The 72,089-nt window shown below is 36.3% G+C and overlaps 4 protein-coding genes, 1 long non-coding RNA gene and 8 other non-coding genes across 14 annotated transcripts in view; 6 read left to right on the top strand and 7 right to left on the bottom strand.

Moving 5' to 3' along the window:
- The first annotated feature begins 7,281 nt into the window (after nt 1–7,281).
- Nucleotides 7,282–9,793, top strand: LOC114541196. The gene is made up of 4 exons (XR_003689203.1): nt 7,282–7,352; nt 8,626–8,729; nt 9,207–9,560; nt 9,713–9,793. It is a non-coding gene; the product is annotated as an uncharacterized LOC114541196 (long non-coding RNA).
- Nucleotides 9,794–11,859: 2,066 nt separating this feature from the next.
- Trnaf-gaa lies at nt 11,860–11,932 on the top strand. The gene has a single exon. It is a non-coding gene; the product is annotated as a tRNA-Phe (tRNA).
- Nucleotides 11,933–12,391: 459 nt separating this feature from the next.
- On the bottom strand, nt 12,392–12,463 carry Trnae-uuc. Its single transcript has one exon. It is a non-coding gene; the product is annotated as a tRNA-Glu (tRNA).
- A 601-nt stretch (nt 12,464–13,064) lies between these two features.
- On the bottom strand, nt 13,065–13,136 carry Trnae-uuc. The gene has a single exon. It is a non-coding gene; the product is annotated as a tRNA-Glu (tRNA).
- A 556-nt stretch (nt 13,137–13,692) lies between these two features.
- Nucleotides 13,693–13,765, top strand: Trnaf-gaa. Its single transcript has one exon. It is a non-coding gene; the product is annotated as a tRNA-Phe (tRNA).
- An 11,264-nt stretch (nt 13,766–25,029) lies between these two features.
- On the top strand, nt 25,030–25,116 carry Trnay-gua. Its single transcript is given in 2 exon segments — nt 25,030–25,066; nt 25,081–25,116. It is a non-coding gene; the product is annotated as a tRNA-Tyr (tRNA).
- A 172-nt stretch (nt 25,117–25,288) lies between these two features.
- On the top strand, nt 25,289–29,980 carry LOC114541190. Its single transcript, XM_028561175.1, has 5 exons — nt 25,289–25,466; nt 26,301–26,341; nt 27,080–27,238; nt 27,850–28,039; nt 29,208–29,980. Exons 1-5 carry the CDS (start codon nt 25,424–25,426, stop codon nt 29,978–29,980), a joined length of 1,206 nt encoding a protein of 401 aa, XP_028416976.1. The 5' UTR covers nt 25,289–25,423.
- A 6,057-nt stretch (nt 29,981–36,037) lies between these two features.
- On the bottom strand, nt 36,038–37,562 carry LOC114541193. Its single transcript, XM_028561178.1, has 3 exons — nt 37,476–37,562; nt 37,095–37,159; nt 36,038–36,651 (listed from the first exon to the last, which is right to left on the bottom strand). Exons 1-3 carry the CDS (start codon nt 37,558–37,560, stop codon nt 36,340–36,342), a joined length of 462 nt encoding a protein of 153 aa, XP_028416979.1. The 5' UTR covers nt 37,561–37,562; the 3' UTR covers nt 36,038–36,339.
- A 2,955-nt stretch (nt 37,563–40,517) lies between these two features.
- Nucleotides 40,518–41,928, bottom strand: LOC114541194. Of its 2 annotated transcripts, XR_003689202.1 has the most exons (4): nt 41,693–41,928; nt 41,183–41,287; nt 40,708–40,779; nt 40,518–40,551 (listed from the first exon to the last, which is right to left on the bottom strand). XR_003689202.1 is itself a non-coding variant. In XM_028561179.1 (3 exons), exons 1-3 carry the CDS (start codon nt 41,865–41,867, stop codon nt 40,751–40,753), a joined length of 309 nt encoding a protein of 102 aa, XP_028416980.1. In that variant the 5' UTR covers nt 41,868–41,928; the 3' UTR covers nt 40,526–40,750. The 2 variants fall into 2 exon arrangements, 1 of the variants encoding a protein (XP_028416980.1); XM_028561179.1 differs by having other exon boundaries at nt 40,526–40,779.
- A 1,963-nt stretch (nt 41,929–43,891) lies between these two features.
- Trnag-gcc lies at nt 43,892–43,962 on the bottom strand. The gene has a single exon. It is a non-coding gene; the product is annotated as a tRNA-Gly (tRNA).
- A 512-nt stretch (nt 43,963–44,474) lies between these two features.
- On the top strand, nt 44,475–44,560 carry Trnay-gua. The gene is given in 2 exon segments: nt 44,475–44,510; nt 44,525–44,560. It is a non-coding gene; the product is annotated as a tRNA-Tyr (tRNA).
- A 197-nt stretch (nt 44,561–44,757) lies between these two features.
- On the bottom strand, nt 44,758–44,828 carry Trnag-gcc. Its single transcript has one exon. It is a non-coding gene; the product is annotated as a tRNA-Gly (tRNA).
- A 17,034-nt stretch (nt 44,829–61,862) lies between these two features.
- The window catches only part of LOC114541191 (fibrillin-2-like), a 25,607-nt gene continuing 15,380 nt past the window's right edge, over nt 61,863–72,089 (bottom strand). Inside the window, exon 4 of the mRNA XM_028561176.1 lies at nt 61,863–62,306. Coding sequence (XP_028416977.1) covers nt 61,954–62,306 — 353 coding nt within the window. The 3' untranslated portion in view covers nt 61,863–61,953. The remainder of the gene's footprint in view (nt 62,307–72,089) is intronic.

A 72,089-nucleotide genomic window follows, 5' to 3' on the forward strand; every position in this document is an offset into this window, starting at 1 on the left:
CAGTCTTTTTGCAGCGTTGAAAAAAACCCTTCCAGCTTCGTATTATGATCCACAATTGCTTCCTCTTCGGTTTCGCCAACACCATAAATTACCATATCGTCATGGACCGTCATGCAGTAGGCCATCCAATCGGGGTAATTACTCCAAGATCTGCCAAACGGTCAAGCTCAGTTTTAGTTTAGATTTCACTGCGAATGGTACTCGACGGGATGGTGGGACGGTGGGTGTCACAGACGGATCAACTTCCAAATGCTGTTCACGATAGAGAGTCCCAAGTTCCCCGGTAAACACATCATCGTATTCTTTCACAAGGTCTCTGGCTCCCTTCGGGGTATCCCTTATTCCCATACCCGCAACTTGCTCGAACTTTTCTATGTGAATTTCTACTAACCCCATTTGTTGAATAACTCTGGCACCCAGTAATGGTAATCCTCTTTAACGATCATGAATTCGACTGAATACTTTCGATTATCTTTTGGATGCTGTATTGTTAATCAACAAGTCCCTTCTGGCTTAAGCTCACTTTTATTCAACATTTGCAGTACTCGATCAGTCGGTTTGATTATCTGTTTATTCTAGACGTTTTTCAGCAGAAGAACATTTACCGTTGCCCCACAATCGATGTGGAATTTCACAGGTTTACTGTTTACGTGCATCTTTGCATAAATTTCTTTCGGCTGGTCACGGCCCACGGCGCTGATCGTTTCCGGTTTAACAGTCACACTATCCAAATATTCTAAATCACTAGAGTCTGCCCCACTAAATTCTTCTGCTTTCACGCTCTAAGCTTCATTTTGCATTGTTTTTCAAAGTGATTTGACTTCTTACAAATAATTGCATAATATCTCAGCATAAGCTCTGCAAAACTCATGCCCACGTTTGTGACTGTCGCCACCAGTGGCGTAGCCAGCCTGACGATTTTGTCCCGCTATGTAAATTTCGAGTTATTATAATTATTCATGTCTTTAGAAATCTATTGGTTTCACAGTCAGTGAACACGAAAATATTAGCATAGCGGGACAAATCGACAGGCTGGCTACGCTACTGGTCGCCACAGTAATTACAATTCATTCGATTTTCGCTGAAATCCGTCATTATTTCCTTTTGACTTGTTCTTGCTTTTCGCCCCAACGACTTTATGTATACCTTCCTGCTTTGTACCTTCACCCAAAAGCTTTATCTGCGTTGTTGACGCTTCATCGCTTCGACAAATATCGATACACTTCGCCAGCGTTAAATCTGCTTGTCTTAGTAACCGCTTGCGAGTGTTTGCATCGTTTATTCCCAAAAAAAACACGATCTCTAAGCAGGCAATCACATAAACATGTACAAAAATTACATGTCTGAGCAAGCGTTCGTAATTCTGCCACGTATTCATCAATAGTTTCATCCTTCTTCTGCTTTCTGCTGTTAAATATGAATCTTTCGTATGTTTCGTTTGTCTCGCCAACAGCATACCTATCGAACTTTTCCATTATTTTCGATATCTTGCGTTTATCTTCAGGTGGTGGATCAAAACTGTTGTAAATCTTTATAGCATCGGGCCCAATCGAGTAGAGAAACAAGGCAATCCGGTACTATATCTTTCGTTGGAATTGAACCCGGTTTGAGATACTGTACATTGGACGACGAAAATTTCCGAAAAAATTTCTTGGGTAAAAATTATCACGGGAATTAGAGCCGATGAACTATCGTTTTTTCACCTTGTTTAAGAAGTTTAATAAATTGTATATGGTTTTTTATAATTTTTTGTGGGTCAGTGGAACAATGGACACAAATAGCCATACAGAAAAATTTAAACCAAAAATACGAATAATAATAAAATTGTTTTGTTTACGTACAATTTATCTATAAATGGCCTACTTGACAGTTTTATCTATAAATAGCCTACTTACAGTATATATGTTACACCCATTGACTTTTCACCTGTTCTATTTTCCTCTCAATCTATTCAATATTCATTTTATTCTTATATCTTTCTTTTGCTTATATTGTTTCGTCTACTGTGTTGTATATATACATTGTTGTATATTAAATAGTCATTGTGTTTTATTTGCACGTATACATAATGTTTCTCCTTTGTGCAAATCGTTTCGTCCATTAACTGTGCATGGGTTGTATAATTATAATCCTTTAATGTAATTCTTGTACATAATGACCGCATAACCTATCTTTATGTATTATAATGAGGGCCATTTGGAAGAATACCGCTCTTTTTAATTAAAGTTTATTACTCCGGCGTCAGCGACAGAGTTGAAAATTCGCCCCGGTTTTTCGTGGGTAGCCGCTGCGCATGCGCGGCTAACCACTATGTTATAGCTGAAAAGTGTCCGCGTCCGTCTAAATGTCCACATCTTCGGAAATCGTCGGATAAGTGAACAGATGTTTGTTGACATCTTCGGTGATTGTCGGATGACCGAAACGAACTAACATGTGTTAGTTTTAAAACGTAAGCATGGTGACAGGCACCATCAATCAACGTAATTAGAAGTTATCTTTATTGTAACTGTCAATCAGGGCATGTCAATCTAGTTGAGACTACGTTTATGGGTCAATTCAACGTCAGTCTACTTTATCGAAAGTTAAATTTCTTCGTCGTGAACGTTCTTCACATCGTCTAAAGTCGTGCTACCCAATCTACGTACTCGCGGTGGTTTGGAGTTTCAACATTACGGTGCGCGTGTAAACTAAAGTGAGTACACGTTAACATTTCCTTTTGTACACGAACAGCAGTTGTAGTTAATCCATCTATTGGTATATAGCTAGACGATGCGCGCTACGTATTAGAGCGTGGCCTACAATAGTAATTCTTATTTCTTTATGATTATGTTGTTCTTATGTCTTTATGATTATATTTTCTAATGATCGCGTGTTGCATGACATAGTCACGCGAACAGGGTTGTGGTAGTTAAAGTATGTCATTATGTATTGTGTTATATAGTTCGAACCTGCTTACTTTTGGTTTCGATTCAACTTATTCGGGAACACTCTGGGTTATATTAAAGTATTTTATATTACAAACTGTCTGTGTTCATCTGCGTCTAATTCTGTTGAGTTCGAAATATCTGCGCACCAATCAATCCCGAATGTTATCTCGCTGAGTGTTGCCTATCTGTTTGTAAGGGCTCCCGGTCCGTTCTACCAGTGGGACTACAACATGGAAGCACACAGTTGCACGAATTCTGGAATCGGGGAACATATTTATTGATTTCGAAGTACTGTTGGCATGGGGGAACATATTTATTGATTCGTAAGTACTTTAGGCATGCTATTTATTATCCATATTTATTATATGGCACCCAGTCTCGTGACTAAAATGGCGTGCGCTGATTGGTTCTTTGCCGGTCTGGAATCCCCCAGTATTAGACCGTTGCCGTAGCAACGGTCCAACTCTCATATTTTGAACAAAAACAAGCTTGCACTTTTATTTTTGACACGAAAAATATCGACGGAGAACGGACGAAGAAGGGCAATATTTGGTACATGTGAATATTATATTTATTCATCTTTGATTTTTGTTTATATTTATACTGTATCATTCTTATTTAACGAGTAAAAAACAAAGTTTTGGAAGGCACTTCAAGGCTTGCTTGGCGACTGGCTGGCGAAAGAGCCGACAAGAATGCTGCAGCGCATTGTATAAATAAATAAACTAACTACTTTATGCCATTATAATAAATCCCTTATTAACCGAATACGTTCAGTCCGTACTGGAAAAATATCAGACCTCGGTCTCTATGTACGGACCTCGCTATCGCTCGGTCCGTACTGTCAAGACCTCGGTCTGATATTTTTCTAGTACGGACCTCAAATTCGGTTAATAAGTGGTATATAATTGTATATGATTTCCAAAGGTAACACAGCATAAGTATTAAAACTTGCTTATATCGCACATTTCATTTGTTGATTAATTTCAAATAGTGAAAACGTTTGGGCTAAACCATAATATAAATTAGGCCTGTGGAAATCCAAAATGGCTTTTGTATTGTAAAACAGAGGGAATATTGATACACCCTGTATATTTAATACTTTGTATATATCTAATGACTTGTGCATACGTGGAAATGTCAATTTGCACACATTTGTATTTTTTGAATATGAAATATTCATATTCCAGCAAAGGAATTATGCTTAAATTCATAAACAGCATGTCGAAGCAGCGGAACAGGGAGGTTTAGTTTCTCTATACTATTTGCATGAAACTGGCAAAAGTTGTGCTTCAGTTTTGAATGAAACTGGCTAAAGTTATGCTTCATATTTAGACATATAATTAATATAAAAATTTTACTAAAGTTAGTTTAAACTCACAGACAATGTGTATATTGTAAACTCACAAACATATGTGTATGTAAACTACTGATAATATATTCAAATCAAGACCTAACATATATATATGAAATATATACCATTTTGTCAAATAACAAGCGTCAATTGTTACTAGGAAGCTTTAACATAATTTAACAGAACTTTATACTTTTTTTTTGTTTTAGTTTATCTTATGTAACTGTGCAGTTCATATAAACATAACTTTTAGAATAGTTCAATGATTTTCTTCCTGATAGTGTCATAAACAATGTCCAGTTCATCAATGTCTGCTATCAATTGATTGATAAGCTTTTCAGGTGTCATTTGATCTAGCGAGTCATCTGTGGAACATCTAGCTATGAGCTGATGCACAATGCTGTTGAAGGCTGTCAAATTGAATTCGTACAGGATCCGATATGCTAGCTAATAGATAATCAAGGGACATCAAAAAGAAATACTTTGAAAACGTTGAAAAACCTTTCTCTCCTTCCAAACCAAGCTTTTTGTTATCAGACGATTTGTACCACCACTCTGGAACCTTACTCTCTTTTTTGTTCTGTCCACCTATTCTGTTTTTTAAAAACCATGCATTTCCTATCTTTTGTAAATATGTTTTTATGTATGTTATTATTCTGTCGTTAAAAATGTATTTAAATTAATACAGTAAAAAATTTAAATATACTGTGCAAAAAAATCGATTTTGTCAATTCGACTGGTTAACATATAGCATTCGAAAGTTAAATTATAAGCATTAGTTTATATTGACTCACCACTATAGCAGCATGTAGTTTGACATTGAATCAAACTTGAATTTTTTTGCCAAACAATACCTTCATCGCACCCAATGATTTGCAAATGTTTTAGAGGCTACCCACATGTACGCATTATGTACCTATTTTTTTCTTTTTTTTATTTTTTTCCTTTTTTTTTCGTTGTCGCAAGTCTGAATGGCGCGAAACATTCTAGTATTTGAAATGTGTATGTAACCGTATTTATCTACGTCCCAGTCTTATCTGCCAAGAGTTGTGGTGCACAGCTTTGGCTAATTTTCCGATGCGCGATTCGATTTCGCTCGCATGATACGGCAATTCCTCCAAGAGCAACAAACAAACCGTTCTGCTGATTGACTAAGTTTAGATTGAATTGGGGTAAGAATGTATTTAATACCTGTTGATTTTGGTCCTATTTTAATAATATCGCTGCTATTTCGCCGTTTAACAAGATAATGTGGTCGTGTATGGGCGCGTTGACACGTCGTAGTTTGCACAGGATTGAAGATTTAATATAACTTTATAAACGCGAATTCCAAAGGCAAAGTGTAAGACAAAGCGAATATATCATGCGGTTTATTTACATTTTTGAATACTTGAACTTCTATACTTTTTAAAGTACGATGTCCTTTTGAATTTCGCGATCGAACATTTAGGTTCGCAAGGCATCTAAATGCGAATATGAACTGTATTGTTTATGTTCAGAAGCTCTATATTGAAGACTGGCACGTGCGCCGGAGTTAACGCCAGAACAGGCGTCTTGTTATTATTATTATTAATATTATTATTATATTCTTTATTATATTATTATTATTATCATTTATTATTTTCCCCAGCGAACGGCTTTGGATGCGTCAGCGAATATTGCTTTTAATATTAAATTATTAACCGAGCAATAACCTTCAATAGTGCCAATGAGTGCTGAATACTTGCTCGATTATAAGAAAATTCGTCAGTTGGACACAGCCATATTTATCCCCTCATCCGCATTTTCCTATCTGCATTTTATCCCTTCATCCTCATTTTCCTATCCGCATTTTATCCTCTCATCCGCATTTTCCCCTCCGCATTTTATCCCCTCATCCGCATTTTCCTATTCGCATTTTACCCCCTCATTCGTATTTTCCCATCCGCATCCGCCAACCGCAATCCGTATCCGCATTTTATTCCTACCCTTACTGGTGTGTGTCATACTTAACATCGGCGACAAGGTATGACATTGATCGATCGCATAAGTATTTATGATGTATATTAAGGAAGCGTGATTGGCACTAAAGCTGTTGGACTGCACGTATCATATGTTTGTGTGTGTGCATAAACATGCGTATAAGTAAAAAAAAATTGACACCTTTGAAATTCAAATTAGCTGCGAACTTATGGCTGGAATATGACAATTCCCATGTACAATCAACAAAAACAGTTATTTTGCATTTACAGAGCTTAGAATGCATTTTAACTCCCAATGGGAACAAACTTTATGCTCTAGGTTAATTAATATGATGCTTCGTATACCTATGAAATATTTTAAACAACTTCTGCCATTACGCCGCTATGCGTTTAATTTGAATTTCAAAGGTGTCAGGTTTTTTTTACTCACCCTGTATATACACCTGTGGGTCCCAACAGAGTGCTTATAATTATTAGGAGTGTTTATAAGAAAAGCGTTTCGCACTTCCGTTGTACTTTGGGTAAGCGTATAATTTATCACAATAAACACTGCTGTTCCGCGGTTACTTAGCTGTACCATTTTCTTTCGAAGCAATAACAAGGCTAATTTAAATTCACAATTTCAAATTTTTCGTATTTAGCATTTTATATGTTGCATTAATTATAATAAATCCCCACGGGCTAAAATTCGTGAACACGGCTTTTAAATTTTAACAATGAGTGATTTCAATAGTTTTCGGGGTTTTTTTGAGACACCCTGTAGAGGCAACGAGGTAATTTTCATAACACCATATAACCAATATCAAGTTATAATTATTTTCCTTTGTTGTTACAAACAGACCCATATAATGCTAAATGGTAAGAGAAGTTTGATATTGCACAGAACAACTGAGGGGCGTTTCATGCATGTAATTTGGAGAGGGGCCAGAGTGTTTCTCAAAACAAACGCTTAGCTTAATCAATAGAAATTTGAATACAATTCCTACGGGCCTGTTTATGATAATTAAAGTGGACATATAAAACTTAGTGATTTGTTCACGGATTTCATTAGCTTGCGACTACATTGGAACCAGTAACCGCAAAGGCCAAACAAAGTTGAAGATATTTCAGGTATGATGGAACGTTATTTTCTTATTCAAAAATCTTTTACTAATGCACGAACGTTAATTTACACGCCGTCATAGGAGCATAATTTTACGTAGGTAATCTTAGGATTTGAGAGCGCTACTTGCATATGCAAGCCTACATTCATATACCTAACTATAGGAAATAAATACGAAAGGTAATATAATAATGCAAAAGGTAGTATTATAAAACAAGCCCCTTGTATATGGCGACATTCTACTGCATGAATAAGAGAATAATCAAGCGAATATCCGTCTTAAATTTGTGAAACATAAAGGGGAATATTTGTCATATATAATTTATATCCTATAACATCATCTCTTTATTGATAAATGAAGTCATATAATGGATAAAGCTGTCTGTCCCTATTATTGCTAAAACAACAGGTTTCAAATGAGTATAATTATTTAATACAGGGTGAGTCAAAAAAAGTCCCCCCTATTGAAATGAAGCCTTTGTTGATTTGAATGCATGATCAACGCAGTAGTGTGTAAATAGCATAGTTATTAGGTTGAGGCATTCAAATAAAGCGTCTTGCTTTCAATTGGGTTTATCATAATATTAAGGCAATCAGATTCTAACAAAGGCTTGATTTCAATAGAGGGGACTTTTTTCTGACTCACCCTGTATAGGTAGCCTAATAAAGTATGCATGAAACTCGCCTATAATCGCAGCCAAGGGCAGCGTAGCTAGCCGTAATGCACGTCGTGCAAAATGAAACGTGATAACAATTCAACATGGATATAGTTTTAACCCGATAAACATCGGTTTATCGGTTTAAAAATGTTTTTGAAAGCGTAATTTGAATTTTAATACACTAAAGATAGAGTATGTAATTACAAAACTTTTAGAGTCGACTGAAATCACTCAATATACAATATTCGAAAGATAGCATTTGACGTTTAATCTTTGTTTGTGATGATTTTGTGACGTTCTCAGTTACGGTTTGCAGCAAAAACACGTTTACTTGAGATGCGAGAGTTTATAAACTGTCTGCGTTATGCCGCAGAAGTACAGGTAATGCAAAAATTGTGCATACGAGCCGAAGTGATTGTTTAATGTATGCAGAATTACGTTTGTCTTTGCTGAAAATTATCGCTAGTAGAAATGGTAGTATACGAGGTCCTTGTCAACTTTAAAAATGTACTTTCAGCTCTATATATTACAAATCATTTGGAAAATTTTTACACACTTAACGTTGAATGGGGATTAGGTAACGTGAGTTTGTTATTGATTTGTGTGTTAAAATTTCTTTCAGAGTCACAGCTGAAAAGGAAAGTTGAATATCGCCAATGGCTTCTTTGAACTTTGCTCTCTTCCTGGTTTTCGTTCTCCTGAATGCGGCCGAATTTAGTCATTCCCGTAAGGATTAAATTACATCAAACTCTATTACGTTATCTCAACATCTATTTCAGTATTGTAAGTTTTGGACTTTAAATTTTTTCACAGTAAGGCAGGTGATTGCCACAAAATTGTGGTCTCCCAAAAAAGTGAATTAAGGACTTAATCCACGGGGTTTTTAAATCTATTCAAATTCAGGGCCATTGCTAGAACGATAACTGGGAGGGTGTTTATTCACATACTCAGTTCGGCCCGCTATTGCATTCAAAAGAAATGAGTGGGGCTCAACTGATCTCAAATCCTACCGCTCTCTACAAAAACTATTGTAAAAATAAAATATGGCTGATGAAAGGTTCAAGTCCGAGTAACAATATATGTTTATATATGTACTGTTTCGTAGCTAACTACATTTTGTACAAGCCGCAAAAATTAAAAAAAACCCTGTGCGAAGTGCTTTGCATTTGACAGAATTTTTCTCATTATGAAATTCCCTTTTAGGAAGAGTAAAGTTCACGGTAACAGACAAGCAATATGGTTATCTGCACAGCTTCGGAAATTCCTTGAGGTTCTCGTGGGTAAAACTTCCTCCAAGTTATTTTAGAATTCTTAAAAGAAAATTCATAAAAGATTTAAGAAGTGGGAACTGCTTTGATGTTAAAACCTCAACCAACAAACAAGTTGTTCTCAAACCATGTTCTGAAAACTCACTACAGTGGCAAATTTCCGGCGATGGTCACATTAAATCAGTGGAATATGATCAGTGTTTAAGTGTGTGGAATCCAAATTTGGCTGGTCTTAATGATTGTGCTGGTTGGAATGAAATGGTCATAGATTATAATCGGCCGTGAAAAAGTACGTTATAAGTCCTATGTACTATTTAAAACGTTATAGCAAGAATGATTGTTCAATTCTCCTAAAATTCTTCAAATCAAAGTAAAGTTAGTATAACGATTATTGTCCCAAAATGATCTCACTTCTAATTTTTCTTTTTTCAATTTTTTCAGAAGCGTAAACAAACACTAAAGAAAACGAGATGAAGATGAATTTTTTTGTTGTTTTATAGTTTTGCATGCAGTTTTGTTGGTAATTTTAATCAAAAATAAATTGTTAAAGTGTTTTTTTGTATCTCTTTTCTTTATATGAATTTGAGTAATTGACACAAAAGACTGCATGGTATTGAGTAGTTAAGTTAAGCTTATTTTAAATTCTCACTCACAATGTGCATTTTCTTCTGAGTTGCCTGGTACATGAAGTGTCTTTGGAACGCTTTATTCAACCATTATAACAAAATTAATTGAAGTTTATTGTTTCACAGCAACAGGTATATAATTAATCACATTTATCACTGCTCTGGTTTAACTATAAATGAGTGTAATAACCACACTAAGATTACATTCACGACCCACTATGGATCGTTATGGAGAAAGGCCTTGCGGTTTAGAAGCATGGCATATCAATGTAGGTTCTTGTGATCTATATAGATAGGGATGACAGAAGTTATTTACCTAAAGATTATTCACATCTTGTTGTCAAGTGACGCCATCGACGCCAAAGGTTCCAGTCTAATCATCAGATCACCCTTCAAGAAGACACTTTGCTCTTGCATGTTTGGTGTTGTGAGTGAGATTTAAATTTTAAAACCGAGAAGTGTGACGTGAGATCAGTCACGACCAAAGACATTACGTCATATACTGTAATTAAATTTAACGTATGTTGAGTCGCTGCATGATGTACTATATTAAACTTTTTAAGAATTTAGAGATTAGAGTATCTTAATTTATTATAAGTTGTTAGTTGTTTTAAGTCATAATTGTTGTGTTCGAACGGCGCTGCAAAAAAGAAGATATTATCATGGTTATTTGTTGGATTTCTATTGTGAGTATGAAAGCAATATAGTCGGAAGAGACATACTAACTCGAGAAGTGTGAAGAACAAAGTCTGCAAAGCAAAGCTGTGTCATTGTCATTTGAATGAAAAATTTAAACTGTCCTGATTCTATGTTCTTTCAGTTTTTCTTTTAATCATGAAATGTTTAAAAAATTCTACAAGGACTAGTCGCTTCTTGTTAAGATGAACGTAGTAGCAGGAACAGAGGTTCGTGTGACCTACAAACGCGATGCCGATTACAGAACATGTTTTTGGAACACTTTAAGTTGCCTATATCACTCGTGGAATCTTTATGCATTTGAAAAGAATGTAAAATATTAGTTAATATATTAAAATTTTTTTTTGATTAAGTGCAACATTTTTGAAGATACTAGCCTTTAAACTACCTGCAGTTCCTGAGTCCCAGGCTCCTGTAAACAATTGGCAGTTTCAGATTAAATAGCCGTGTTTAAACCTAGGAGGTTGGGACTCAGGAAACGCAGATAGTTTAGAGGCTTGTATATTCGAAATTATTCAAAAAACTTTATAATGTATCAACTAACTTTTTACGTTCTTTTCAAATGCATAAAGATCCCAGGAGTGATATAGGCACTTTAAGGCTTGGTTACTAAGCACGTAGCCATGCTTATTTTAGCCACCAAATCATGATAATTAATTGACCCAATAAATACTGAACTATATAATATGTTACTTACTGAACCATGCATTTAACGTCTGGATCAGTATGCACTAAGCAATTTCATTAACCAGATATATCACAACTGGGAGTGACTGGATTGAGAGTAGAAAGACAACAACTGGATTGAGTGTGAAAACGTTACTTTACTTCCTCTTTTTACTTATTTGACACTTTTGCGAAACATGATTAGTAATAAGCGCGCGAAATTTGAATTTGTCAAAGAAGTATTTCAATTTCGTCATATTATTTTATCTCTGCTGTTTTTAATAAAGCCTTTTCGTCTTTTCTAAATATTTACATTTTTCTGATAAAAATTATTAACTTCCTAAATACTTGCATTGCCAAAAGTATATCAAGCCTTGGTATCCGTTAACGGTTATGCGAACCTTCTGCAATTCCAACGACACAGGATTAAATGTCGAAAATGCGGTAAGAAACCAATTTAATGTTATTTGGTATTAAATTTCCGAATTCTTAATGGTGCTAAATGTATAGCCTTGCAAAATTTGTGAATTTAAGTAGAATAAGAACTAGGTAGATGATCGAAAACGCCTGAAGAATATGAATCCTCGTTTTGAGCTGTATGCCGAAATAGCTCAGGTGGGAGAGCGTCAGACTGAAGATCTGAAGGTCCCTGGTTCAATCCCCGGTTTCGGCAGGAAATAATTTGAAATATTTTGCCGGTTAGCTTGGTATGTCTGCAAAATATTGAAAATAATGCTTTCATTTTAGGGTCTTCGCAAATAGTTTGTTTGGGTAATCAAATGTAAAAAACCCAAAATAGATATGTGTCATGGTAACAATGGATTTCAATTCACTCCGGCGGCTGTGGGGGATTAGCTCAAATGGAAGAGCGCGCACTTTGCATGCGCGAGGTAGCGGGATCGATGCCCGCCTCCTCCATATTTTTTTCCTATTCAATCAATTAAAAAAACATTAAATTCTCGAAAACGCAACTCAACTTTATTCGTTCAAAATATCAAATTTTTTTTAACAAACTCGATGAAACGCAATTCTTCCTATCCTTGTCAGTCTTCGTGTCCTGGAATAATACTCATTCAGGTGTTAAATGTATTGCCGTAATCTCTTTTTGCGGGCCATAATTATAAAAACGGGTTTCCCACGCCGGGAATCGAACCCGGGCCATGGCGGTGAAAACGCCAGATCCTAGCCACTAGACGACATGGGAACAAGCTTACTCCGGTTCCGGTGTATGAAACACATTTTGAATCGACGTATTTTGTTTTACCGGAGTTCATTATGCGATGCATGTTTAAGAAAATGTTGGCATTACAGCTATAAATTAAGTGGCATGCTACACGAATCAAACTTAGAAATTCAATTTTTAATTTCGTAAAGAGTGATCTATCTTCTAAAAATTGTTGGAAAAGATTTAAGGAAAGGCAGCAATTGGGGGATTAGCTCAAATGGTAGAGCGCGCGCTTAGCATGCGCGAGGTAGCGGGGTCGACGCCCGCATCCTCCAAAATTTTACGCTTTGGATCTCAAATCATTCTTCAGAAAACCGTTGCTTTGCGTTAAAAGTTTTTCGTAATATTTTTAAAAATAGTATTTATACTTCAGTTTTCAATAAATCAATTAAAAACACATTAAATTCTCGAAAACGCAACTAAACTTTATTCGTTCAAAATATCAAATTCTTTTTAACAAACTCCATGAAACGTGAATCATCCTATCCTTGTCAGTCTTCTTGTCCTGGAATAATAATAATTCAGGTGTTAAATGTATTGCCGTAATCTCTTTTAGCGGGCCATAATTATAAAAACGGGTTTCCCACGCCGGGAATCGAACCCGGGCCATGGCGGTGAAAACGCCAGATCTTAGCCACTAGACCACATGGGAACTTCCTATGCCTTACGTAACAATATCGTTTTATTTCGAAATTACTCGTTTCTTCTGATGATTTTGGTACGACACAGCAAGCGCGAAAAAGAAACCACAGGATGGGTGTTATTGATTAGGACAGTGCATCCGAGAGAAATTGCATGCGCTAGCGGGGAATCGAACCCCGGTCTCCGACGTGGCAGGCGAGAATTTTACAACTGAATCACCAGCGCAACGCCACATATTGTAGTCAATTTCGGCCACAATCTTACTCCAGATCCGCTATATGAAACACATTTTGAATCGACGCAATTTGTTTTACAGAAGTTCATTATGCGATGCATGTTCAAGAAAATGTTGGCATTACAGCTATAAATTAAGTGCAATGCTACACGAATCAAACTTAGAAAATCAATTTTTAATTTGGTAGAGAGTGATCTATATTTTAACAATTGTTGGAAAAGATGTAAGGAAAGGCAGCTATTGGGGGATTAGCTCAAATGGTAAAGCGCGCGCTTAGCTTGCGCGAGGTAGCGGGATCGACGCCTGCATCCTCCAAAGTTTTGAGCTGTATGCCAAAATAGCTCAGGTGGGAGAGCATCAGACTGAAGATCTGAAGGTCCCTGGTTCAATTCCGGGTTTCGGCAGGAAATAATTTGAAATATTTTGCCGGTTAGCTTGGTATGTCTGCAAAATTTTTAAAAAAATGCTTTCATTTTGCGGTTTTCGCAAATAGTTTGTTTCGGTACACAGCAAAAAATCATTTTCTTATTTCTAGAAAAAAAAAACTCATATTAAGAAAATTTTCTTAAAATGAGTTCAAATTTTCTTGGGAGAATAATAAGAAAATTTTCTTACTTTTTTTCTTAAGAATTTTTTTCTTAAGAAAATTTTCTCAAAATAAGAAAAGTTGCGCACAAATAATTTCTCAGTTTAAGAAAATTATCTTGAAATGAGTCCAAAATTTCTTATAGAATGTTCATAATGAGAAAAATTTTCTTAAGAAATTTTTCTTAATATAAGAAATATTTCTAAGAAAATATTTTCTTATAATAAGAAAAGTTATTTCTCAAGAAACCCTAGAAACTCTGACATGATATTTTGTTATAAGTAAGAATGTAATGTAAATTTATAAAAATATTCATGAGTCATAATATAGAATACACAGCAGACATTAATTAATACATGAGAATTATAGGCCCTACATGATTGTATAGAAATACTGAGAAATGATTATATATAATATTGCACCACGGCTTTGAAGGTTTTGTATTTGTCCAGTGTTTATTTGACATGTTTTTAAATATCAATTATTGCAGTACAGATCAATTATTGCAAAAGGATTTTTGTGGTGCTTAAAATCAGATGAGACATCATCAGATAAAGTTGAGAGTAAATAATTTAAAAATTGGTGTGAAGTAAATCCTAAGTTCACACTTAACTTAAAATAAAACTTTGCAATCATGTTAGGAATTGAGTACATCAAACAAAAAATACTGGTAAATGATAATTTAGCTACTCTGGGGAATTTTAAGCTATTCTTTAGCTATCGCTTGCAATACCGGCATCTTTAAGAAAACTACTTTAGGACCATTATCAAATACACCCATCCTTCAACCCATTCTACACTGCTTTTCTACCTCCCTATGATAGTTTAAATTCCAATCAATTCACCATGAAACTGCATGTAATTAATTCAAACAATATATAGATAGAGGCCTTATATCAAATGAAATAAAATGGTGTTAAATGCAAAAATTGTCCCTAACAAAATATGTATGGATAAATGTATCTGAAGGCAAAATAGAGAGCTTTGTGATAATTTTAATGATATAGGCAGACTTTGATGCACATTTTATACCCTTTGGAACAGTCGCAACCCTACTGTGGAGTTTTAAGCACTGTTACATTTAATAACCCCTCTGGATTTAGTATCAATCTGAAAATACAACTCAACTTTAATCCTACATTTCAAACACTGCCATATGCTGCTCCTTAGTTATATATATCACAACATTGGACTATTCTATGTTGCTCCTCTGAGGTATTCTAGGCATTAATTGCTGAGGAATTCTACGGTATTGTTTAGCTATCCCTGCTATAGCCAACTATTTGACTATATAAACAGATAATAACATGCAAAATCATAGCGCAAATCATTAAACGATGAAGAAAGACCTAAATACAATTCTTGATCTATAATAGGGTGGAATAAAGGCTAACGAAGGCTAACAAATAATGGCTTATACGTTGTATATAATAACACACTCGATCAGCATGTTGGCATATGACATCATGAAACATCAACTTACCTTAGGAAATACCACAAATTTGCGCCGATATAGTGTATATTTTCTTACATCCTAAACGTCCATATCTTTATCGGTAATATATAAAGTTAATAACAAGATACAAATGCCATATCCGCCATAAAAAGCAATATTTCTTTAATATGCGTTTATAGCGTTATAGGTTGTTTCGTTAAGTATTCAAATTTCCCTCGTGGTCTACGCTCGAAAGGCATAATGGGATAAATGGAATAATCAGGCTCTGCGTCAGGCTGGACAATATAATTATCAGTATTAATTATTAAACCTTTGAATGCTTTGAATTATCTCCCGCTGGATTTCTGTATTTGAAAACAGCATTTTGCAAACATTATATTATGACTTTGTTCTATTTTAACAGTTCTTGACCGAATACGTCACGCCATGCTTGTAAAGTGCAAGTACGAAAAGCTTCATTGTTGAAAAATCATCAGAACGAAAAACAATAAAATATGAACCATATAAATTTTTGAAATCAACAAACTTCAACAATAAGGAACATTTGAAACACTAGTAATTTTAAAGTTTACTCTCAGCTGAAATTGTTCAAATTTAATGCGAAGAGCATTTTCTTAGTTTAAGAATATATATTTCTTATAACAAGAAATTGATATCTCAATATTTTCTTAAGAAAACAATTTCTCATTTTAAGAAAAACATTTTCTTATAATAAGAAAGTGATATCTCTCATTTTTTTTTGAGAAATAATTTTCTTATTTCAAGAAAATGTTTTCTCAAATTAAGAAGAAAAAAATCTTAAGAAAATATTTTCTCAAAATAAGAAAATTATTTCTTGAAACAAGTAAATATTTTCTTAAAACAAGAAAATTCAATTTCTTAAGAAATTCATTTTTTGCTGTGTAATCAAATGTAAAAAACTCAAAATAGATAATTATTTGTCATTGAAACAATGCGTTACGGTGGTTGTGGCTCTGGGGGATTAGCTCAAATGGAAGAGCGCGCGCTTTGCATGTGCGAGGTAGCGGGATCGATGCCCGCATCCTCCATATTTTTCCCTATTCAATCAATTAAACATGCATTAAATTCTCGAACATGCGACACAGTCAACTTTATTCGTTCAAAATATCAATTTTCTTTTTACAAACTCGATGAACGACGATTCTTCCAATCCTTGTCATTCTTCGTGACCACATGGGAACCTGCTATGCCTTACGTACCTGCTATGCCTTGCGAACCTGCTATGCCTTACGAACGTGCTATGCTTTACGCCAAAAAGAAAAAAAAGGCCTGGCCTTGTATGGACGTGTATTCTCTAGCTCCGTTATTTAACCCAATAACATATAATATCTTTAAGCGACTGTACAGTTTCAATTTGATCAGTTATAAATGGAATTTCTAAGCTATAACTTATGCTTTGCATGGCAAGGTGATTATGATTCTTTAAAGAAATTTGTTAGCGACGATCTAAAGCTTGATGGTGTCTGGGAGCAACCTGGCGGCGACAAAAAGATATTCTCTGCCCCGGATATCTCTATCTCCTGGCGTAAGAACAAGAATTTGCTACATATAGCAGGGGATGAGTTGGTTAAATACACGAAGCTACTCTGTTTATAAAAATCTACGAGAATACAAGTCCTCTATTAAAGACAAGGATGTTTATTCTCATATTGATAATCTTCGATCTGGCCAAGAGCTCAACAGATTTTCAATCCAATCGCTGTCACACTCTGTCGAAAACCTTGCTGAAATTATTTCACACTTTCGAAAGGAGATAGACAGTATTCAACAATATGTGACCTTCCACGGGAAAACGTACGTTAACGATATTTCGTTGAAACGGCTAAACGAACGGATAACGAACGGGTAGTGAACGATCTGTCATAACGTTTCAACGAACCCAAAAAACGTTTTGACGAATTCAGCTAAAAATGTGAACGTTTAAAGTCGAAAATACGAACGGATAAATAAACGTTCAATCTGAAGCCGTTTGAACGATTTATGTTTATGAACGGTTTTAACGAATTAGTCTGAACGCCTGTTGCGCGTATGATTGACGCAAGATATTATTGACTAATAGGAAATATTTTCAAACACGTAACATGTGTTGGCGCAAGTATGCGTGTAGGCTACATATAAATAGCTATACCTTCATTTGAATGTTTAACTAAATTTATTAGCTAAACTACCTAAATCACATTATTTTATACCTTATATACATATATAGGTACATTTGCATTTTGTATCAAAATTCGGGTTTATTCGTTAGAAAGCCTTCAGTTATTAGTGCAAATTATCATCGTTATGTCAAATTAATCAATGCATCATCTGCAACTATACCCATCAAAATATTCAGCGCGTGTTTATTTGCAACAACGTTATAGATGTTGTAAATCTCTCCACGGACAAACTATATGTATGGTGGTTAAGGACATATAAACACATCATGCATGCTGCATGCATCCGCTTTATTAACACGGCTCTAAACCGAGAGTAAACGAAGATTGCAATAAATGGCCTGGCTTCGATAATAATATCATAGGCAATATGTCATTGGTCACCGTCTCAGTTTAGTTGAGTTTCAGCTACTGGATACATATTTATGTTAAGCTAAACACAAGAGATTCCATTGTACACTATTGCTTATACTCTTTGACGCGCAGACGACTAAATTAATTAGCGCAAGGTCAAGTTATTTACAGATGATAACCAGACATCAATAACAGTTATACATGCAGAATATCGCATACGCAAAGTTCGTTTGTATGCGAACCAGCGTAGTAACGTATGCTTGCATGCTGTCAAAACTTATTTGGTACAAATAGCCTACTGCATTAAATATCCAAACCATTTATGCACGTGAAAATCCCCATTTAAATTTCAGCAATGCATTGCGCGGTAATAGAATATTTAAAATACAAGCTTGGATATTTACCTATAGTGCACACAATATGTTCCGTGCGGCAATAGCCTCTAGCTGCGGTCAAGCTTGTCGCGGAATGTCGCCTATACACAGTACTGTCAGTAGCAACTAAGGGCATCATTATACCTTAAGAATATTATGATAATAATCTATTTTATCGACTGCATGCACCATCGCCATATTTTCTTCGCAAAGCTAAGTGATATGTTTTGTAAGTGATATGTTTTTGTGACCATACGATCACATATGCATGTGTTATGACTTATGAACCAATATATCGATAATACTTGTGATATTAAATTAGCTAACTAAATTCTTTGGTGGTCACTATATTCATCAGGAAATATTTTATTTCCCCCCAAATATTCGAACTTCTACATAGTTAACTGTGTAGATACCTATGCTACCTGCATGAGCCTAACAATAGTGACCTAAAGAAATAGAACGCGTAAATTAATGGGATAATTTTTGAAATCTTCATTTCAAACGACCGCGGCAATCCGAAATCTCGAAGGTCCGAAATCAGTTCCGCCCTGCAAAACAACTTAATACTCAACCCCGGCAGCAAGAAGAGATTGCACAGTATTTTCACTAAAGCATATAGCAATAGCAGACGCCCATATAGAAACGACAATGCCAAATGCATGCACAGGGGAGTTTATACTCACCATTTTAAGAAACAAACGATCCTCAACATCTTCGAGACATCTACTTGTGACACAATTTGTGCCTCCTGCTTACAGTAAAATTAACTAATCAAGATTATAAGACATGCATGAAAGCATTAATCCATTTTGTCTGGCGAAATCTTTTTATATCATATAATTATATATATTTCGAGGTAGCATCTACCCTTTTTTTATGAAAAATGTCAGCAAAGTTTGTAAACAATTGTTGTTTCAATGTAAGTAAATGCATCCTATAAATTGTAACAACCACGGCCCAAGCTAACAACTTTTCTAACCTCAGCCAAGCCATTTTCACGGTCTGGCAACCTTTCATGTCATGTTTATTCGGAATGATTGGATGATCGTGGCCCAACTTGATTTCACCGGCAATGATAAGCAATCTAAAGGATTACATTGCAGTGCGCATTTATATCCGAATACATTTTACTCGCGTCAACATATACATAAAATGCAATTGAGAACGTCTTGTTATGTACAATTGCATGATCATCTATATGAAATCTTACTTCGAATGCGTGTCATATTTCGATATATGCATGGTTAATAGAGAGCTACAGTTTAGCCAAGCAAATACACTCAAGGGAAAAAACTTTAGTTTAAATCGAGCCAACCGTTATACGAATTATGTTGATGATCTCATCGATAAGCCTGATTTCAATGCTTGGAGGAAAATAATTGCAAGCGCGCCTGCATGATAAAGTGGCCCAGTCATGACATTCCTTATATCATAGCTAATGTTTCATTTAGTGTTCATACCTGGTATTAGCCTTTATATATGCACGCGTTAAAACGCCTTGACTTCTCCATAGATGCTAATATCCAGCAAATATTTGGGACAGTCTTCGTAAAATTATTGGTAAAGATCTTTACCCGTGCGCTCATGCACGCATAAACAGTTGATAGGCGCCTTTCAAATTTGCTCATTTTGCCGCTCTAGCTGGCAGGCTTCAAGGTGCAATGACCATGCATAATTGCAACTTAATATCCGGAAAGTAATTTCTAATCAAGGGAGCCCAAATCAAAATTAGAGAAAATTTTCCTGTTGCTCAACAGCTGATATGTTGTCCAAGCAAGATAAATTCCAATGCTCCTTTTCTGATGAATTATATATAGCGAAATATATGTAGCAAAATATCTGAAAGGTTAAACTTAAATGTTTGTAAACGTTAGCTTGGCAACTTGCCCTTTGGGCTTGTGTCAGCCCAGTTGTGCGCAAGGAAGGACTGCACGCACTTTAAAACATAGCGCAAAACTCAACCTCACAAAACACGGAATTTTTTTTGTAATAAACAACGTCACACAATGAACATCATTGATATAGGTTCATTACTTTCATACAGTCTCTACCATTTATACTATTTGAGCCTTTTCCGCGTTCCACGTTTCCGATTCGAGGAGCAAGTCGAGAGAAATTAAATTACAACCAAAATATACATGGGGAGTGAATTGTGCTGAAATGGGCATATATCAATATATATGAAGTATTTTTTTGTGAATTAAGAGTCTAAATAAATATTTACAATGCATGAGTTATATTTATGCCATAATATTTATGAGTAATATTTATGCAATTGCCACCTTTCAACATGCCAGCAACGATCGAGCCAGATGGCTTAGATCTGGGAAGACAAAGCCCCTTTTTAAGGAAACAAGACGCCGGCTTAAGCGTACACTCGTGCTCTAGGGATTGTGTTCTAGGGATTTAATAGCATTACTTGAGGGACACAATCATGGCGTGTTGTGGGAACTATAGCGCAAGTTAAGGTTTTGTGGTTACCCTGGGCCTGGGAGGACTTGCACGACAAAAATGTATCACACAAGTATAAAATAATACATTTACATTATTATCACAATTCACAAATGCCGATTATAGGTAGCCTATAAACAATCCGCACGGCGTGACATATTACTTTGTCAATGCTTCTATTATATATTGACTGCAGACTGCACTGCAGTGTTTTAGTTCCGACGAAAGCTTTCAAAAAACTAGTTGTAATAATATTGATTCGTATTGTTCGTAATGTCAAGGTTCAAACATTTAGGTATTAATAAGTGTGATTTATAAGCATTTGTAGGTCTAAAACTGCGAAAACATCGATCATATATCTTGCTTTCATATAGGAATTTAAAAATATATATCGCACCAAGGAATATGCATGTAAATGTTGCACCGTAGTAATATTTTCTGTGCATATATATTTTGCATCCTTTGTATTGTTTGTAAAATGTGGTTTGTATTGTCGGATAATTATATCTCGTAATATACATCGCGCACCGTAGTAATGTCTTCTGTGCAATATATTTTGCCGTATTGTTTGTAAAAGTGGCTTGTATTGTCAAATAATTACATTTCGTCATACATTACTGGGTCAAGGGCGCAATGCATTCTGGGTCATCGAGGTCCAAAACGCGACCGACACACGACGAAACCTAGACTCGTGCCCTCCTAGAGCACGAGTAATAAGACAATTTTGTAAGCGGGGCACTGAGGATCTTGTTGCTCCGGCTCCAGTTTTAGACTAGATGCATGCACGTACATATTTGAATTGCTATGATATTCATGCAGTGGCGTAACGAACAGAGCTGAGGATGGGGTCTTGAGGTATACTTGGTACTGCGGGGTCCCTTAATTCGCTGTTTGTCATAAATCACGTTTTACTTGTTTCGTTATCTATCCTGGCCCCCAATAAATGGGGATCTCTTAGTTCTCGTTGTAACCCTACCGAACGCGCGTTAGGTCACTGTATTTATGTCTTCAAATATTAGCTAGGGTATTTCAATTGTTGTATAATTTGTAGCTATGTCAGACTGCATTAAAAACAACAAATTTCAAGCTGAAATGTCCGTCCTAGGATGCGGTCTTTAATTTTGAATAGATTTTAATCAGTAGCTGCTTCGTACGGAGGCCCAGCTAGATAAGTTTATCAGATGTAAATAAATTAGCTATATACACATGGTTTACAAGTACGATATTAATATGTAACACGCAAAACCCCTCAACTCATTTTAAAATCTGGTTTTGTCTGTTTACATACATTTAGAGACTTCCGACAATTATGCAACTTAATTAGCACCTTGCCAAGGCATATTTAATTAATTTATATGGCTCGTAATGCTAATATATGGCTTGAGAGGTTGTTTGTGCGCGCGGTGAAATTTGGCTTATGGAAGCTACAGAAGTATAGTAAAGAACCATTTAGTGCATTACCGAAATTCAAAAAACGATAAATTTTTGAAAGAAAGCTTACGACGTGAAATTTGACGCTAATGAAATAATTGCATGCACTGAATGTTAATAGCCTTCATGTCTGCATGACGCTAAGCATTAACCATAACATGAAGCGCACAAAATAGCATTCGATTAGGCTAAAACGATATAACCTCACTATTTCCTTTACAAGCCTTCTACTAAGGAACTGAATACGTTTCTGGGAGTATTTCTGTGTAGCACATTCTGCGCTTCTTCTACAAAGTTGTAACATTGCAAATGTTTAATCTAATATGTTGAACCAAATCCAATGCGATTGAACGAAATTCCGGCAAACGTTTCAACGAACGGTAAATCAAACGGTTGAACGCTTTTGGACCAATTTTCAAACGTTTTTTCCAAGCGTTCGAACGGGCATTTTCGAACGATGAACGATCTCGAAAATCGTTTCAACGAACGCTTCAAGCGTTTGAACGGCAAACGAACGGATAACGAACGATATTTTCGAACGAACGAAATAGCGTTAACGTATGTTTTCCTGTGGAAGGTCACATATAAAGTCGGTAATATTCAAGCTTGTTAACATGGTCCCGTCATTGAAATACTTGAGGCTTCCAAAAGCAAAGTTCACGAAGCGATTAATGACCCCAGCGAACCTCATGAATCGTTGATTACACTGGAGCCCAATAAGACCACGAGTGGTGCTAATAACGATAGCTCTGGGTTGTTAACTGGTCCGATTACTCATCCTAACGAAGCCGGTCAATTATCCCAAACATTAGGCAATGAATCGTTGATTTCCCCAGAGTCCAGTAGGCCAAAGAGTGGCGTTAAAGGCGATGGATCCATCTTGTTGATCGGTGACTCGATAATAAAAAACATACATCCCAGGAAACTATTTAGGAGGAAAGTCAATAAACGTACTTTCTCTGGAAAGACTGCTGAGGAGATTACCGTGGAAGTGAAAAATATCAAGTCCGATCCTTCACTTATTATTTTACATGCTGGCACGAATAACCTGCCAGTTGATGATAATCCAAGTGCTTGTATCAAGAAGATAGAAAGCTGAAAGCCTAGCGATAAATGTTCATAAGAAGTTTCCTAATTATACAATTGGTCTTTCTAGTATAACGTTAAGGCGTGACCTAAATTTAGAAGAGCAGGTCGCGAAAGTCAACGACGGGCTTCAAGAATTCTGCACAAAGAACGAGTTTAACTTTATTGATAACCGGAACCTGGACAGTTCATGCCTAAATGGTGGTCTGTTACATTTAAATGCCAAAGGTTCGGCATACTTAGCTGCCAATTTTATGAAATTTTTACGAGGAAATACTCCCTATATATGATCCCACCACTAGCCCAAAACAAAGACACAATCAGGATTTTCTCAACAATACAGAACGGCTGAGCTTTCTGGAGGACATTCTGAGTATGATGCTGAGTCCCCAAAGATCCATCAACCGTTCAAGGAGGTCCTGACTGAACCTTGTTGTGACCTATCTGAGATAGGTAGTGATGATAATAATTATCAATTCTCCCTCTCTGACATAAATAATTTGAAAGGGTTAAAAATTGCATGCCTAAATATCAATAGCCTCTCAAAGCACATTGATGAAATTCGTGTAATAATGTCAAATAATTCTTTAGATATCTTAGCGATCAATGAAACTAAAATTAACGAGTCGGTTTCGGATGATGAAATAAGCGTTAGTGGTTTTCACCTCAGAAATTCTTACACTGATCAGGCCCTTCCTAAACCGAGACGCGAATTTCTTAAAAAAAGTTTTAAGTCCAGTGGTGCTAAACTTTGGAATGATCTTCCGCGTGAAGCTAAGGAAGCGCAATCAATATACTCTTTCAAATATTTTGTAGCACAACTTAATAGGTAGATAAAATCAATTGTGGGTCTTATATGCCACCGGGTCACTGCAACTTAATCTCTTGTATATAGCTATGCTTTTATCTTATCTCTTTCTTCTTTATTTGTAATTGTACTTTTTTCATAGTTATGACGCCCCTTGTGGAAATTAACAATTGCTGTTGAAAAGGGTAGCGTCAATAAATGAAGTTTTACATACATACATACATACAATGTCGTTTTATTTCAAAATTACCTGTTTCTTCTGATGATTTTGGTACGACACAGCAAGCGCGAAAAAAACCCACATGATGGTGGTTATTGATTAGGACAATGCATCCGAGGGGAATTTCATGCGCTAGCGGGGAATCGAACCCTGGTCTCCCGCGTGGCAGGCGAGAATTCTACCACTGAACCACCACATATGCGCAAGGCCACATATTGTAGTCAATTTTGGCAATAACCTTATTCCGGATCCGCTGTATGAAACATATTTTGAATCAACGTATTTTGTTTTACAGGATTTCATCATGCGATGAATGTTCAAGAAAATATTATATAGCTTTACACCTATCAATTAGGTGCCATGCTACACGAATCAAAGTTCGAAATTCAATTTTTACTTTCGTAAAGAGTGATCTATCTTTTAACAATTGTTGGAAAAGATTTAAGGAAAGCAGCAATTGGGGGATTAGCTCAAATGGTAGAGCGCGCGCTTAGCATGGCGAGGTTGCGGGATCGACGCCCGCATCCTCCAAAATTTTACGCTTTGGAACTCAAATCATTATTCTTCAGAAAACCTTTGCTTTCCGTTGAAAGTTTTCCGTAAAAATTCTAAAATTAATATTTAAACCTAAGTTTTTAATAATATTATCAAAATGCTGAATAATGGTATTAACTATTGTATGATATTGATTGATCAATAAAGAAAATGGCCGTTACCTGCTGCCTTCGATAGCTCAGTTGGTAGAGCGGGGGACTGTAGATAAGTAAACAAACATCCTTAGGTCACTGGTTCAAATCCGGTTCGAAGGACAGTTGCATGGAAAAGATTTTGAAACATATTTTACTTCTGTATGTCAAATCGATATACTGGCAATGGAGAAGAAGTTTATTAACTATATGTATGTATATTTATCATAACCTGACATTTTGAAAAGCCCAGTACGCTCCGTTGTTGTGTGCAGCTAGGAGACTCAACATGAGCTCCACTTCTAAATTTATTATATCAATAAATTCTTAAACACATCCGAAATTACTAAAACAATAATTTCGCGACGCGTGGCCGAGTGCGCCCATTGGCGATACAGCCTGGTGATTAAATTAATGTAGCGCGAGCAAGATGGCGGAAAGCGAGGAATGCGCGGGAAGTTCACTGTGCGTGGGTAAGTTATCGTTTATTTGCATATTTGAATATTTTAGCATTATCATTTTAATTCCGCTGTTTGTATTTTAACGAGTGACAAAGCGAGATTGTGATATTAACTCAGCTTTCTGATATAAAACGTTGTTATTTTTAAGACAATAATGCATGGATTGATCATTGATGGCTATCCTCGGCGAAGTGTCAGAAAAGCCCATTTATTAACAGCTGATGATTTTATATAATTTAATATCGTTATTAGCATTCGTTTTAGTAGATAGAAGTTCAGTCTTAACGCAGAATGTCAGCACTTATATACTGTGTTCCGTGGTGCCAAGTGCAATTTTCGTGTAGTAACGCCACAGATTATATTTTTTATACGTTTATACCAATACCTCTGTGAATGACTGCGATCAGAAATTTCAAATTTGTGGATGTTTAGCAAACATATGATCCTCTATTATGTATATACTGTTCCTTCCTAAGTTATCAATGACAATATAAATTATTTGACCATCAAATTTTTCTTAATTTACGGTTTCTGAATGTAATGGCAATTAATATATTAGATTAAGATTCCCTTGTTATTTGCAATTTAAGGGATAAGCAAAAGACAAATTACTGAAGAGCAATTAAGCTTAAAAATGTTACAGCTACTACCGAGCAATTAAGCTTAAAAATGTTACGGCTACTATGAACTTTTGTATATTTTGCATGCAAATGGAAAATAATTTCATAAATAACTTTATATATGATCCCTAAGACCCCAATAATCTTTTTTGAAGCAAAATGGTGAATCTACACTAATCGTTCATAACAAACTTATTTTCCACATTAAATATAAATGTTTTTTTAGATTCAATTACAGTCAACACCTGTCTTAAAAAAGGGATGAAAGTAAGTTTTTATTATGTTAATTTGCTACGACTGATGAAATCCAGCTAAGTGCCAAGCAAGTCTAGTATGCAACTGTACAGTGTGTGCAGTCTTTCTCAGATTTGCATTGGGTAAAATTGAGTATTACCCAATTTAAAATTACCCAAGTAAATTTAGTATAGCACAACATGTACCATTGCCCCCAAAACCTATGTATGCATTATCAAGTTTATTGGCTTTTAAAATACATGCAGCTACTTATTGACTCTGTCTAACACAAGAGTATTTTACAAGATATGAACAAGAGTGGGGTTTTTTTCAAAATCATGATCAGACAGACTTAGGTTTTGATGAATTTAGCTGTAACAACTAAAGTACAATTAGGCATATCATTGAGCAATGCAAATTAGTGTGTTAAGTCACCTGCAACTGCCATTGGCATTCTTACCTGAAATGAAGTAATTCTTTACCACTCATGTTTCATATACAAGGGCTGTGATTTTATCTAATGACTAACAGCAAATGTTGTGTAAAACCATTTAGTGGCACGTGATTATTGTGCTCAGTTTGCCAACATTACCTGAAAATGAACAGTGTATTTTTATCAAATAGTTCTTAGGTAACATGCAGTTCCTTATTTGTAAGTTTTTAGCTAACCCAAAAATAAAATAAATAGATGTGGTATTTAAACCCCCTCTCTTACTACACTTGCCAACTAATTAAAATAAAAGAATCATAATTGAATTTATATATACCTAGAGATGCTCTGGGTGTGGACTGGAACAAGGGATTGCAAAAAAGGTTTGCAAGAACCAAGGTTGTTCTTTGAGGTTTCCAACAAAAGAGAAGAATTTGGATGCTTTAAAAAATATGAGCAATCCGAACATTACGCAACAAAGGAAGCACATGGAAAAACGAGTATGTTTACAGTACAGCGTCCAAGCTGGGATATCTCAAAGTATGATTTGAGTGCAATTTAGAATTTTTGCACAGTCATGTCCTGGAAGTGAAGCTGTGAAGAATGATTGTAGTGAGGATATTGCGTATGACGCACATGCAAAATAAGTTGAACAGCCAGTTTTATCGGTTTCACTTCCAAGAGTTTAGGAAGTTGTCACATGACTGTGCAGATCCTCTATTTTTTAGGGGCTGTTTACATGAGCCTGGTTACCCGAGATTCAACGAAGTGTGAGATTGTTATGAGGTATTGAAATAAGTCTTTATGAAACCAAACAAGCACATGATATTATGTTATATACTCATTTCAATGCCTCAATGTCGTCTCATGCTTCGTTAAATCCCGGCTAAGTGGGACCATGTAAACAGCCCCTTAGTGTCTCGAAGGCTATAAAAGGGTACGAATCCGAAGAACGAGTGATAATTGCAATTTCTCCTGTTGTTAAAAACTAATTCCACTGTAGTTATATCTAATCAAATTTGAACAATTTACATAGCTATACAGTATATAGTGTAGAGTATTATTGTGTTACTATATAAAGCAAAATCACATTTCGCTGTTTTTCATTTAGGCTGATATTCTGAACATCCACAACAACTGTGATATTGTCATTTTAATGCATCACAAGCATGGAAGTGGCGATACGTTAACTTTCTATGGAACGGAAGGAGCTGGAGTTTCTTTCATCGGAAACAAAAGTACCATAGAGACTTCCGAAGGTGGTCGAGTAGCACTCAATTTATTTAGAAAATTCATTGAAGGTAAATACGAAATGTTATGACGGACAAGCATATGTGCAATACAATATTATTCCTATTCTATTTGCTAGCACCTCACACCAAAGATAAAGTAAATTCAAAAATTCCTTGGCTTTGGAGCAAAAACTACATTGTCAGACAGCTTGTGATGAACAATGGTCCTCTTAGGTTATTTTGTGCATTTTTAATTTTTGCACCCCTTTCGAGTTTCCTGTGAAAGTCCTTAATACCGCCCGAGAGTGCCCGGGAGCAGCTGAGAGCCTGAGAGCGCCCGGGAGTACGCAAGGGTGAATAAATCTATGTGTGATTCCTTTTGAAGATTTTTGACTTCTTTTTTTCAACAAAAACAATGTTAAACATTTCTTCTAAATTTTCTTTCAACGTGGAAGAAAATGGATAGAAGGTCATTTCTATAAAATGGGTTGAAGGTAATTTCTGCGCCAAACTTAAGAGGCGAAAATGATGCTTTAAGAGACAAATTGCTGGTTAATTTAATGTGTTTTCCACCAAAATCACTGCATGGTTGTTAGAATATATAAACTGTTCATCATGCAAGTGATTTCACTACGTATGGTAGCCTTCCCAAATTGTGACAAATTTGTATTTGCATTTGTTTATTTGGTATTAATCAGGTCTTCGCTGTAGATAGTTATATATTTGTCAACATAAAGATTTAAGTGACGTTGTTGTATCTTGGGTATTTATGTTCGGTAACCACGAAGCTAAATTAAACTGGAAGTCAATCGCCAAGAAACAAAAAAACAATGTGTGTTACTCTAGTAGGTTACAGAAGTCAGAAGGGCAGATTTTCTATAGGCGACAACTTTTCAGAAGCTCACTCTGTCTACCAATTTCCGGCTTGTTTTTAGCCAACAAACTTTATATTTACAGAATTACTTTTTTGGGGACACCCTGTATACTATGTTATATTTAAAGTACAAACCAGTGCGTGACCATGCATTCAAATTGCAACAAAAGCTTCACTTCGATAGGGGGTACTTTTAGGGCGGACAGCGCCGGACACAACGTATAGTGCGCTGTTATAATCAACCAATCAACCATTCAAAATCTCCCTTTAGTTGCTAAGAGCCTAAGTATAATTAGTATATGTGCTTTTAACAGATGTTATTATTTTTACCTAAAATTTGGGGATATTTTCTATGTATTTTAGAGTATAAAGAAAAAGAAGGCTTGCAACAACTGCCTGAAAAACAGCAACAAGAACAACCACAGCAGCAGTCAGAAGAACAGCATCCACATGAACAACTTCCACATGAACAATTTCCACATGAACAACAAGAGCAACAACAACGACGACAAGAAGAAGAACAACAACAACAACAACCACCACCACAACATGACTGCCAACCAGAGGAAGAACAAACTACTCTCATGATGTCCAAAAAGCTGCAATGGAAAAGCCAGGTTCTCTCCAAGATTCTGGGTAAAAAAGAAGCAAATAATGTTCTCTATGGTGGAATGGTAGCTTCAGAGGAAAATGTTGAGGTTATCGATTTAACCTTAAATCAAAATGAAAGGTTAATTTTGTATCTTTCTTGTAAAAGTTATTTCGATCAAGATGCCTGGTGTGCTGTTGGTTCCAATATACAACATAGATTAGATGCCACTGGAATTATTCTTCCTGTTTACAATGCAACGAAAGACCCGTATTGGCTCTTCTATTTTCCTGGAAAGTTGGATATTGTAATGACTTCAAAATCTACTACAAAAATAACTGGCTTTTGGTTGGATAGTTGTGGTGCACAAAAACATGTGTACCAATTGATGTCAAATGAGACCAAAATATTTGGGAAAAATATTGTTAAAACTGAACATGACCATTGTACTATATTTGTGATTCAAAGCTTTCCTCTGGTTCCATTTGGAAGATACCCCCAATTTTCAACGATACCATTATCGAAGTTTTGCCTTCACAATAAATGATGTCTGCAATACACATTTTCATGAAAGACAGTGTTTGATCGTGGCAAACAGGGACAAATATAGTACAATATACGAACATAACATCTCTATTGTTATTAAGTTATTAGCTTAAAGTTTCACAAAACTTTCTTTTGCCGTACTTTTGTAGTATCTGTCACATACTTTACAAGAGAAAAAGTCAATGCATGCATGTGCGGAATTGTCCAATAATTTACATCCACAGTTCATAGAATTTGCACATGTTCTTTTGCAATAAAGCCTGAAGTCTTTAGGGAGAGGTTTGCATGAACTACCACCATTGCAAATGCATTTAAACTTAGGATAATTGAACAATGCACAAAAGCGAAAATAGGGACAAAGATATTGCAGGTAGTCAATTGCAAGCTTGCAGTCATCTATGTCTATATTATTCATGCATGTCTTATGCATATAAGAAGCAATAGTAGATTTACTTTTGTAACCATTCTTTCTTGCCACCAATCCCAATGCTATAACTTGGTAAGGGTACATTTTATGGACAAAGTATCTAACCATTTCTTTTAAAGAGTGCATTTCTTTTTTGCTATAGGATGTCTCATTTCTTTTTAGCTTTGACTTCAATTTAGGCAGAACTCCACCACCAGTACAACAATATTGCTCACTTGTGGTTTGTTTTCCCATTATGACATGTTTATCCCTTAGTGAGGTCTCACCCTTCAAATGTTGCCATGCTTTACCCAGTCTTCTTTGCATTTTATTGGAATTTTCTGTATTCACATGAGGTAGTATTGCTGGAGTGAGGGGGTTTTCTTTGATTATTTTCTTTTTAGTTACCTTGCTATCTGATTTGCATTTTTTAGCACATGGTAGTTTGTTGTAATCCTCCATTGAATATATTTTATGACACCTCTTCAGATGTGGTAACAATAACAGTGTTTTTTGACATAGTTTACAAGTCTCCTTCTTTCGGTATTTCATATGATTTGGTGTACCAGTCATTGTAGGTGGCAAAGGTAAATATCTGTGCATTTTTGCTGATAAAGTTGGGTGAATTCTTTTTAGATGTACATCTAGTCGTTTGAGATAACTCCCATATTTTTGGCAACTCTTTACTTTTGCAAATTCCTCCTTTAGCCTGCAAAACACATTATAGAACAATTAAATGTAGATGAAATTTATTCCATTTTGCATGCAATTATAGGCAAAAACTACAAATATAACACTAGATAATGGTGGTCATAAATATGAACTAAAAGGTTTGCAGAATGTATTATACGAAAGGCTATATCTAAAGCTCAATTTAAAAGATATATGAAAGCTCAATAATAAGCTAATTAAATGTTTCATTATCCATGCAATTACTCAGGGATTTCATTCAGTTTACTGAATAATGTGGGCAACAGGGCAGACAACATTGCTCATTCCTGCTCACATCAATTGATTCAATACTGCAAGACCCTAGTCATTATTATAGATGTGTAACTAATATTCAAATCTGTGTGTGAAGCTACTTCACACAACTTCTAATTGAAGGCAAAGAAGCCATAGTCCCCATAGATGTTGCTTCAATATAATATATTTTATAGAACTCTCCTTTAGGGATATATCTTTTAATTCCCTGTGAATTCAATATTAAAGCAAAATTGACATTGTCCAATGAGGACAGAGCAATATTCATATATATGCAAAGAACTGTGCTTTTAATAAATAAGATATCGGCAATACAGAAACAACGACATCTTTATCTTATAGCTGTCTTTTATAACAATCAATTTATATTTGAAAAACTCACCATCTAAAAAATAAATAAAGTTTCACAGAGAAACAAATCGGTATTACAAAACGACGAAGTTCACTTGGATTAATTTAGGCCGGCCAAGCAGCTCAAAATTAGACTTCCAATTTCAGTGATAAAATATTATATTTCCTTACATTTCCTTACTCATATATAATAGAGCCTTTTCGATAATTACGTCACAACCTTACCGTTTAAATTGGATTTAAACGTTTTAGATGGATTTAAAGTTTACTCTACAAGCTACGTGGAAAGATGCAAAACATCCTTCTTCAAAACATGCATGAAAAATAATTTTTAATTTTGACCATAAATGTGGAAATAAGTCGTAACATTAAAACGAGACTACCAGGCAACGACCAGCAGCCTCGTTCTTGTGTTACGGTTTATTTTCCACTTGTTTGCCAAAAGAGAATTGTTTTTCATGCATGTCTTGAAGAAGGATGTTTTGCATCTTTCGACATAGCTTGTGAGAGTAAAACTTGAAATACATCTCATTTAAGTTGGTTCTAAATTTAAAACGGTAATGTTGGGATTGGTAAAACGGTAATGTTGGGATGTAATTATCGAAAAGGGTCTTTGGTTTCCCCCTTTTAACGTTAAGGCGGAAAAATAAAGGCCTGACATTCAGGTTAGTTAACTAAGGGAAAACATTGGTTTTAATACACCCTGTTTTACAACAGTTAAGCACCCTGTTCCGAGATAACACAAAAAACGCACAAACAGTAAATTAAGAACAAAAACGTGACAAATATGCGAATTTGTCAACATTGGTGTTACTGCATCATTGTTTTACAGCAGTTAGGGCACCCTGTTGCCACAATAAGACACAAAACGCACAAAACAAACACATTAACAACAAAAACGTGTTAAATATGTGAATTTGTCGACATTGGTGTTACTACATCATAGTTTTACAGCACTTAGGCACCCTGTTACCAGAAGATGGTACAAAATACGCACAAAACAGTAAATTGGGAACAAAAACGTCACAAATATGCGAATTTGTCAACATTGGTGTTACTACACCATAGTTTTACAGCACTTAGGCACCCTGTTACCAGAAGATGGTACAAATACGCACAAAACAGTAAATTGGGAACAAAAACGTGACAAATATGCGAATTTGTCAACATTGGTGTTACTACACCATAGTTTTACAGCAGTTAGGCACCCTGTTACCAGAAGATGGTACAAATACGCACAAAACAGTAAATTGGAACAAAAACGTGACAAATATGCGAATTTGTCAACATTGGTGTTACTACACCATAGTTTTACAGCTTAGCACCCTGTTACCACAAGATGACACAGAAACGCACAAAACAGTAAATTGGGAACAAAAACGTCACAAATATGCGAATTTGTCAACATTGGTGTTACTACACCATAGTTTTACAGCAGTTAAGCACCCTGTTACCACAAGATGACACAGAAACGCACAAAACAGTAAATTGGGAACAAAAACGTCACAAATATGCGAATTTGTCAACATTGGTGTTACTACACCATAGTTTTACAGCAGTTAAGCACCCTGTTACCACAAGATGTACAAAACGCACAAAACAGTAAATTGGAACAAAAACGTGACAAATATGCGAATTTGTCAACATTGGTGTTACTACACCATAGTTTTACAGCAGTTAAGCACCCTGTTACCACAAGATGTACAAAACGCACAAAACAGTAAATTAGGAACAAAAACGTGACAAATATGCGAATTTGTCAACATTGGTGTTACTACACCATAGTTTTACAGCAGTTAAGCACCCTGTTACCACAAATGTACAAACGCACAAAACAGTAAATTAGGAACAAAAACGTGACAAATATGCGAATTTGTCAACATTGGTGTTACTACACCATAGTTTTACAGCAGTTAAGCACCCTGTTACCACAAGATGACACAAAACGCACAAAACAGTAAATTAGGAACAAAAACGTCACAAATATGCGAATTTGTCAACATTGGTGTTACTACACCATAGTTTTACAGCAGTTAGCACCCTGTTACCAGAAGATGGTACAAATACGCACAAAACAGTAAATTGGGAACAAAAACGTGACAAATATGCGAATTTGTCAACATTGGTGTTACTACACCATAGTTTTACAGCAGTTAAGCACCCTGTTACCAGAAGATGGTACAAATACGCACAAAACAGTAAATTAAGAACAAAAACACAAATATGCGAATTTGTCAACATTGGTGTTACTACACCATAGTTTTACAGCACTTAGCACCCTGTTACCAGAAGATGGTACAAACGCACAAAACAGTAAATTAAGAACAAAAACGTGACAAATATGCGAATTTGTCAACAGTGGTGTTACTACACCATAGTTTTACAGCAGTTAGCACCCTGTTACCACAGATGACACAAAACGCACAAAACAGTAAATTAAGAACAAAAACGTGACAAATATGCGAATTTGTCAACATTGGTGTTACTACACCATAGTTTTACAGCAGTTAGCACCCTGTTACCACAAGATGACACAAAACGCACAAAACAGTAAATTAACAAAAACGTAAATATGCGAATTTGTCAACATTGGTGTTACTACACCATAGTTTTACAGCAGTTAGGCACCCTGTTACCACAAGATGGTACAAATACGCACAAAAACAGTAAATTAGGAACAAAAACGTGACAAATATGCGAATTTGTCAACATTGGTGTTACTACACCATAGTTTTACACAGTTAGCACCCTGTTACCACAAGATACAAAACGCACAAAACAGTAAATTAGAACAAAAACGTGACAAATATGCGAATTTGTCAACATTGGTGTTATACACCATAGTTTTACAGCAGTTAAGCACCCTGTTACCACAGATGGACACAAAACGCACAAAACAGTAAATTAGAACAAAAACGTGTTAAATATGCGAATTTGTCAACATTGGTGTTACTACACCATAGTTTTACAGCAGTTAGCACCCTGTTACCAAAGATGGAACAAAACGCACAAAACAGTAAATTAACAAAAACGTAAATATGCGAATTTGTCAACATTGGTGTTACTACACCATAGTTTTACAGCAGTTAAGCACCCTGTTACCACAGATAACACAAAAACGCACAAAACAGTAAATTAAGAACAAAACGTGACAAATGCGAATTTGTCAACATTGGTGTTACTACACCATAGTTTTACAGCAGTTAGCACCCTGTTACCACAAGATGACACAAAACGCACAAAACAGTAAATTAAGAACAAAAACGTGACAATATGCGAATTTGTCGACATTGGTGTTACTACACAAGTTTTACAGCAGTTACACACCTGTTACACAAAATGGCAAATACGCACAAAACAGTAAATTAACAACAAAAACGTGAAATATGCGAATTTGTCAACATTGGTGTTACTACACATAGTTTTACAGCAGTTAGCACCCTGTTACCACAATGACACAAAAACGCACAAAACAAAATTAACAACAAAACGTGACAATATGCGAATTTGTCGACATTGGTGTTACTACACATAGTTTTACAGCAGTTAGCACCCTGTTACCAAAGATGGTACAAACGCACAAAACAGTAAATTAGGAACAAAAACGTGACAAATATGCGAATTTGTCAACATTGGTGTTACTACACCATAGTTTTACAGCAGTTAAGCACCCTGTTACCACAAATGGTACAAAACGCACAAAACAGTAAATTAAACAAAAACGTGACAATATGCGAATTTGTCGACATTGTGTTACTACACATAGTTTTACAGCAGTTACACCCTGTTACACAATGGCAAAAACGCACAAAACAATAAATTAACAACAAAAACGTGTTAAATATGCGAATTTGTCAACATTGGTGTTACTACATCATAGTTTTACAGCAGTTAGGCACCCTGTTACCACAATGACACAAAACGCACAAAACAAAATTACAACAAAAACGTGACAATATGTGAATTTGTCGACATTGGTGTTACTACACCATAGTTTTACAGCAGTTAGCACCCTGTTACCACAAGATGGTACAAATACGCACAAAACAGTAAATTAAGAACAAAAACGTGACAATATGCGAATTTGTCACAGTGGTGTTACTACACCATAGTTTTACAGCAGTTAAGCACCCTGTTACCACAAAATGGTACAAATACGCACAAAACAGTAAATTAGGAACAAAAACGTGACAAATGTGCGATTTTGTCGACATTGGTGTTACTACACCCTAGTTTTACAGCAGTTAAGCACCCTGTTACCACAAGATGACACAAGCACAAAACAGCCAAATTAGTATACTTTCATATACCTTTAGTTAGCAATATATATAGAACTTGACATAAGTAAATCCTCATATCTGTTTATAATTTCCACGGCCAAAAAATTGTTGCCTTGACAAAGATATTATATTTTAATAAGTCAAAATATAATATACGACTTCAAAAGGGTATTGTTCCAGGACGCCCTTAACTTTACGAAACAAAGTTGATTTTGTACAGAATTCAGAAGTTGTGTTTAAATAATATAACGACTTTTTAGGATTTAAAGCGAAGAAAATAACTTTACGAATTATAACATTTTACAACAAGCACGAATAATTAGGGACGTATCGACCATCTTAGGTGTCAAACTCCCATTCGGAATAGATACTCTCATTGTCGTTATCAGTGTCACTGTCGGTTTCACTATCCATATCAAAATTTGTATCTCTTTCCAGCTCATCCTCCACATCTTCATAGGATTGCTTAGTATTGTCATTGTGCGACTCAATTATGTCCTGGAATCCAGACAATTGTAAACCGAGAACTGGCAAGAAAGATTGGATTCCAAGCCTTAATTGTTGCATGGCAAAGTTAATTCCTTCGTTAACCAAGGCAAGCTTTCCTCTGACAATGGTCCTTTTGACTGAGCTTGTAGAATAGGTTTTTGCCTAAAATAAAAAGATTTCAATATACGTTACATAAAAAGCAATCGCATAGCTTACAGATGTGGCTTACAGAAATGTCGAAAAGGAAATTGCGGACCTAAATAACTTTTAAATTATCGCATCTTCGCATTAGATACACACAATTAACACCCAATAGACCTTCCAAGAGCTTACATAATGGCCAAACAATAAAAAATGTGCGTCCATGAGAAGGTATGTACGGCGTAGGTTTTTAGCTTTTTGATACACCATGCATGTAATGCAGTATAATTCCAACCATAACATTTTGCTCGTATACAAGAAACTTCGTGCTTCGTGAAGATGGTTACAATATGGTAGCTGAAATGTTCACTGCATGATTCAGGATATGGGCTATCCACAAATATGCATAAATTGTACTTCATCACCCTTTAAACCTACAAAGTAATTACCGCCGAAAAACATACCACACACACAGCACTTTCCACCGCAAGAACAGGCTGTTCACCACCACATTGGCTGCGACTTTTACCTATATGTTCGAAAATTAAAAATAATTTTAAGCCTGGTTTTCAGATGTCAAGGGCCACCGACACAATAACCATCGTCAAAGAATTACGTTATATGAAAACCAGCCTTTACACCTGCAATAAAAATTTGGATCTGTTGCATTTAGCCGAATAGACTGCAGTTCAGTCAAGGTTATATTGCTTATGTTCTTTGACGCGCAGCTCACAGAGTTTAAAAACATAATTTACATTTTTCCAATAAGGACAAAAGCTTTTTGCAATCGATCGCTGAAAACATACTCTATATTTCACAATTCTAAAAGTGACCGGGAAAATTACCTTGCAGCAGGTTTTCCAATTTTGCAAGTTCGCTATAAAGTGCCGGAAGGCATTTCTTGGTGTAATATTCAAGGTATTGGAACATTTCCTTTTAGTAACTTCGATTTCCTCCTGAAACCGTTGAATTTCCATCAACTTATCCACCACAGATCGTCTCGTTACCAAAGGCACTATTGTATGAAAGGCACAATATATTCATATATAATGTACTACGCGTCCGGCAATTTATAATTATGTACGTACAAGTTCTATTTGCAAGCCTGGCTCAGTCTGTATACGAGAAACAGTAGCTACTCACACTCATCAACTGGCTCGTTCCGAGAATTCCATGGAAACTTTCCATTTAAAATTTCTTCTATGTTGCTTAGCGGTTCGTCTGCAATTCGATTATAATTTGAAATCAAAGAATGGATACTCTCTTTCTCTTTGCTGATCTTTCTCCTTAACTTATTTCGTTGCTTCGAAGAATCTTGAAGAAAATAATATTTGGTTAAAATGTTACCTTCCCTTTATCCCGCATGTGGAGGCTAATTTTCCGCGGTTTCGTTTTTTATGGGTGTTTTACTCGCACGGAAACGTTGGCTTTAAATGTTACTACTGAAATAAAGGAAGAGACACTGAAAATGTAGCTATTAAATGTAGAACCACCTGCAAGTTTTGCAATGTTAAATGCCAGATGAGAGATCGCGTTATGATGGAATTCCATATTGTATCTCAAATATTCCAAAGATTTATTTTTTAAAACACCTTCACCAAAGGAATAATTGCGACAGATCTTGGGCTGAAACTGTTTAGATTTTTCCTTATAAATCTTTTCAGCAACGTCAAACAAGGCCTTCTCTTTTGGCGTTAACACATCTAATGTGAGCAAATGACATATGTATTTCATTTCCTCCGGAGTTATGGAATATCTTTTATTTCTCGATTTTTCATCCACTGACATAAATTTGAAAGAGAAAAAAGAAACACGTCGTCATTGCACGAAAAAATTACACCAAGACATCGCATTCTGAGAAGAGCATACCTAACGTTTTTAGTTTTATTATTTATAATAATAGATTCGCCACAGTATCATGTACTGCATGTAAACTGAACAAAAACACAAAATTCTATACGTACGTTTAGCAGCGTCAAATATATCTTCTTTCCATTTCTGTAATGTTGTTGGATCACACTCAAGTTTCTCTGACATGCTTTCTAATTCTTTCTGCATGATGGCGGTTTTATCTTTAGCCTAGAACCATGCATATAAAAGTACAGAACACATTATTATTTTTCCAAGAGAAGATTATACATTTCAGTACTCCCCTTTCCGTGCATGGGAAATTTGCATTGCATCTACATATTTTTCAATCCTCCACGCTTTAAATTTCTACCCACACCTTTTTTTTAATAAATTTGTTTCTGTCTTATTTTTTGACGAAAACTACCGAAACGGATTTGGCAAAGTATTTGTAGCTATGTTATGTGACAAGGGGGATTTCGTTTTAAACTATTCGGCATATTTGCTTACACTTTTTAGGCTAAGCCAATCAGAATGCCTAAATTTTTAATACATCATGTAAAATGATGATTATTCTGATTGGGTTACTGAAAATGTAAACAAACTTACTGATTGGTCTAAAACGAAATTTCCCTTGTTATGGTTTCCCTTGTTATGGTATAGTTACTATTACTATTAGGTAAAAAATAGAAAAATTAATAACTTTTGTATATCTTTTCGCAAGAATACTTGACAGTTTGGTTATTTTTCTTTTATTCCACTCCAGTGCATGTTCAGTCAGCAATTCCTCTCGTCCTATGTATGCATACATCAGAATTAAACGTTTAACTGGTTTGATAATTTTATTGCACATGCTTACCTTCAGGTAACATATGCTTGGTAGTGCACCCTAACCGCGAGAAATGACTGTTAATCTGTTCTACTTCCTCTCCTGTTGTTGCAGAAGCGCCATCTTGCCATCGCCCTCCCCAAATAACCTGCAAAAAAGATTACACAATGGACACTGCACTTGACTGCACACTTGCCACGTACGAAATATAATAAGCACAAGGAAATTTACCTGGCAATACCAAGCATGTGCTTTGGCATGCATTACGGAAAGAGCAGGTTTCATCTTTTGAGATGTGGTTACATCATTTTTACACAGCCAAGGCCAATACTTGCAGATGACATCATACCAGAAGAATTGTGTTGTACGACGAAGGTAATATTCCTTTTGCATATAATGTGCATAGCCATACACTTCTCCGTGCTTCATGCTAACTGCATGCTGGGCAACACTGTGACGACAGCCAGCAATTTCTAGCCCAGTTTCATCAACAATTTTCTTTTTCTTCAAAGTATTTCCAGCAGCATGCCAAATAGAATCGCCACACTTAGAATCATCTGTGACCTAGGGTAAAGTATAGCCGAATTGAAACAGCTCGATTTTAGATTATTTTTATACGTACAGTAGATCCACTTGGTATAAAAAATCTAAATATTTGTTACAAATCATAGCATTACGGTCAGAAACTTCCCACACCAAATGTCACACATTGATATTTAATGGGACTATTGTTCTATAATTGTTTTGAGGTAAACGAAAATTCGTATTGTTTGAGAAGACAAATTGTAACAATACCTTTTCCTTTCCTTTTTTGTAAATTTTACAGAGATGATGTTGAACTTTTTCATTTGAAGCAATAAAAGCATCTCCATAGTAGCAATCTCTTTTCCTGCTAAATAATTTCAATTTATCCTCTTTAAAACATACATATGATGAAATAACTTTGAAACTCTTTCTAGGTGATATACAAGACGCATTTCAGTTGTATATGAGCTGACGATTTCCCTCCAAGCTAGTGCATTCCTGCAATGCATCGTCTGTGATTCAGTGTACAAAATGTACTTACATCCCAGCAGATTTGTACCGATAAAGTTTCATGTTACCATCCATGTGAACGGAGTGTTGCTGCTGTTCACATGCAGGGCACTCCATCCAGTTAATATGCCGTAGTTTGTTCAATTCATATTGGCAATATTTCCATTCACGAAAAAGCTACCAAATGTTTTGCTGTTAATTGTTCCCATCTATATAAAAGATAGAGAAAGATACATCAAACTAATATCTGTACAACTATTTAACTACTGAGGCAATTAGCAAACATAATCATAAAAGAACAGGATTCCATTTTTTGCATGAAGCGATACATTGAAGTTGATACTTAGAAGTTGGTTTAAACGTACCCGCCCTTTTTGTATCGAAAACATTTCTAGTGATTTCACAAAACTATTTTGAGAAATTCCAGGAACAATCTTCTGTAAATCCCAGAAATGAAAGAGATCTTGGTGAAATACATATGTCATGTCACGAATAGTTCCAGGCCAAAACCCCAGCTGTATTAAAACATGGGGACTTGTTGATGAAATAACATTGTCACATTGTTTACATTCATATTTTGTGTGACTAATGTCGAATCTACCTGAAGATATAATAATAAATATTTAACCAATTAGCACAAAAATATAAGTTTTGAGTTCCATGATAGAGATCAACATTTGGCCTATAAAGCCTATCTGAATAGCATCATCTGGTTTGAATCTTGCAGGAGCTAGGTTCAGCCTACATAATGTATCATTTATAGCTACAGTATAAAACTATAGAATCTATTTCAGAAAGACAATGTTTTTGTGAATAAAAAAGACAACTAAAATAGCATACCTTTCAATGTTACAGCAATGCAACCCATACCCTTCTCATCATATAAAATATTGCAAGGAAATAGGCATGTGGGACAAATAACATCACCAAATGGAAGGGACCGTTCTAAAAATACATAGACAATTCATATATTTTCAGAAACTGTTTGAAGAACCCTCTAAAAATGGCAGAACTTTCCTACCAAGGGAAAACATTATCTCACACCTAGAGTTTCACAAAGATGCTGAGATAATACAAAGATAATACTGACTGGTCAATTTTTTTTACAAATTTCATGTGACAAATATGTTTCTGTGTTTCTTTATTTGAAAAAGACCTAATAAAATTTTTTATGAGAAAATTTGCCAATGAATATTTACTCATGTAAAATGAACTTTAGGTTTGACATAAATGCTAAATAGATCATGCTAAATTTCATATTTAAAGAGCATCTTGAGAGTATCACGGTCACAATGCACCTTTTGACACAAGGTATAAGTTACATCTTTTTAGCCATGCTATAATATTTACCAACAGTAATCCATTCCAGTTTGCTGTTAATTGAGGCTGTTGGAGGAATAGGTTCATGAAAACCATTCAAAATTGCATCTCGATCATGAAATGGATGGTTCTTATGGTTCTCCTCATCACAATCCCCACAGACATATCTATGTGAAATGCAGTCTTGACATCCAATAACTGCCATGGCATCTTTACAGCTTTCGCATAACAATTCATCAAAAATGCCAATGGAAAATTTAGTTTGCAGCAAACTTCGATTAAACTACTTCTGACTTCCTCCCAGCTTTCATAAAGGGAATTTTGTCTTTCATGCCAGGTTCGTTTCTTTTGCTGACCACCACATTTCCAGTTACATAATAATCCTTTTGCTTCTTCAAGGATATCATTCATTGTCACATCTAAACAAAATCGATGATACTGCTTTAAAAATGAGCTGCTAGGTAGAATGCCACAAAATCATTGTACACCATATTACACCATTAAGTTTAATATACATTCGATAAACCAAGTTTTGTAAAGTAGCAGGGTCTTTAAATTCCAATATATAAATGCATAAACAGTATCCATATTGGAAAGTTTGCAATATGTGTGAATGATGAGTCACAATCTTCCCTGCACACAGCCAATCTAGCAATGTGGCAGCATGTGTATAATGTCTAGTCAGTAGTCACAGAGGACACAAAGCTATACGAACGTTGTTTAGATAATAAATATTGACTTTTAGCACATCATATTTTACAATAGCGGTTCAAAATGTCAACAAAGCGGATTAAAAACTTCACAGCATTTTTAGCTGTTGTAATTGTACATATTTATATTAGATCCATACCCTCTACAGCGTTTGTCGTTACATCCATATCTGATTCACGATCCAATAAACTTACTTCTGGTGGTTCTTGTTCTACGTAAAAAGTGACAAAATAATAAATCATCCGAATGATGGGACCTATCTGGCGTAGGTTCTGTGTAAAATGTTACAAACAGAAGCATACCTTGGAAAATATTATCGCTGTGTTCCTCTAAGTTTTTTGATCTTGAACTAGAGGCGGTATCATCGCGATTATAATACTTTGGATTGTAAGTATTTTTGCAACTCCGTTGGCCAGTTTTTGGATCCGTGCTATACTCATAATGAATAGGCTTTCTTCTCTTTTTTCGCTTTTCTAAAATATCATTACCTTGCCTAATAAGACAATCCATGGAAGGGAGTTTCTTCTTGCGAGCATTGGCAGCCCTTTCAAAATTCTCCGCCATTGTGAAAGATTTGAGTTGGTTTTGACCCAGTTTCTTTCCGTTTCATAATGCTCGGCCACGCGTCGCGAAATTATTGTTTTAGTAATTTCGGATGTGTTTAAGAATTTATTGATATAATAAATTTAGAAGTGGAGCTCATGTTGAGGAGACTAGGTGGATGATCGAAAACGCCTAAAAAATATGGTTACCGTTTTAAGCTATATGCCGAAAGAGCTCAGGTGGGAGAGCGTCAGACTGATGATCTGAAGTTCCCTGGTTCTATTCCGGGTTTCAGCAGGAAATAATTTGAAATATTTTGACGGTTAGCTTGGTATATTTGCAAAATATTGAAAAAAATGCTTTCATTTTGCGGTTTTCGCAAATAGTTTTTTTCTGTAATCAAATGTAAAAAAAACAAAATAAATAATTATGTGTCATTGAAACAATGGATTTTAATGCAATACGTTGGCTGGGGGAGATTTGCTCAAATGGAAGAGCGCGCGCTTTACAAGCGCGAGGTAGCGGGATCGATGCCCGCATCCTCCATATTTTTTTCCCTATTCAATCAATTAAACACATTAAATTCTCGAAAATGCGACACAACTTTATTCGTTCAAATTATCAATTTTCTTTTTAACAAACTCGATGAATGGCGATTCTTCCTGTCTTTGTCAGTGTTCGTGTCCTGGAATAATACTCATTCAAGTGTGAAATGTAATGCCGTAACTCTTTTTTCCGGCAACATTTATAAAAGCGCGTTTCCCACGCCGGGAATCGAAACCGGGCCATGGCGGTGAATTCGCCAGATCCTAGCTACTAGACCACATGGGAACTTTCTATGCCTTACGTAACAATATCGTTTTATCTCAAAATTAGCCGTTTCCTCTGATGATTTTGGTACGACACAGCAAGCGCAAAAAAGCAACCACATGATGGTGGTTATTGATTAGGACAGTGCATCCGAGAGGAATTGCATGCGCTAGCGGGGAATCGAACCCCGGTCTTCCGCGTGGCAGGCGAGAATTCTACCACTGAACCATTAGCGCAACACCACATATTGTAGTCAATTTCGGCAATAATCTTACTCCGGATCCGCTGTATGAAGCATATTTTGAATCAACGTATTTTGTTTACAAGAGTTTATTATGCGATGCATTTTCAAAATAATATTAGCTTTACACCTATAAATTAGGTGCCATGCTACACGATTTAAAGTTAGAAATTGAATTTTTAGTTTCGTAAAGAGTGATCTATCTCTTAACAATTGCTGGAAAAGATGTAAGGAAAGCAGCAAATTGGGGCTTAGCTCAAAATGGTAGAGCAGCGCTTAGCATGTGTGAGGTAGCGCGATCGACGACCGCATCCTCCAAAATTTTACGCCTGGGATCTCAAATCATTCTTCAAAAAACCGTTGCTTTCCGTTGAGAGTTTTTTGTAAAATTTTTAAAAATAATATTTATTCCTAATTTTTTAATAATATTATCAAAATTCTGATTAATAGAATTAACTATTGTATCACAAATATTGATTCATCAATAAAGATGCTTGCCGTTATCAGCCTTCGATAGCTCAGTTGGTAGAGCGGGGACTGTAGATAAGTAAAAAAACATCCCTAGGTCACTGGTTCAAATCTGGTTCGAAGGACAGTTGCATGGAAAAGATTTTGAAAAGTATTTTGCTTCCCTAAGTCAAATTTATATATTGGTAATGGAGTAGAATTAAACATATTATGCATATTTATCATAACCTGACAATGAAATGTGGTACGACACAGCAAGCGCAAAAAAGAAACCACATGATGGTGGTTATTGATTAGGACAATGCATCCGAGAGGAATTGCATGCGCTAGCGGGCAATCCAACCCCAGTCTCCCGCGTGGCAGGCGAGAATTCTACCACTGAACCACTAGCGCAACGTTGTATATTGTAGTCAATTTCGGCAATAATCTTACTCCGGATCTGCTGCATGAAACATATTTAAATAAACGTATTTGTTTCACAGGAGTTCAAATGCAAATTAGACAATTTCCCTTCCGGATTTTGATGAGTTTTTAATTCAAAATGGTCCTGGTATGACGGTCCTAGAAATGTTACCGCTCTCTGTGGTTCAGCGTTTGCTTCAAACTTATTACCTATATTCAAATACACATATACTTCGAATATAATTTTGTCATCTTTTGTTACAAGTGTTTGTGTGTTTTTGCATGTTTTTATACTTTTGCTATTTAATGTCGGCTATCTTTAAAACCAGGAACGGGGAATCGAGGAAGGGAACGGGGAAGGGAACGGGGAATGATAAAACCAGGAATGGGAAAAGCCGGAATCTTTAAAACCAGGAATGAGAAAAGCCGGAATCTTTAAAACCAGGAATGAGAAAAGCCGGAATCTTTAAAACCAGGAATGAGAAAAGGCGGAATCTTTAAAACAAGGAATGGGAAAAGCCGGAATCTTTAAAACAAGGAATGAGAAAAGCCGGAATCTTTAAAACCAGGAATGAGAATAGCCGGAATCTTTAAAACCAGGAATGAGAAAAGCCGGAATCTTTAAACCAGGAGTGAGAAAAGCCGGAATCTTTAAAACCAGGAATGAGAAGAGGCGGAATCTTTAAAACAAGGAATGGGAAAAGCCGGAATCTTTAAAACAAGGAATGAGAAAAGCCGGAATCTTAAAACCAGGAATGAGAAAAGCCGGAATCTTTAAAACCAGGAATGAGAAAAGCCGGAATCTTTAAAACCAGGAATGAGAAAAGCCGGAATCTTTAAAACCAGGAATGAGAAAAGCCGGAATCTTTAAAACCAGGAATGGGAAAAGCCGGAATCTTTAAACCAGGAATGAGAAAAGCCGGAATCTTTAAAACCAGGAATGGGAAAAGCCGGAATCTTTAAAAACCAGGAATGGGAAAAGCCGGAATCTTTAAAACCAAGAATGAGAAAAGCCGGAATCTTACGGCCGGAAGTTTGTAACTAAATTAGCTACAATTCCGCGCGTAATACAAAATATGCTAATTTGACATATTTTGCTATATATTATGCTATATTTTCCGTATTTTACCAAATTTCGCAGCCAAACTTAGCATTTCCACTCATTCAAGTACGCTCAATTCTTTTATCTGTTATATGGAACATAAACTGCATTCTTTTGTGGGGGAAGGGATCAAATACATATATAATTAACAAACGATGAAACGAACACAAGGACTGACAATTAAGGTTAGTTTGTAAACAGTTAAATTTGTTGATTTGGTCTCATTCATAAACCTACAAAGTGGAGCTTTGCGCGTTGCTATCTACCGTTTAATATATCTACATTGCTATTGAAATTGAATAATATAATGTTTGGTTGGAAATGAAAACTTTTTGGATCCAAATTTGAATTTCCAAATTTTCATATGAATTGCATACTGCATGATATAAAATATGCAAGAACAACTTCATTAAATACACAATATATTTTATCTTTCTATTTTCAGTACATTGTTTTTACAGCTACTTAATATATATAAATCTATGCGAACAATTTTTCTCCATTTAATACATACATATTAAGCCTATTTTGCAATATATATTTGTCATAGTTCATGGTAACAGCTTTTCATTATTGAATCAGATTACCCCTGAACAATGCACTTTTGTTGTCCCAAATATAACATAATTTTGCTTGTAAGTAAAGTATAGAAAATGGAAGTGCTTTTTGTACCTTAATTTCATAAATTAAACAGTTACAATTTTCACCCAAGGTTTAATGACTGGAGGCTGATTAAAAATATACGAAAATAATCTGTAAGTAACTAAGAGCTGAAATCAATCTTGGCTCTTTGAGAACAACTTTGTGTTGGGATGGAATTTTGGAATATATCCTAGGTCTTGTTTAGAAAAGTATAGCAACCAGCATTTACTTTTACAAATAATTTATTCAAATAAAATGCTTTAGAAGTTGTGTAGGGAAAACCTAGCTGTCGTTTTCTAGGCTAGCATGATTCAATATATGAAAAGCTTTTACTATGAACTATGACTATATAGTGCAAAAAAATGTATTAAGTGCAGCAAAATTGTTGTTTGCATAATTATATATGTATTTATTATATATTCCATCAATATCCTTCCTCCACAAAATAATTCAGTTTATGTTCCATATAACAGATAAAAGAATTGAGATATGTTGTTAAATTTGGAATATTACCAGTACCTTGTATTTGCTCCTACTTAATAAAATCTACTCTACAGTAGTATACGTAAACAGCCATAGGATATATTCCAAAATTCCATCCCAACACAAAGTTGTTCTCAAAGAGCCAAGATTTTAATTGATTTCAACTGTTACTTACTTACAGATTATATTGTATATTTTTATTCAGCCTCTAGTCATTAAAACCTTGGGTGAGAATGCACGGTAACTGTTTATTATAATGAGTTAATTAAGGTACAAAATGCACTAAAATATTTTCATTTTCTATACAATTTACTTAAAGCAAAATTATGTTATATTGGGACAAACAAAAGTGTAGTGCATTGTTCAGGGGTAATCTGATTCAATAATGAAAAGCTGTTACCATGAACTATGACAAATATATATTGCCAAATAAGCTTAATATGTATGTATTAAATGGAGAAAAATTGTTGTTCACATAGATTATACTGATATATTAAGTAGCTGTAAATACAATGTACTGAATATAGAAAAGATAAAATATATTGTGTATTTAATGAAGTTGTTCTTGCATATTTATATCATGCAGTATGCAATTCATATGAAAATTTGGAAATTCAAATTTTGGATCCAAAAAGTTTTCATTTCCAACCAAACTTTATTCAATTTCAATAGCAATGTAGATATTAAACGGTAGATAGCAACGCGCAAAGCTCCACTTTGTAGGTTTATATGAATGAGACCAAATCAACAAATTTAACTGTTTACAAACTAACCTTAACTGTCAGTCCTTGTGTTCGTTTCATCGTTTGTATAATTATATATGTATTTGATCCCTTCCCCCACAAAAGAATGCAGTTTATGTTCCATATAACAGATAAAGAATTGAGCGTACTTGAATGAGTGGAAATGCTAGGTTTGGCTGCGAAATTTGGTAAAATACGGAAAATATAGCATAATATATAGCAAAATATGTCAAATTAGCATATTTTGTACTACGCGCGGAAATTGTAGCTAATTTAGTTACAAACTTCGGCCGTAAGATTCCGGCTTTTCTCATTCTTGGTTTTAAAAGAATCCGGCTTTTCCCATTCCTGGTTTTAAAGATTCCGGCTTTTCTCATTCCTGGTTTTAAAGATTCCGGCTTTTCTCATTCTTGGTTTTAAAGATTCCGGCTTTTCCCATTCCTGGTTTTAAAGATTCCGGCTTTTCTCATTCTGGTTTTAAGATTCCGGCTTTTCCCATTCCTGTTTTAAAGATTCCGGCTTTTCTCATTCCTGGTTTTAAAGATTCCGGCTTTTCTCATTCCTGGTTTTAAAGATTCCGGCTTTTCTCATTCCTTGTTTAAAGATTCCGGCTTTTCCATTCCTGGTTTTACCATTCCCCGTTCCCTTCCCCGTTCCCTTCCTCGATTCCCCGTTCCTGGTTTTAAAGATAGCCATTTAATGTCCTGTTTTTTATTTTAGATGCAGCAAAATTGGATGGAATTTCGAACCAGATACAGAAGTTGCAAAGCGATGTGACAAGCGTAAAGCGATCAATTGCGAGTTTAGCGGAAAACCAGCAAGAGCTATTATCCCTGGCAAATAAAATTGAGAAAAAATGTGGAGGCAGATACCTTTGACATGGGCAAATGTTGTCACACGGTAAATTTTTTGCTTTCGTATTTATATTTAATGACTTCAACATCTATCATAGCTTTGAAATATTTTACTGTATTTCCTTTTCTTTTGCACAAGAGTTGATAGTCTAATGCAATTAAAACGACTTGATATAGGAGAACCTCAATCAATTGCTTGGTAAATTTTACACAACAAAAGGAAGATTTTCCTAGGACACTCCTGAGAAAGAGGTTACCTAAGTGATTTAATAGTCAACAACATGTCTTAAATATCCCCATAATTAATTTTAGAACAAGACGCCTGTTCTGCGGACGGTTGTATCAAGTCCGTTTAGCTTAAACGGTGGTTAAGTTCAAAATAGAAAGCAAGTCTGCCGTTTTATTCAACAAGCGAACTAAATGTTTTTGACGTTAATACAAATATACTGTTTAAAACTACATATTCAGAGCATAATATTCAAGTTGACTCATTCAAGAGAGTTGTAGGAGTGTTATATAATTTTGACTTATCCACCGTTTAAGCTAAACGGGCTTGATACAACCGGCCCCTTAACTCCGGCGCACGTGCCAGTCTTCAATATAGAGCTTCTGAGCATAAACAATACAGTTGGCGTAGCCAGCCTGACGATTTAGTCATGCTATGCAAATTTTATGTTATTAACATTCATTTCATTAGAAATTCATTGTTTTCGCAGTCAATTACACCAAAAAATTAGCATAGCATGACTAAATTTTCGGGCTGGCTACGCCACTGCAGTTCATATTCGCATTTAGATGCCTTGCGAACCTAAATGTTCGATCGCGAAATTCAGAAGCACATCGTACTTTAAAAAGTATAGAAGTTAAATCGTTCAAGAATGTAAATAAACGGTATGATACATTCGTTTTGTCTTACACTTTGCCTTTGGAATTCGCGCTTATATAGTTATATTAAATCTTCAATCCTGTGCAAACTACGACGAGTCAAAGCGCCCATACACGACCACATCATCTTGTTAAACGGCGAAATAGCAGCGATATTACTAAAATAGGACCAGAATCTACACGTATTAAATATATCTTACCCCAATTCAGTCTAAACTTAATCGAAAAGCATGAAAAGAACGGTTTATTTGTTTCCTCTTGGAGGAATTGCCGTATCATGCGAGCGAAAATCGAATCGCGCATCGGAAAGTTAGCCAAAGCTGTGCACCACAACTCTTGGAGACAAGACTGGGACATAGATAAATCAATCATATATACATTTTAAATATTAGAATGTTTCGCGCCATTACAGAACTTGCGACGAGAAAAATAATAAAAAAAAATAAAAAAAAAAACCAAAACAAAACAACCGAGGCGAATTTTCAACTCCTCGCTTGCTGCGCCGGAGTAATTATAATACAGTCTTCTTTTGCACGGAATGGCAGGCGAAGAAACCATCGATGTCGGCGTTTTCACAACGCGTTACTACAGTATGAAAATTAAGTTTCTAAAAATTTAATCACTAGGTGGAAGCAATGATAAAATTGTGCATTTTCTTAATTCCTTTTTGCATGAATATTTATTAGGCCTCCAGATATATCCCCGAAGCACCAGATAATATCCCGACCAAAAAAGATAACCCAAAAAGAATCAGTTCATATCACAATTCACCGCTCGATCTGCGGTGTTCAGTGACGTTAATAAAACAATTGAAAGAAAACAGAAGTTTACGTGATATAAACTACGCATGGTCTTTCAAGTTATGGATAACAAAGGTGTTTATGAAAAAGGAGTAGGATCAGGGGTTGTTCGTGATGTCATTGCAATGTTCTGGGGGAAAGTTTTATGATCCCTGACCGAGGGAATGAAAGTCAGGGTTCCGACGATACGCTAGGTTATCATGCAGAAGAGTGGGACTCAATTGCCCTATTTCTTTTGAAAGGTTTTATTCAATGAAAATACCTAGCAATATATATCTTCCGCGTCTATATGAAAGTGGTTCTTTCCGGAGAGATGTTGGTTACTGAGGAAGAGTCGGTACCGAAAAACGGTATACTCGATATTGATCGAATGTACAGAAAATCGGTATACTCGACCGTACGTGGTGGAATGTACCAAAAATAATACCCAAAAACGGTATACTCGATCATGGTAAAATATTATACTGATAATGAATGTTTATGAGTGTAATGGTAAGAATATTTTCATGAGGTGGAAGATGGAACGAATGAAAACATTTATTATTTGTTTTATATGACACCAAAAAGATCAACTTAATGAATTGTTTTTTTATTAAATGAACATATTGCAAGTGATGCATAATATAAACACAATAAGAACTTAGTGAAATTTAGTGAAAGAGACCGTGGAAAGGAAAAAAAAAAACTATTTGCACTGCTGGATCGTAGAATGTAGATTTTTATTTAATGCCAACAGCCAATTAAAATAAATTGTATTAATAAGGTGTGATATAAACCGGAAAATGGTATACTCGACCATGTTTGAATATATCATGTTCCGGTACAATTGACCTTACCTTAAATTCAGAATATATTCGAATATGGTATATACCCGCGGGATATGGTATACTCGACCATAGTCGAATATACCGGATTATTTGTTACCGGAACTTGTGTAAGTTAGAGTTACGATTACGCTAAATCCCCTGCTGCGTACTTTACTGACCAACATGCTGACTGAAAATTTTTTATTGCGACGCGGCTAAAAACTACAAAATGCTGTTGTATACAATAAATTACAAATCCTACAAATTCTAATCCTAAATGAAATATAGAGGGAGTTGCACCATAATGGATATGTCTTTTCAAGCCATAAAGTCAAGGAAGATTATGGCATGTAGCACCTCATTAGTCAATATTTATTCCCTTTTTTCACCAAAACACGATTTTGTCATGTCAACTCCTATGATTTTGGTCATGAACGACAATTCTCTTCAACATAAGTTGATTATAATTTAAATTCGATCATCAGAAAAAACATCCGCAACGAAATCCATAATGAACGTCAGTCGATTATTTTTCGAAAAAGTTTTTTAAGGAATTATATTTTAGAGAGTTCATGTTTATGGTACGCTTTTTTATTTCAACTGTATAATTGAATTGAAATTTCAATATTTAGTGCGAAGCATTGTAAGGATCACAGGGACCGCTGAGAAAATATTGGATTTTGGGGATCTAGATATGAGTTTCGCAGGAGAAACTCCCATAGAAAAGTTTTTCAACTTGACATAAACTTCAGCAAATTCTGCAAATTAAGCTGCTTCACTAAGAAAATTAAAAAGGAAACTGATTTCAGGACCATCTCCACTCCCCCCCCCCCTTCAAACCCTGCTCCACTATCCCTGAATTAAATACTAGCCTGAAAACTCGACTAAAGCCGTTTCATAATTTTTTCCCAGGCTTAGCAAAATAAACCAATCTTTCGATGAGATTATCTTGTCAAAATTACTCTTTATAACCTGTTAAAATCATGATTAACATGACAATGAAAAATATGTGCGCTGTGAAGGAATTCTTTTTTTGACATGGCGATAAAAAAGCATCAAATATATAATAATATTATGATCAAATCACTCAAACAGGAATCGCGTCCGCAGAATACAAAAGCAACGTCCTGGAAATTGTTTCGCCAATTTTGTGAAAATTAGCATAACCAAGTTCAAAAAGTACGTTCACCTTTACCTTGGTATTTTCCGCGGATGCGTCATTAGGGGTTTGCTATTTTAGCCGTATCTGTAAGAGACTACGAAATCTCTCCGCTATTTTTGACATTTTTGATTAGTGCGTGCAAGGTTGGTAACAGCTAAAAGCGTGTTCTTTGATTGCTTTCCTGATTGTTTGTAGCGCTCTATCTCGTCGTAGATCAATTTCGCTGGTTTGTCAGAGCCATGCTTTTCACCAGCCAGCTAATTTACTTTTTTATTAAACCACTTTGTTCCAGGGGCCAGTTGTATAAAAGACTAGTTAACTTTTAACTATACTTAAGGACAGAATTGACCAATCAGAGTCGTGTATTTCTGAGTTAACTAGGATTTAACTATGGAAAATATAGTTAAAAGAGTTTTATACAACCGCCCCTGATGGTTGCTGCGGAGAGCTATAAAGCGAAGTAAAAGGTCGTTTCTCGTAAGAACCATTGCTAGTAGGAAACGCGAAATTTCCTTTCACCTACTTTTGTGCGCTCGACTTCTAAGCCCACGTTTTACTCGCTATGAATCTCGGACGTCACTATAGTTAGCAGGGCAGATGGTTAGCTGAAAACGTGTCTCTTACCACGAACTGAACCTTTCACACTGTGTCGATTCCCGGCTGGTTTACCCATGAATACCGTAATTATTATACATTGCAGCGCCTAATTTGCATAAAATCCGCTACAGATACAGTGCTGTGATGAAGCACATAGGGAAAGGGACCAGACTGTTTGTTGAGCTATGTGCGAACTACATCCCTTGCTTCTACTAAACACACTAATGTTTCCGTTTCGTGGTCATATGTCCGTTTCTTTTAAGAGCCATGAGCCTACTCCTAGGCGCTTAGATACCGCCGTGACCAGTCCAATCAGAACGATAATTGAGGAATAAACACCCGTACATTCAGTTCTAAACGACGGATTTCTATTGCAAGCTATTGCATTTACAATAGAATCTGTCGTACAGAACTGAATATATGAATATTCACACCCCCCCCTCCAAATTTCGTTCTAGTTACGCACCTGCCGCGTGGAGTTCTTACGATAACTTCATCACAGTTTTTAGCCCAAATTTTCGAATTTTAGCTAGATTTAAAAAAATCTAGCCAAATGTTCTGGATTAAAAATTTCCTAGTATAATATAATCAAAATGAAACATATTAGAATTTCCGCGAGAATTTTTCGGCGTCTCAACTCTTTTTTATCTTATTAAAGCAATTGAAGCTCGGCCGTTTAGTCAATTGCAGACCTATATTTATTAACTACGTTAGTGGCAAGAAAAAGAAATCTAGTCTGTTACTAACCCAGTGTCCTTGCATGATTGTGATCTCAGTAGCAATCCACTGACATCATAACCATGGTGCAGCCCTAAAAGAGAATTATTCCATCCATCATGACTGCAATCATAGATGAACGATTCATCACCAGAGCATTGGACATTAGAAAGCCATACAGGACCACTTCCTTTGCCATAGTAAGCCAAGGGTATGATGTTCGCTCCAGAGAAACCCAACTGACGACAGGTGACGTTACCTTTAGTAATGCCCAGATATCGAATAAACTTACCATTGTGGGAGATGTCAAGATGCCACCACAGACTGTCCCCCAGCCAAGTGTTGGATGATAGATTTCCACTCTTCAACTCTTACTTGAACCATTCAATCTGATTTTCAGTTCAAAGTTGGCGATAACATTGATAATTACACATGTTAAAGAAAGACAACTTCCAGTTGATTTCCACTCCTCATGTGTCTCTTTTCTCTCGGGCAATACGTACAGTATTGCGGTGTATAAATGAGTACACGTCTAGTACGTCTAACGCTCTCATTGTTCGCAAAACAGAAACAATTTTGGTTATAGCTAGGAGACAATAAATTTTGTTAAAATTCAACGCACGTCGCCCAATCGATAATTTATGTTAAACATTTTCTGTTAAGTTGGTAAGAAATAAAACCAGCATTAATACAATTATCTTATTGCTATATAGCCTCATTTGGGCTCTATACTGCTAAAAACAGATTAACAATAAATCACAACCAATATTCGAATATTTTGTTACTTGCATTATCATCCCTCCCTGCTACATGACTAACAAAAGATTAACGTCGGCATTTTAAATTTGGAATGGCGAAGAGATAGAGTAGGCACGGAGTTTAGGAACTGTTGAGTAAACGAACAGGTCCATATTTAGTAGACCTGCATGTCATATTTAGCAAACTGCATGTCAGTCTTGACGAGCTTCTGCAAAGAAAAATAATTTGTCTGATTATCGATTTGTGTACATTGTATAAATAAAAACTGAGAAATGGATGCATGGATCATCCGCCCAACACACAATTACAAAAAAGCTCTGCAAATTCTTAGAGCAAAAGCACAGATTTCGTTGATGATCTGCATGATGATGTTATCTGATGATATCTGATATCGAAAATGATATCTGATTATTGATCGAGCGTGTGGTCTGTGCTGTGAAATATCAGACCGAGGCATTTTAGTAGGGGATCGAGGGACGTAGAAGCGAGGATCGCGCAAAGGTCAACAACCGAGATACTGGTTCAGATACGGAATATGCCGACCAAGGTCAGGATATGGATTTTTCGGCAACCAATCAGAACAGAAGATTTTTAAAAAGAAAGTTTTTAATGATAAAACGGACACATAAAAGCAATTACTGTATATTTAGAGGCTGATTACATGGTGTCATTTCAGCCTGGCAAACCGGGCCTAAAGTATTTTTCAAATAAATGGCAAGTTTCAGCCGGGGCTGTGTTTATGACACGTCATAATTATTTTAAGAAAAGGCTGAAATTTAAGCCTGGGCTGAATTTCTAAAGGCTGGTAGTAACCCTATTTCGATTCTTCGAGCGCTTTAGAACCCCGAATTACAATAACTTGACCTTTAAGGGAGTATGATTGCACATAAAAGTGAAATAACAAAACGAAAAATCATTGTCAAGGCAAAGTTTTCTGTCTGGGTTTAAGTTTTTTTACGATTACATGACAATCCCAGCCCGGGTAGCTTAAAACGAGCTGAAAATTGAGCCCGGGCTGAAATCATTGTCATATAATCTTGAGGTATTTTTTATTGGCATTTCATAAAAATACCACGCTGAATTTACAGGGCTGAAAAGCTGTAAGCCGGACTGAATCTCAGCCCATCAAGGTTGCGGACTATGGTTGTATATTAACTCGTATACAAGTGTCTCTACAAAGCACCTTTAGCTAATTGAGGACATTCATCCCTTGTGTGCGATTAGATAGTTTGTTGATATTAGATAGCCAATTTTAGTGCATGTGAATTAGTTTTTAGCCATTTTTCCTTACAAAAACTGATGTAATTTAACCTACGGTTACAACGTCAGTTTATTTTAATAAATTATCAAATTATCACATTCTTTAGGGACCAGAAAAGCCCAGCGCTAGCCGCAGCGCTTTCGCCTGCAGAGCCAGCTCAGAGAAGGAACTTGCAGAAGGCTAAAGTTGCATAATTTCTTAGTACTCCCATATCATAACCTGGGTTAATTCACTTGAAATCGTTAAAATACTGGAAATAAGAAACTCAACAACCAAAGTTTTTTGAACGAAATGTCCAAGCTAGGAATCGACCGGCAGCAAGTGGTGTAATCAATGCCTTTTTCTCTCTGGCTTCTCATATTCATTGCTATTGACTGGAAACTTTATGAAATATCCAGGAGTGCGGAACAAACGTATTTTATAAAATACGTAAGGTGCCTGACCATCTTCGGGGTTGATGATTTACCCACACTCCGGTAAGACTATGACTCTCCCCACTTTTTAAGAGTTGATAACTATTAGCATGACATTGGATAACGAAACCAATTAAATTTGACCAATTGGCATAATTTATATGATTGCTTCCGAATTCCGCTGTATTTGTACTTAAGTCATGAAGAATATCTTAACCATCCGAAGCACAAGAAGCGCTTATTATATAGCGTAGATACACGGTAGCAAAATTTAAAATACTATAGCGTATATGATAACTAATTGTGTTTAAACAATAAACAAGACGCCTGTTCTGGCGTTAACTCCGGCGCACGTGCCTGTCTTCAATATAGAGCTTCTGAACATAAACAATTAACAATACAGTTCATATTCGAATTTCGACGCCTTACTAACCTAATGTTCAATCGCGAAATTCAGAAGCACATCGTACTTGATAAAGTATAGAAGTTCAATTTTTCAAAAATGTAAATAAACCGCATGATACATTCCGTTTGTCTTACACTTTGCCTTTGGAATTCGCGCTTATATAGTTATATTAAATCTTCAATCCTGTGCAAACTACCACGTGTAAACGCGCCCATACACGACCACATCACCTTGTTAAACGGCGAAATAGCAGCGATATTATTAAAATAGGACCAGAATGGCAGAATCTACATGTATTAAATATATTCTCACCCCAATTCAATCTAAACTTAATCGAGCAGCATGAAAAGAGCGGTTTATTTGTTCCTTTTGGAGGAATTGCCGTATCATGCGAGCAAAATGAAATCGCGCATCGAAAAATTAGCCAAAGCTGTGCACCACATCTGTCGGGAGATAAGCCTGGGACGTAGATAAGTATGGTCACATACACATTACGGAGCACCATAGCCCCTTGTCACCAGGCCTCCAAATCATACTCGGCCACAATATCAAATATGGCGACCAGACACGAGGAGTGTATATTTTAAAAATCCTTAAAAATACGTTAAGTTTGCATGCAAATTTAGTTTAATTTTTTCCCACAATAGAATTAATTTCAGAATGATTAATACAAGTACATTATTGTAAACTTAATAGAATATAAGTTTAAACTTACTGTTCCAGCTGACACTTGCCAGCCTAGTAGCTGCTATCTACTCAGAGGCACCGGAAGCAATCAAGGGCATGCGGGGTGTAGCATAACAGGTAAGGCACCTTGCCACCTTAGTTTACCAAGTCTGTCTTTATTCAATTATTGAAAATTATATGAACAAACTGCAAGAAGCTAGACAATCTTTAATTTGGAAAAGCTACACTGGCTCTCCTGGCAGACAAGACTCCCCAGGTCCGAAATTGTTTAATTTGGAGCTAAAAACAACTGTCCAGAGTTTCTGGGTCAAATAACTGCAGGAAAGCACTTATATTTATCTTATTATTATTTTAATTGTATTCAAAAAGCAACATATACATTTGTTAAAACTTATAATACCATTAAGTATTTTGTTAAATTTAATTAGAAAGGTCTAACCTCTTTGTTGAGAAAATATTGATATTTATCATAAAAATAACTAGTTTTATTCAAAGGGAAATTTGGCAACATGATGCTGGAAAATGCGTTTGTGAGAGTTCCAAGACAACTAAGTGTCCACTATGTAGAGTTGAAGATCAGATGAGTGACAACAAAGTCAAATGTGCAAACTACTAGACAACTAAGAAAAGCAAAAGCACGTACCATCTCCTGCCCTCCTGAACATATACCCTAAGTGAATTGCCTACTCCATTATAAGAGAGGGTTGTATATTGTCTGACCACTCATTTTTAACACTCTTTGCCAGGCAAGTTGGTCTTAAGTAGAACCCACATCTTGCAAACCACAACCAACACACTCTGTCATCAGATCAAAATTGAGCTTTGAACAAGAACAAAGTGCCAAGTGTTTTGGAAAATTGGCCTTTTATTGAAAAATCATGGGTGGGGCTTAGAAATTTCCCAAGGGGTAAGCAAAGTGTCATTTTTTTCACAAAGATGTTAGAGGGTTTAGCATCTTGCTCACTTTGAGAAATTTTGGAATGTATTAATATTCTTAAAGTTAAAGAGTCGTAAAGGACTCTTGGAAACACATTTTACTGCATTATGTTGCCAATTTTTCCTTGATTAAACCTAGTTATTTGCTGACAAAATATCAATGTTATCTCGACAAAGGTGTTAGACCTTTCTAATTAGTCATTTTCGGAGTAACTAACACAACAAGTAATTTTAAGGATGCTGAGGCAGTGGGGGAGCTTGCCCTATATATGCTCATGGAAATTGAATGTATCTTACTAGTCTAACTTTTGTTTTGTTCATGTAATTTTCAATAATTATCTGAAATAGCCTTCACCCTATAGCGATGACTGCCAGGCACAAGTTCTGAATAGATTTCCGCTCTAGGTATGTTGCCAGAAAGTTATATAAAATCTTAGTCTTCTAGTCAAACGTTTAGATGCTGAATATCCCCGTTTAAAATGTACATTTAAAATTTTCGAATAACTGTAGGGAGCCACCTTAATAGTTTCATGGCTTACCTAAGTCCAAAATATTCTTCGTTTGCTGGGCTCCAATACTCAACTGTTTAAGCCGCGTCTGAAGCTTCTCCATACTGCATTGATCTTGGTGATCCGTTTTAATTCAACTGCAATCCTGGACAAACGGTTAATAAAAGTATTCAAATCTTAAAAAAATGTTTTGGTGCAACTTGAAGCAAGTGTTTCCCCCCTTTACCCCCCCAATCAATGTTGGATATCCTGTCAAGTTGCCTTTGCTTGCTAAACTCAACATTGCCAAGGGAATGGGGGGAGAATATCGCATGAAACAAGTAAGTTAATCGGAATGAAATGAAAATTGTACTTTACAAACAGCGTTATTAACAGGTTTTGTCCATGATTGTGGCGTTTCCGTCGTCCCGTCTCGGAGGTACCACGTGTCGAGAATGTCCGCCTCCGTGCACTGTAATCTCCGACAAATCACAAAAAAACTTTAGGTTTTAAACAAATTCATTGATCACACATACACCACAACACTCCTCTTTAGAATCTAAATCGATTGCACGTTTTTACATCACACCCATTGAATATATATCCCATTCCATTACCTTGACAACTACCCAATTATATGCTGTGTCATCGGTCTCCAACAAGAAAAAGAGATGTCTTACTGTTATACTAACCCATGGGTGCGTAAACAATTTTATCCTTAGAAATTAGTTATTTAAAAGTTATTTGGTTTTATTCAACACAGGAATAAATACGCCACTGTCATAGTAACCATACTATGGAATAACCCACTACTCGAGTACATTACCATCAGTTTGAGATAACTTAGCAGAATTAAAACAACACAAGAAAGTTGGAATTTTTAAACTTTTACTGGGTGGAAATTCAATAACAACTGCCAGTTATGACAAAGCTATACTAATTACATAATTGATTATAATATAACAAGAACAAGAATCAAATAAGCGCTAATGACGCGTCTTTCAATTATCAGCCATAATCGCTTACACAAATTAGTTCTCATAAGCATTAACATAAAGTAAAGTTGGAACAGACTGACTGACCAATATGCTGACTCACAATCTTTCATTGGGACGCGTCTAAAAACTACAAAATACTGTTGTATACAATTAACTACAAATCCTACAAATTGCAATCTAAATGAAATATAGAGCGAGTTGCACCATATGGGATGCCTTTTTAAGCCATAAAAGGGCGTTTACACCATGTTGCACACAAAAATTCAATATCTATTCCCTTTGGCACAAAAGCATTATTTTGTCATGATGATCAGTGATTACTTTTTCTTTCGCCAAAACATGGTATTGTCATGAACTCCTATATTTTGGTCACGAACGACAATTCTTCTCAACATAAGTGGATTATCATTTAAACTCGTTCACCAGAAAAAAACATTCGCAACGAAATCCATAATGAATGTCAGTCCATTAATTATCCCGAAGTTGAAATTTTAGTATATAGTTATTTCTTTTTACGATTGTTAAGGCCAACAGGCCGTGTTTTATTTTTCGAAAAAGTTAATTTTTTCGACGTTTAAGATAATTTTTTTCACGTTTAGCAAATAAACTTACCTTTCGAAGATATTATCTTGTCAAAATTACTAATTATAACCTGTTAAAATCATGATAAACATGATAATGATAGATTTGTTCGCTGTGAAGAAATTTTTTTTTTACATAGCAATTATAAAGCCTCAAATAATATTATAGAATATGAACGAATCACTCAAACAGAAATGGTTCCGCAGAATACAAAGGCGGCGTCTTGGAAATTGTTTTGCGCATTTTTTACAACAAAATTAAGAAGTTGACCTTTACCTGGCATTCTCCCAGGCCGCGTCGTTTGGGTTTGTCATTTTAGCCATATAAGGAACATCAAAATCCTTCCGCAAATTTCTGACTAGTGCATGCATGTTTGGTATCAGCTAAAAGCGTGTTCTTTGATTGCTTTCCTAATTGTTTGTTGCGCTCGATCTCGTCGTAGAGGACTTTGGCTGGTTTTTCAGAGTCATGTTTTTTACGCCAGCAAATTTACTTTTTTGTATCTAAACAATTTATTCCAGGGGACAGTTGTATAAAACACTAGGTAACTTTTAACTATACTTAAGGACAGAATTGATCAATCAGAGTCGTGTATTTCTGAGTTAACTAGGATTTAACTATGCAAAATATAGTTAAAGAGTTTAATACAACTGGCCCTTGATGATTGCTGCTGAGAACTTTGAAGCGAAGTAAAAGATCGTTTCTCGTAAGAATCATTGCTAGTAGGAAACCGGAAATTTCCTGTCAACTGCTTTTGTGCACGCGACTTTTAAGCCCACGTTTTACGCGCTATCAGTCTCGGACCTCAATATAGTTAGCAGGGCAGATGGTTAGCTGCAGACGTGTCTGTTACCAGGAACTGAACCTTTCACACTGTGTCGATTCCCAGCTGGTTTATTGTAGGAATGCCGTCATTACATTGCAGCGCCACGCTCCTGATTTACGTAGCATCCGCTACACATGCAGTTCTGTCATGAATCACATATACAAAGGGACCAGACCGTTTGTTAAGTTATGTGCTAACTACATCCGTTTGCTTCTACCAAACACACCAATGTCTGCCTTTCGTGCTTATCTTCCAATATGTCTTCTTCTTTAAGGGCAATGAGCCTACTCCTAGGCGCTTAGATACCGCCTTGACTAGCTGTTCATGTGCAGTTCTTAAGATATTAACTTTCGTTTATGCGTAAACTCATAATACACCATTTGCCGTAATTTTATCACAATTTTTAGCCAAAATTTCTGAACTTTATTTAAATTTAATAAAATTTGACCAAATGTTCTACTACGTAGGCCTATGCAATTCGAAATGCACGCGGGTAATATTTGTTATAAAAATCAAACAAACCGATTATGAACATTTTAGCATAATATAATTAAGCTGAAATTTATCAGATTTTTAATTTTCGGAGTTAGTTTTGTTTTATATCTTTTTTTAAGCGGACAAAATTTCACAGGCGATTAAATTTTCCTTATAATTAAACCAATGAAGAGTTAGATTGTTTACTGCATGTATGTATATTTATGTCATATAGTCAGTATGTAATATTCTAGTAGGAAATATTTTAATTTCAGTGATGTTTTTAGTAAGATATTTATGTTTAGACCAGTCATTGGTGTCTTGGGATGTGTTAGTGTGCAGTGGTCGCATGTCACGCAGTACCGATATTTTACACTAGACGTCGCCGTTGTTTTCTGCAGTCGCGTCCCAATTATTATTAACTATGTAATTAAGCAGCAAGAAAAAGAAAATCTAGTCTATTATCTAACCCAGTGTCCTTGAATGATTGTGATCTCAGTAACAATCCACACCGACATCACGACTATGGTCGCAGTACCGGGGAGGATTATTCCATCCACCATGACTGCAATCCCAGATGAATGACTCATCCCCAGAGCATCGAACAAGAGAAAGCAATACAGGACCTACAGGACCACTTCCGTGGCCATAGTAAGTCTGGAGTATGATCTTGGTCGCTCCAGAGAAACCCAACTGACGACAGATGACGTTACCTTCATTGATCTTCAAATGGTCACTACCGCCCCAATGACACACTGTGCCCCAGCCAAGTGTTGGATGATAGATTTCCACTCTTCCACTCATATTGCTACTTGAACCATTCAATCTTATTATCAGTTCAGAGTTGGCTATAACATATAGACAATTACACATGTTAAGGAAAGACAACTTCCAGTTTATTTTCAGTCCTAACAATTTTGGTTATACTGAGCTAAGAGACATTAAATTTTGTTAAAATTCAACGCACATCACCGATTCGATAATTTATGTTTAAAATTTTCTGTTTCGTTGGTAACAAATAAAGCCAGCATTAATACAATCATCGTATTGCTACTATATAACTTCATTTGGGCTATATACTGTTAAGAAAAGATTAACATTAAATCACAACCAACATTCGAACATTTTGTTGCTTCCGTTATCATCCCTGCCTGCTGCCTACTGCCTACTGCCTACTGCCTACTGCCTACTGCCTACTGCCTACTGCCTACTGCCTACTGCCTACTACTGTATAATTAAAAACTGAGAAATGGATGCATGGATCATCCGCCCAACACACAATTAGAAAAAAGCTGTGCAAATTCTTAGAGCAAAAGCACAGATTTCGTTGATGATCTGCATGATGATGTTTGCTAATTTGAAAAGTTTATTGATAAATTCAAATTGATCTTGCGAAAATAATAACTGATTATTGGTTGAGCGTGTGGTCTGTACTGTGAAATATCAGACCGAGGCTTTTTAGTATAGTGATCTAGGGACGTAGAAGCGAGGATCGCGCAAAGGTCAACAACCGAGATACTAGCACAGATACAGAATATGCGGACCGAGGTCCGGACATGGGTTTTTCGGCTCCTCGTCAACCAATCAGAACAGCGGATTTTTAAAAAGAAAGTTTTATGATGATAAAACGGACACATAAAAACAGTTGCCGTACTTAGAGGCTGTTTACATGGTGTCGTTTCAGCCTGGCAAACAATTAAATGGCAAGTTTCAGCCCAGGCTGTGTTTCAGAATTATTTTAAGACGAGGCTAAAATTTCAGCCCGGGCTGAGTTTCTAAAGGCTGATAGTAGAACTATTTCGATTCTTTGAGCCCTTTAAAACCCGAAATGACAATATTATTGTTTTTTAAGGGACTATGATTGAACATAAAAATGAAAAAAACAAACAAAAAGTCATTGTCAAGGCAAAGTTTTCTGTCCAGGTTTAAGTTTGTTTATGATTACATGACAATCCCAGCCCGTGTAGCTTAAAAAAAGCTGAAAACTGTGCCCGGGCTGAAATTATTGTCATATAATCGCGAGGTACATTTTATTGGCATTTCGTAACAATACCGGGCTGAATTTTCAGCCCTGCATGTAAGCCGGACTGGAACTCAGCCCGGGCTGAAAAGACTCATGTAATCATGCAGACCCTAAGTTACTTTTACTGTTCTTCGCAAAAATCGCTAAATTTCACTGACTTGACAGTTTTATGCGTTTTCCACGTGGTTGAAATAATAATGGGATCAAGGTTGCTGACTATGGTTGTATATATTAACTCGTATACAAGCGTCTCTACAAAGCACCTTTATCTAATTGAGTACATTTATGTTTTGTGTGCGATTTCTCTAACCACAACATACACACATATAATTATGATGTATGCTAAATTTAATTTCTTATAGTTTTAAAATATGGTTAAGAACATGATGCTTAATAGTTGCAATGAACGGGAAATGGCTGCTAGTCAATCGAAATGTGATTTTGAAGAATCTGCAAATAACTATGCTTTCTAGATCAAGATCAAATGACAAAAAGCAGACGAAATCAGTATGATCACTAGCGAGTGCTTGTGTGCAAACTGATTTATACAAGTTCAGATATAGGTAAACATTATTAAATCAGAATTATATTTGCAGCGGCAGGGAAAACCTGAAAGAGCGTATTCATTCCGCCTCTTTATGTGCAGCCGGCTTTTTACCCCGGCGCTATATCTCATATGTATGACCTTAACGGTTATGCAATAAAATTTACAAACCAAATGAGAATTATTTATTTGCCTGAGAATTACCAATTGCACCAGCTGCGGCAGTTGAGGAGCATGGTCGCCTTAGAATTAATATAATGCTTAAGTAATTTAGCTTGTAGGTACACCACGTAAGTATTTAATATACTGCAAAGGTCTGCAAAGCTTTCGGTCCGTTAACGCGGGCCTTCATCAGTGCAATAGATACGATATTTCCAATTCATGTTGTCTACAATTAGCAATTATTGAATGAGGTTGAACATGATATGAAGAATTATGAAGCCGAAGTTTGTTATTATCAACCGAAACGAAGGCTGAGGTTGATAATGACAAACTGAGACTTGATAATTCTTCATATCATGTGAAAACCGAATTCAATAAATGTTTTATTATTTATTTAAAAGAACGAACATGTATTCCTCAAAGTTGCCGAACCTTTCACTTGAGGAAGCCATTGTGTTGATGTCTTCGCCATTCCTGTGACGTCAAACGTAGGATACGACTATTTATCACACTAAAAAAAGTTGTATCACACGTTATGACGTCACACGTTTGATATGATTATTTCACACATAGCTATTAGCCAATCACAGACTGTGAATTCTTTTAAATAAATAATAATCCAATTTATTGGCTCTCGATCTACGAACGTTCCCAAAGCTACAATTTAACGCAATGCATGACAGTACCAGTGGCCGGGACAGTTAGCATATTTTATTTATTTTTTGGGGAAAGGGCTGAATTTAAAAGGTTGATTAAAATTAATCAAAATAAAATATATTAAAAGCCTCAAAATTGATCAAAATTTGCTAACCACTACCAGTCTACCATACAAAATGCAACCCAGAAATATGAATGCAGTCCATGCAGTCTATACTCCGGGCTTGACATGCCGTGAAAAAATGAGTAGCGACTTTAGCTTTTTTAAAGAAAACAAATTTATTTTGACGGGCGAGCAGCAATTTGTCGACTTTGTTTTTACATCTGTGTATACATTCGTCGTGTATTTTGGGGGGTCAGAACATTCCACTTTAGTATAGCAGAATGAATTTTCTTTAGCGCATTGTATATATATTTGGGTGCCAGTATATTCTGGATATAAACGATACACAATACTTTTCATCACAACAAAGCTATATAGACGTCGGGCGAAACCTCAGACGATAGTCTGCCACTTTGGTCTTAAATATTCAACGAACTGATTATTCTTTCAGAGATTTCTAATGTTGCAAATGCAGAAGATGTACCTCAGGATAACGAATTGGACATAATAATGTTTATTGACTCTTCGAAAACGTGCGGAATTCTAATAAAACTGGCGAAAATGTGCGGAAATATAGCAACTTATATATAATCGAATTTTGTAATACGCTTTCTATCAAATTACGTAAATGTAGTATCAAAATGTTTATCAGAAAGAAGGGTTGACTAAAGCGTTCTCTTACGAAAAGCATGGGCCGAATGAAATTAGATATTTTCTATAGATGACTTAAAGGGAAATGGCAATATATTTGTTTATTTTCTTATTTGAAAAGCTTTGAAAACTATATTTAATTCTCTTTTACCGTTTTTTATATCTTGCTTACATCTACAAATATTTTGATCGAAAAGAATGAAATATCCGCCATCTTGGATTTTTGTAGATATACAGTTACGTCACAACATGGGTCACGCAATATTTCTATCTCGACAACCACCAATCATTTTGCACTCAAAACTATACTCAGTATGCTCTTCGAAATATCAAGTTCACTCAACACCTTTAAAACATCTACCAATCAATATTTGGCCAGCAACGAATACTTTTATATGGCTAACCCCTGTTGTGACGTCATTAAAACTACCGTTAATGAGATAAAAAATTATCCAAGATGGCGGATATTTCATTCCTTTCGATCAAAATATTTGTCGAAGTAAGCAACATATAAAAAAAACGGTAAAAGAGAATTAAATACAGTTTTCAAAGTTCTTTCAAATGAGAAAATAAAAAAGTATATTGCTATTTCCCTTTAAAAAAATTTCAGGAACTTAATCGCAACTAAAATCTTCAATCAAGGGCCGCGGAACCGGGGGGCACTGGGGCACGGTGCCCCCCCCCCCACTTTTTTAAAAACACCGAAATGTGCCCCTTTTTTCAAGCGAACGTGCCCTTCTTTGAGTCATTAAATGTGCGTTATTGTTAACAAAAAATACGAAACAGGACTACTGGAGTACATGATCTCAGACTCAGTAGATATTTGTATGTAGCAAAATGTTGCATTGAGTTTGTAATTAATAATTACGTAAGGTATAACCTACGAAAACTAGCCTTCGTTGGGCACAAGGATCAAAATCAAATATAATTATTTGTATTTAGCTGTCTTCGTAGAAGTCCGACCATTCGCATAATTAATTGTTGAATTGAAAATTATAGATTTGTGATATAGTTCTATATGAGAAAGTGGCCTTTTTTGTCAGTGGCCCCCCCACTTTCTAAATGGTTCCGCGGCCCTTGTGACTTCAATATTGTTGTGTTCAAACACTCAAAAAAGTAGAGGTACCAAAGAGTTTAAAGTTGTTTAATCTCAGCCATCAGAACTACAACTACGTAACAACAACGTGCAAGTACTCGCTCATAAAATGGTCAGCGTTAGACCAAGCGTCCAGTACTTAATGTAACACACAACACTTTCCCCCCCTCTTTTTATTATATAAAAAAAACGTGAATGTTTATATACATACTGTTATTCAACTCAACTGAATAATGTTAGCTCCACCACAAGTTCATTGCATCACGCATTTTCAATCAACCGGCTGGGAGGTCTTCTTTCGCCACGTGGGTAACGTGGTTCGAACACAGAACCTGCAGTCCTCTCCTCCGGTTCGTTTGTCGTAGTTGAATCACGAGTCTGCGTCAATTCAGCATCAGAAACCGATGACTGGGGCGATGAGTCCACTGGGATAGCGTTAGGCTCCGCTGGAAGGTCTAACCTGGGATTTTGACTAACCTCAGGAACAACTTCTCGGCCTCCCGGTGGTGGATTATCCATATCTGATGGGTGACAGGCGCGAATCTGGTCGATATGTCGTTTCCACTGCATGCTGTCGACTTGGACGGTATAAGCGACCGGTCCCAGTTTGTTTAACACCACTCCTCGAATCCATGATGGCTTCTTCGGGGTCTTCCGGTAATCTCGAACCATAATTATATCTCCTACTTCATGCAACCGGGTTCTTTTCTCTTCAGGCATTGATCTTTTCATTACTGATTCTCCTAGAGATGGTTTACACACGTCTAATCTCGTTCTCACTTTTCTTCCGAGAAACAGCTCACTTGGTGTAATTTTAGTCAAACTGTGCGGTGTGGTACGGTACGATAGTAAAAACGATGCCAGTTTCTGATTTAATGTACCCGATTCAGACTCCATAGTCTTCATGGCTTGTTTAAAAGTACGAACTGCACGTTCAGCCTCCCCATTTGAACTTCGGTGATACGGTGCTGATCTAATATGGCGAACTCCATTGTTTTTCAAGAAGGTCTGAAATTCTTCAACTACGAACTGCGGTCCATTGTCCGACACTAATTCTTTGGGAAGCCCAAACGATGAGAACAGGTAACGTAAGGCGTTGATGGTACTCTCGGCCGTCGTCGATTTCATCTTGACGACATCTAACCATTTGGAATGAGCATCGACCACGATCAAAAACATTTCCCCCAGAAACGGTCCGGCGTAATCGACATGGATCCGTTGCCAAGGTGATTGTGGCCAAAGCCAAGGATTGGCTTGAGCTTTCGGAGAATTTGGCAACTGCTCTCTACAGGGTTCACATGCCGCAACTTTTCTCTCGATGTCGGTATCCAGGTTTGGCCACCAAACATGTAATCTCGCAAGGGCCTTCATACGCACCATGCCAGGGTGACTTCTATGTAATTCGTCCAGGATTTCTTCACGATAACGTTCTGGGACTATCACACGAACTCCTCGGAGCAGACAATCTTCCTCGATAGAAATTTCCTCCCGCACACGATGGTACGCTTGTAATTCGCTGTCGACCTCATTTCGTGGCCAACCACACCTGGTATATTCCGTGACCCTAGACAACCACTTGTCGTTCCTGGTAGCGCTGGCCATTCGAGTGGCGGATATTGGTAAGCCGTTGACTTGCATTTTGTTCACAAGTTCTGCTTCTTGGAAGAAGACACCGTCCGACACTTCGTCCGATGCAGCGAGAGGGAAACGTGACAGCGTATCGGCATTTCCATTCTCTTCAGTTGAACGGTACTTGATGTCGAACTGGTAGGCTGATAGTTGGATCGCCAATCTCTGAATACGCGATGCTGCCAAGACGGGAATTCCCTTTTTTGGACCAAGAATCAGCGTCAATGGCTTATAATCTGTAAGCAAGATAAATCGTCGTCCGTACAGGTATTGGTTAAATTTCTTAATTCCGAACACAATTGCAAGGGCTTCTTTTTCTATCATGGAGTAGCTACGCTCCGCTGAAGTGAGCGTTCTTGAGGCATACGCAATCGGTCGCTCTTCATTCGCACAATCCATCTGATGGGAAATCACTGCTCCCAATCCGTGGGCAGAAGCATCCACTGCTAAAACCAACGGCTTCTTAGGGTCGTAATGAACCAACACTTCTGACGACACAAGATGCTTCTTAACTAGTTGACAGGCATTTGCACATTCTTCCGTCCAAACCCACTCCACGTTATTTGCCAAAAGATCAGTCAGAGGTTGAACCATCGTCGACATGTTTGGTATAAATTTCCGGTAATAGTTCACAATACCCAACCACGATTGCAGCTCCTTCTTGTTGTTGGGATCTTTGAGCTTCAACATGGCTTCCACTTTTATTGGGTGAGGGGTGGATACCCTCTTTGTTCACCACGAAAGCAAAATATTCTACTTCGTCTTGCATGAACGAACATTTCGACTCTTTAAGTTTGATGCCAAAGTCGTCTAATCGTTGTAATGTTAACTCCAAATTCTGCCTGTGCTCTGTATCATCTTTGCCCGTTACTAAAATATCGTCAAGAATATACCCGACTCCGCCAATCCCTTGGAGTATCTCATCCATAGTTTTTTGAAAAATAGCCGGGGCTGCCGCCACACCAAATGGCAATCGTGTATATCTGTATAGTCCGAGGTGCGTATTAATGGTAACCAACTTGCGTGACTCTTCATCAAGCAGTACCTGTTGATAGGCATGTGATAGATCCAGCTTTGAAAACTTTTGTCCGCCATTCAATTTACTAAAAATTTCTTCAGCTGTGGGCAGTGGATACTCTGGAACATCGAGTATCGGATTGATTGTGACCTTATAATCACCACAAATACGCACCGTGTTATCAGGCTTTAATACGGGTACAATTGGCGTAGCCCATTCTGAACTATCCACCTTTTCCAAAACTCCCTCTTTCTCCAACCGAAACAGTTCATCTGCAATTTTGTCCTTAAGTGCGAACGGTACGTGTCTTGGCTTAAAGAACTTAGGCTGGCAAGTGTCCTTGACTTTCAGCGATGCTGTGATTCCTTTTACCGTCCTCAACTTGTCATTGAACACCGAGTAAGACTTCGATAGCTCTTCCAAACTTGGAGTTTTCACCTTAGTGGTGTAGTGAATAACACTCCAATTTAATCTCAGTTTGGCAAGCCAATTTCTGCCAAGCAATGGCGGCCCCTCCCCCTTGACCACTAAAAGAGGTAACTTCATTCTTTTTGATTCATACCCGACTTGCACCTCCGCTTCCCCAAGGACAGGAACTCTCTCACCAGTAAACGTTCGTAACATCACCGAAGAACGCTTTAATGGCATGGACTCTTTAAATTTGCTCTCAAACAGTTTTTCAGGTATTAGGGAAACCTAAGACCCTGTGTCAAGTTCCATTTCTATGGGGTACGTATTAATGGATACTTTGACTTTTATTTCTTCTCGGCCTTCTGCTTTTATGGTGTAAATGGGCCATTCATCAGATACATCCCCTTCAGACACATCGCCAGAGTCATCAGACTCTTTGGCAGCCACCTTGTTAACTCTTGAATTCTTCTTTACCACCTTTCCCACACTCGAATCATCTGATTTCTCATGTTTGCTTGTTGTATTCCGTCTTTGGCTACTTTTCCTGGGGCATTTTTTTACCAGATGACCAACATGACCATCATGACAATTATGACATCTACTCTTCTTATGAAAGCAAGCATCGGCCACATGATTTGGTTTTCCACAATGAAAGCATTCAATGGACATCTTGTTGCAACCATGATCCCTCTCAGGGCCATCACCAGCAAGCCTTTTCGCTTCTTCAGCTGCCATTTCCATGCTCAAGGCAACATCTAAGGCTTTCCTTAAAGTCAAGTCCGCCTCTGACAACAGCTTTCTCTGAATAACCAGAGATGACAACCCACATACAAAGCGATCACGGAGTGCATCATTCAAGAAGGCTCCAAATTCACAATGTTCACTTAACTTCCGCAGCCCTGTCAAATACTGGCTCACTGTTTCCGAGCTTTGCTGCTTTCGTTGATGAAATTTAAAACGTTCTGCAATGACCAACGGTTTAGGCTTCAAATGATTATGGATCAATGTTTTAAGTTCATCGTATGACTTATCCCCTGGCCTGTCCGGGCTGACCAAATTACGAATTAATCCATATGTTTTGTGTCCACATACCGTTAACAGAATCGCCCTTTTCTTCTCTGCTTCCTCAACTTTGTTGGCCACGAAATAATGCTCTAAACGTTCGATATATTCATCCCAATTCTGATCAGTGTAAGCATCGAATTCATTAATATTCCCGAACAAAGCAGCCATATTTAACAGAAGATTTCAGCCTTTTTCATATCAGGTACCTCACAATCCACAATCCCAAATCCTCGTGGCCACTGTTGTGTTCAAACACTCAAAAAAGTAGAGGTACCAAAGAGTTTAAAGTTGTTTAATCTCAACCATCAGAACTACAACTACGTAACAACAACGTGCAAGTACTCGCTCATAAAATGGTCAGCGTTAGACCAAGCGTCCAGTACTTAATGTAACACACAACAAATATGTAGATCTCTCGCACTATTGGTTGTCAAAACGTGTATTGTCTAACAGTTAGTTCATTATCTTTGAGAACATCAATTTTTTTTAGTTCACAAGTTAGAATTTAAACACATAACACGTAATGACAACCACATTCTATGTCTGGTAACGTCAACGAACACTTTTAAGAAACATCGTATCGACACCATCAATGCCCAAGGTAGTTTGCCACTACATGTTTAACGATTCCCCCCGGCTCCAGCTATTGTAATTTTAATTAAGCCGACAAACCAACAACATGAAAAGCATTCAAGTAAATTATATTGAATAACCTATTAAAAATGTAAACTTCAATTTCTTTAAACGCGTCACAAACTTTATTCACATGAATATTCATGAGATTCGCTACAACAAATATGAACAATATTACAACATGCCGTAGTAACTAAATAAGGCACCTTATACGAGTTACTTACAAGTTATTGTGACTTTCTCCATATTTTACTTGTTACTATACAATAATACAGTCAAAAAAAAACAAAAACGTTTCGTTGGCGCCAAATCGCCATCTTTTTGCGCCTGCGATCATAGTGCGCTACTTGATGTAATGTAATACAATCGTACATACTCCCCCCCAAAAGGCGACAAGGGAGTCTTTCTATAACAATAACTCAACGTCTTAAATATCGTAAATGTGTCCTAAGAAGTGAGACGGTTCTTCGGAGTTAAGGTTGTTTCGCCATCTCTTGTTCCAACAAGTTTCCTTCTAATAAACAAACCTTTCGCACGTCTCTTTGATACACTCCATTTGCCGTTCTTACCGTTACTCTACGAACAACTCCTTGCTTGTCTGGATAAATCTCTTCTATAAGTCCCTTTGGCTATTGACCT

The sequence above is a fragment of the Dendronephthya gigantea genome, unplaced genomic scaffold (assembly GCF_004324835.1).
Source record: "Dendronephthya gigantea isolate DGI-Jeju-01 unplaced genomic scaffold, DenGig_1.0 000273F, whole genome shotgun sequence".
Lineage (NCBI taxonomy): Eukaryota > Metazoa > Cnidaria > Anthozoa > Malacalcyonacea > Nephtheidae > Dendronephthya > Dendronephthya gigantea.

Bases quoted from the DNA above. Each gene is read 5' to 3' on its own strand.
- LOC114541193 (XM_028561178.1), bottom strand. From the start codon at position 37,560: ATGTTCCAATACCTTGAATATTACACCAAGAAATGCCTTCCGGCACTT. The intron at 37,160-37,475 runs GTAATTTTCCCG...TCGAACATATAG, and splicing joins ATTGGAAAACCTGCTGCAAG to GTAAAAGTCGCAGCCAATGT. The intron at 36,652-37,094 runs GTATGTTTTTCG...TTTTTATTTTAG, and splicing joins TGGAAAGTGCTGTGTGTGTG to GCAAAAACCTATTCTACAAG.
- LOC114541194 (XM_028561179.1), bottom strand. From the start codon at position 41,867: ATGGCAGTTATTGGATGTCAAGACTGCATTTCACATAGATATGTCTGT. The intron at 41,288-41,692 runs GTAAATATTATA...ATGTATTTTTAG, and splicing joins ACTGGAATGGATTACTGTTG to AACGGTCCCTTCCATTTGGT. The intron at 40,780-41,182 runs GTATGCTATTTT...TGGGATTTACAG, and splicing joins CATTGCTGTAACATTGAAAG to AAGATTGTTCCTGGAATTTC.
- LOC114541190 (XM_028561175.1), top strand. From the start codon at position 25,424: ATGGCGGAAAGCGAGGAATGCGCGGGAAGTTCACTGTGCGTGG. The intron at 25,467-26,300 runs GTAAGTTATCGT...ATGTTTTTTTAG, and splicing joins GGGAAGTTCACTGTGCGTGG to ATTCAATTACAGTCAACACC. The intron at 27,239-27,849 runs GTATGTTTACAG...TTTTTCATTTAG, and splicing joins GGAAGCACATGGAAAAACGA to GCTGATATTCTGAACATCCA.